A 72,089-nucleotide genomic window follows, 5' to 3' on the forward strand; every position below is an offset into this window, starting at 1 on the left:
TCCTTGACTTTACAGGGGCTCACAGCAAAGAGATTTTTCCTCTGAGTCTCAATGTTATCTTTAGACATTTGCACAGTGTGAAACTATGGCTAAGGAGACCTTTAAGGACAGACTGAGCTTTGCTATGTGAAGTGCCCATGAGCCTATGGAGGAGGAGAATGCTGTTGTTTGGATGTGGAATGTCCCCTGTAGGCTGAACAGTTGGTCCCAGTTGGTGCTACTAGTTTGGGAGGTTGTGAGCCTGTTGGACATTGGGGTTGGATGTCAATCAAGAACAGGAATGTAGGGGTGGGGTGAGAGGGTTACTGCCTTATTCTTGTCTTGTCCAAGTTGTATGCTTTCCCATTGTCATGAAGATCTAGCCACTCCCCCAATCCCTTGTCTGCCACAGCCACAAGCCTTCCTGGTGCCATGCCTTCCTTATCTTGGGACTATATATTCTTAGACCATGAGCCCAACATAATCCTTTCTCCTTTAAGTTGTTCTTTCTGATGTCTTATTGCAGAGCTGAGAAAAGTAGCTGATGGGATCACTCTCATGTGTCTCAGGCTCAGACACAGGTGTAGACAACTGCTTTCCTTACTGTCTATACATTTTGAATATTTTGATAATTAATAAAATGTAATGAGTTCAACTATTAATAGAACACACACTGATAAAGTCAAATAAACATGAGTGTAATTAATATTGGGTAGGGGGGATAATGAGAGAACAACTGACAGGTTATAAGTATATCTGTTAATGTTCCTTGTAGACTGATTAATGATTTATCCAAGACAATAATTTCACCTCATGCTATCTAATACAGTTTTCTAGGGTAAATGTCTACTTTTTAAAAAATGAAGATAAATAGTGTGGTGGTTTGAATATGTTTGGCCCAGGGAGTGGCACTATCAGGAGATGTGGCCTTGTTGGAGTGGGTGTAGCCTCATTGGAGGAAGTGTGTCAATGTGGGAGTGGGCTTTGAGACCCTCCTCCTGGCTGTTCCTGCAGAAGTCTTCTCCTGCTTGCCTTTGGAACAAGATGTAGAACTCTTATCTCCTTCAACACCATGCCTGGCTGGATGCTGTCTTCCCACCATGATGATAATGGACTGAACCTCTGATGCTAGCTTGCAGGAGAGGAATCTGACAAAAAAAAAAAAACAAAACAAAAAAAAACAAAAAAACAAAAAAACAAAAACAAAAAAAAAACCTCACAACCCCCCCCAAACACCAAAAACCAACCAACCAACCAACCAACCAAACAAACAAACAAACAAACAAAAAACCCCAAAATCAAAGAAAACCAAAAACCAAAACCAAACAAAAAAACCAAAAAACCCTCCACCCAACCAGAACAACAACAACAACAACAGCAACTTTAACTCCATCATGAATGTTAACATCACTAACAATTGAGCAAATCTCTCTCATCTGCCTCTTTCTTGATAGAGTACAAAAAACAAAACAAAACAAAACAAAAAACCAAAACAGCCTTTCAACCATGGGGACCTTGCTTGTAAAGCAGCAGTCACAGTTACTCGGGGAGCTGTAGAAAGATATGTGGTCATTATTCTTCAAAAGTGTCCCAGACATAAAGTATAGAGGGGGAAAAGGGTTGTTCTAGACTTTAAAAGACAACTAATTGTGATGTGTGATCTTAAACCTGAAGAAATTAATTGATAAAAATACAAGTAAAGTATATAAATTAGAGGATAAATATTCTACTAACACTAGGACCACTCTGCTAATTTTAGTAATTTTACTGACCGCAGGTGATTGGTCACATTTAGGAGAGGTTACTCTGGAGAGATGGCTCAGTGAATGAACACTCTGTTTGTTCAAGGGGCCTGATTTTAGTTCCCAGCACCTAAGCAGCTGTGCAGGTGTTTCAAAACTACCTGTAACTCCAGCTCCAAGGGATCTGATGACCTCCTTTGGCCTGGCCTGCTCAGGTAACACACACACACACACACACACACACACACACACACACACACACACACACAATCATGCAAACACATGCTAAAAAATAAACATAAAATTTGAAATAAAATTTAAAAATAAACATAAAATAACCTAAATATTAGAAAAATATAAAGAATTATAGTGTACAGAATTACTGCTTTAATTTCAAAAATGACATTTTAACTCAAAAATTTGAAAATAGAACCCATTTGTACGTTCCCCCCCCCTGTTTTGTTTCTCTGTGCAATAAGTTGATAGGAAGACATCTATACTTAAGTCTTCAAAAGAGTTGTCTTGGTCATGACATCTCTTCACAGCAATGCAAACCCTAAGACAGGGAGTACCCGATACCATATAGACACAACCTTTAAAGGTTTAAAAGGTCCCCTTTATATCCATCACTTGTCAGTCTCTGCACAAATGTATGAGAAATGATTGTTTCCTTTGCCATGTGTGTGCATAAACTGAGGCTTACAGTAACTGAGCAATTTACAGAGTTCACGAACAGCCAGGAAGTGGCAGGGCTGAGGGCAAAGCCCAGAGAGAAAACCCACGAATGAGTCCGGCTGATGTGTAACTACACCTGCACTTTATGTAGGCAAGGAATTTATGGTTCTGAATTAAAGCCACTTTTCTCTGGGAAAAATAGGCAGCTTTCTAATATGGGGAGAACGACTTCTATCCTTATTATTCCTGGAAATGTTTCTCGAAGCTTAAGTGATAACTGAAAGGATTAAGCAGAGCTCTGAATTAGTTGTTTAGGGGAAAGGTAAACCCCATTGTCTCCAAAGTTTCAGGCTTCATATTTTTATAATAAGTACCTGAGAAAGCCCTTTTGGGACCTGTTTAACTTGATCAGTCTTGGTCAAATCCAGTCACAAGAATATCTTTATGTGTGTATATTAAACAGAATAGTCTGTAAGAAGTCCTGCCTTGAATACTAGCAGTCTAAAACTTGAAGTTATTACACACATGAAGTCAAATTCTCATAAAGAAGTGTATTTGAAGTGTGTGGTGAGCAGACAACTGATTTGTTCTTGGATGTTTTTAGACCCAATTCTTCAGAAGCTCTTTTTATGGGTGTGACAGGAATTATTCGTCAGGAAAGTTGTGTCTGCTATACATCCCATTACAGATCACTAACCTTTCAGACTTTGCTGACAAGCGACTCACATTGCTTGATGGGAAAGTCCTATAGTGACCTCTATACTGCGTAGGTTCGTGACAGAGACACACAGCCGTGATCATGAGAAAGTCAAAACTAAAACATCCCCAGCTTTACATAGCTAACGCACATTAACAATTCCACTTTAAAGGAAATAAGAACACAGTTTATTTTAAGTCAAATATGAGTTACCCCGGCTTGGGAACATAGTGACATGTTCTGCTGTGGAAGCGATGACGTGAACTCTTACAGGCAAAGAGCAAAGAAAGCCATAAATCAACAGTTTAACAAACACATTGGTGGGGTCAGCCAGAGGAAAGTGACAGATTGTCCCTACAGGCTTCAAGTGTTATGTCAGTCATTTGTATCATAAGAAGTGGTGAAAGCTAAAAGATTTCTGAGATTAATACATTCTGAGGGGTTTGCCCAGTATTGTGAGAACATTAGTCATATGACACCAAGTGTGCTGGTGCACACATGCAGTCCTAGCATCTGAGAGGCTGAAGCAGTGGGAGTTTAAAAGTGGTCTGGGGAAGATCCCCTCCAAAGAAAATCCCCCCAAAACTAACCAACCAACTAACCAACCAAAACACCAGAAACATAAAACAATCCCCACCCCCAAAAATTCTGTCTCAAAAACAAACAAGCAAGCAAATAAGAAACAAAAACAAAACAACAACAAAACAAAGCAGAAAGACAAAGTTACACAGCATTCAGAGGTTAAAAGCAAATGGCTGTTTGCACACGGACTCCTGATAGCTCAGGATGGCTTGGTTCTTAAGCTGCACACTCCAGACCTGCGTATTCACCTTTCTCCAGAGAATGTTAGCTTTACAGTATATGGAAAGAGCTGTAAGGAGACCACCAATCACTTTTTAAAAATCCTTCACATTAAGAAGTGTCGATGGCATGAATGTAGATTTTGAGCTTGGTTTGTTCTTTACACATCAAGTTCGAAGAAGATGAAGTCATTGTCTTTCGATGCCCAGGAGAGCATGTGGAGGCAACCTAAATAGTGAGCTATAGGGCTCTATAGTCATCATAATTATCTCTTGCTACGCTTTGCTGTGATGGGAAAGTACATGACAATGGACAAGTATGTTCAGGCTGTGGACAGGACCATGACACATTCTCTGGGGAGTTTCAATTTAAGTTTGTAGATTGACAAAAATAGTCCTGAATTTGAATAAAATGACTTGGAATTCAGTACCAGTAAGGATACCCAGGAGACCCACCATTTCGTGATTGTAATTCTTGACAGAATAATTTATATGCTTAATATAGTTCTAATACTAATCTAGGCTAACTTTTCTTTTGAAGTCATGTAACAGTTTCTAAAATCAACTGGCAGAATAAACGGACAAGAATGTCCGGGAATATTTTGAGAAAGAATTTTGCATGGGAATTTTTACTACCAATTATTAAAAATATATACATTTATAATAATCTACCATCATGCTGAGAAGAAAACAAATCATATATAAAGAGCAGAGAGGGGCAATAAACATGCAAAAATATGTTGAAACTTATGTCAAGAAAAAGGTGATGTTTCAAACTAATAATAAATAGTCTGATCATTTAATGAATGAAGCAGAGGGTACAATAACGTCTTATTTTGTATCTTTCAAGATGGAAAAATTAGCTCTTTTCTAAGATTAGCAATTCTCCCTCCCTCCCTCCCTCCCTCCCTCCCTCCCTCCCTCTTTCCTTCCCTTCCTTTCTCCTTCCTTCCCTCCCTGCAGAGTCACTGATCACTTCCATTCTACCCTCTGATTCTGTGATCTGGAGTATTTGTCATTCCTCATGTAAATGGAACCATTGTGGTGTTTGTCGCCCTGAGTGGGCTTATTTTGCTTAGTGTAGCATCTTGAACACTTCACATTGTTGCACACTGAAGAATTTTCAAGGAAGACAGTTTCACTGTGCGCGCGTGCCACATTGTGTTTTAACCCACTAGTTGTCTATCAGACATAAAGGTTGTTCCTACATCTTGGACACTGTGACAATGGCAGCTGTGGCAGTTGGCATGCCATTATGCCTTTGAGATCCTGGTCTGATTTCAAATCAAGGTTTGAGGCAATAACCCAGGAGTGGAGTTGCTGGATTGACCATGTGTAGTCGCATGCAGGGGTTACAGTTTCTCCACTGCCTTGCTAACACTGCCAGCTTTCTGTTGGCTGCTGGTCTTCTTCAATGTAACAAAGCCAACCATATTTATTTATGCATGTGTCAGGATGGCTACGTCCTTCTATCACAGCATGCTTTCCATCCTGGAGATTGTCCCGTATAAACAAATAGGAAATAAAGAAAATGCAATCTCTGCCTAATTCCTTAAACTCAAAGAGCCAGCCCAAAAGCCCAAGCCCTATCTTTTTTTTATTAATTTATTTATTCACTTTACATCCCAATTGTGCCCCCCATCCCACTCCCACTCTTACAAATACCTCCCCGCATTACTCCCTTCTCTGAGGAGAAGAGGAAGCCGCCCTTGTGTATCACCTGGGGACATCCAGTTGCAGTAGAACTAAAGAAATCTCTCCCACTGAGGCCCAACCAGGCAGTCCAGTTAGGGGAACGGGATCCAATGGCGTGCAACCGAGTCAGAGACAGGTTCTGCCCCAATCATTAGGGGACCCATGTGAAGACAAAGCTGCCCGTCTGCTTCAAATGTGTAGGGGGCCTGGGACCAGTCCCTGCATGCTCTTTTGGTTGGTTCGATCTCTGTGAGCAGCCAAGGGCCCAGGTTAGTTGACTGTGTAGGTCTTATGGTGTCCTTGACCCCCTCCAGTTCACTCACTTCTGCTCCCTACTCTATCACAAGTCTCCCTGATCGAGCACTGCCTGATGTTTGGCTGTGAGTCTCTGCATCTGTTTCCACCTGCGGCTGGGTGAATCTTCTCAGGTGACAGTCATGCTGGGCTCCTGTCTGCACTCATCGCAGAGTATCACCAATAGTGTCAGGGATTGGCTCTCTCCATGGGATGTGTCTCAAGTTGGGCCAGTCATTGGTTGGATGTTCCCTCAATCTCTGCTCCATTTTCATCTCTGTGCATCTTGCAGGCTGGACAAATTTAGGGTTGAAAGTTTTCTGGGTGGGTTGATGTCTCCCTCCCCCCACCGGAAGCCCCACCTGGCTACAGGAGGTGGCCACTTCAGTCTCCATGTCCCCTACTGGTAGGAGTCTCAGCTAGGGTCATCCCTATAGACCCTGCTGTCTCGGGTCTCCTGCTACTTCCAGAGATGTTCTCTATTGAGTGCCGTTCTCACTCCCCGCCTTCTCCCATATAGCCTTTCCCCATACCTGATCCCCATCCTCGTACCCCTCTGCACTCCCTGTCCCACCCAGTTCTCTCCCTCCAAGGAGGGCCCAAGGAGGGATTTGTGGATCTCACTCAGAAGGGAAAACAAGAAAAGTCTTTATCTTACATATTTATATCGCTTCGGACTAGTCATACTATTGCTGCATTAATACCTCAAAGTAGGAGTCCTTTGTTAAGCCCCTATCACATTTCCAAAGCGTATGAGCAGCTATGGCTTCCTCATTAGTCATTCATATAATAGGACCAGCCGGGTCTTTTACTCCTCCAATGCAAAAGGGAAAAATTAAATAGTATATTTAGCACCAGTCAATAAATACTTTACACATTTGTTAATACTTCACACTGTGAAAGTTCATTTCATTTATTCTTCAGGAAGATATCGCTCAAATATCACGTTTATACAACAACAGAAAAACAGTCTTACAGCCCACAGAGGAGCAATTTCCCTTCTTTCTACATTTCCCTTTAGTGAGTGTTTCACGCTTGTCTCTTACCTGTTTGAAACCAGGAGGTGGCGCTGCTGAAGACATGCTGGCACCTGATTGGTTCTTTGAGTGTGAGACAGTGCATCCTCACGCTCAAGAACAGCATTTAGCTCACAAACTGAGAAGCATGGTCTGCCTGCATTTCATTCTTTTAAATAAATGAATCTTCAACAGATATAAATTTGGGATGTAATGTTCAGGAATTATTCTTGCAGGCTTTTTTTTTATTTTTGAGCTTCTTCGACACTCACCTACTTAGTTTCTATATTTCCTTTTATGCTAGTTTTATTCTACTTGAATACATGAAGAGTATGTATCAGTCAGTGTTAAGCATCAGGCCCTAGATGGGTAAATTATAATAAAATCTGATGTTCGATTAGAACCTCAAATCATGAATGTCTGTCTTATTTTATTTTATTTTTTATTTTAATTTTTATTGAATAATTTTCATTTACATTTCAAATGTTACCCCCTTTCGAATGGCTGTCTTATACAGCCAAGGGTCAGGCCTGTACCCTATCAGACAATTTGTCAGAAATAAAAACTGAATAAATGTTTATAGTATTGGTTAGTTGTGGCTATGGGAAAAGGCAAACTGTATCCTCCCAGACTTTCTAATTTATAAACATAAACCCAAATCATTTATTTTATATGAAATATCTTGAATTGAAAATGTAAAATATTTTCAAAAAGTTCTAAAAACCTGCCCAGAGTTGGGTAGGGTAGTACATGCCTTTAATCTTAGTACTAGACAGAAGGAGGTGGATCTTGGTGAGTTCAAGGCTAGCCAGGTCTACAGAGTAAGACCATCTCAAACAAAATGAAACAATAAAAATACAGTAGTTCAGGCTAACCAAACACCAGAGAACTACTAGTTTATTACCTTCCACTGGATAATTTGTAGACATTTTACATCCTTTACTGAATCTTACTAAGAATCGATGAAGTAGTTTGGTTATTGGTATTTTATAATTGTGTCAACGAGATCAACAGCAAACAAGTCATTTGTGTGAGGAACACAAAGCTGTATGTGGCTCAGGCAATACAATTTATATCAAATGTTATTTGTTTTTTATTTATTTATGTATATGAGTACATTGTATCAGACCAGGAGAGGGCATCGGACTCCATTACAGATGGCTGTGAGCCACCCTGTGGTTGCTGGGAATTGAACTCAGGACTTCTGGAAGAGCAGTCAGTGCTCTTAACCACTGAGCCATCTCTCCAGTCCCAAATATTCTTATTTTTAAAGTATCTTTTTTGGATGCTTCGTGAATATTAGAGCATTTGGGCACCTCTCTCAAGCCTCAGCTTCTGCTGTCTCCAAGTAACTTTGAGTTTGGCCTCTGTGACTCCAGTCTGTCACCTGCCAAGGTGAGGGGGGGCACTACCAGACCTCCAGGCTCCAGTAGCCTCATCCAGCTTTGAAGCACTATCCACATGGCATCCAGCAACAGTGGTGTCGGATGTTAGTCAGCACACAACGGCCTTGTTACCAACTCCGTTTTTGATATTTTCTCCACAATTTCTGAAAAGATCAAGTACGAGGGGCTGGAGAGGTGGCTCGGCAGGTAAGGGTGCTGTTGTACTTTCAGATGTCTGGAGTTTGGATTCCAGCACTCAGGTTGAACAGCTCAAAACCTCCTGAGGATCCAATTTTCTCTTCTCGTCTCTTTGGGCATCTGCACACATGCACCCAGACATGTGCAGCACACATAAATAAATACGAAACATACTTTAAAAATGATCAAATATTCAGTGTTGACAGCGTAATCTGGTGCCCACTTTTAAGCTACAAACTGTTACACTGTTTCTCTTCATATATACTCTTTGGACTGATAAACTGAAATACAGTTCTTGCCTGGAGTTTTCCTTTGATCAGAAACTCTAATTTGACTCACAGTGTTTATTTTCTGCTCTTGAATGAGAGAATGGCTACTACATACCTAACTTCAAGTATTGGCTCTTTTCAATGTTCTTTCTTGTAAACACACCTACTTCTCTTGCCTCTTGGGAAGGCCTCTTCAGGGCTGCTTTAGTTTTTAAAAGGTTAGGCGGCTTGAAAGATGTAGTTGAAATTCACTTCAGTGAATTCAGAATTCCTTTGTAAGTGTGGAGGGTATAACTCAGTAGTAGAGAATTAGCTTAGTGTGTGGTTTGTGTGAGGATGTGGGTTTGATTTCCACTGCTCTCCCCACTCCCCCTGCTGCCGCCAAATGGCCAAATGTCTTCCATTTGGATCACACACAAGGAGTTGACATGGAGATTTTCTTTCATGGTATTTTCTTGGTTACCACAACACCACGGGGATTCAAACCAGGCCTGTGCTGTATGCAGTTAAGCTGTAAAGTGATTAGAGAGATAAGTGCTTATCTGGAAGCCAGAGTATTGGATTTATCTCGCCAGGGCCCAGGACTGTTTGTTTGCTCTCTTATATCAGCAAACTCGTGGTAGCTTTCTGGGTTTCGAAAGGTCAAGTCTACCAAGGGCACCCAGCGATGATACTTGAAAAAGAATTTAGCACTGGTTCAAAGGTCTTCTCAGCCTTGTGTTAATTCACTAATGTGTCAACTTTATGTGCCTGGCCGGTTCTCCTGCCTACCTACCTTGTTGAACGAAGATGCTAAAGCCTCTCATCGTAACTTTATCAGTCAATTCCCTACAATCTCTCCCTCTCCCTCCCCCTCCCCTTCCCCTTCCCTCTTCCTTTTCCTCTCCCTCTCTCCTTCCTTCTTCCCTCATCTTATCTTCTCTCCTCCTCTCTCTGATAAATAGATCACTCATTGTGATCTAGATCAACAGTGGTTGTATGATCGCTATGACCACTCTCATTCCTGTTTGATCGTGTGCCAATCGAGTTGATTTCTTTCTATTTTTTTCTCCATTCATAAGGTCTGATTTTCAAGTAAATTTATCTGCTTACACAAAATCTGTAGAACACTACCAGAGACATATGAACAATCAAAGGCTAGCTATTAAACCAATTGCTCTACTTATTTGGTCCAGCAGGCTAGTTTACATTATTAAAAAGCTCACCCAAATGCATGATGCTTATTTGAGTGACTCCTCCTATGACATCACAGCGCAGGAGAAAGATCACAGGAGTCCCAGGCTCACAGCAGGCTGTTATTGTTACAGAGAAAGCTCTCCCCCAGGCAGGCAGTTCTCTGTGCTTTTTGGTTAGGATGTGTGAAGCCTAACTGGGAGCATTTGCTGACTGCACTTCCTTTGTTCGTTTGCTCTCGAACTTAATCTCGGCTTACACAAATCCCGTCTGTGTTAGAGGCCCACCTTTCAATCTACAGTGATTTCTTTCCTGAGCTCCACAGTGATCTGGTTGATTGGTTGTAGAGCATAGCCTGTCTCTAATAATGTCTCCATTTCTGAAATCTCACTGCCCTGGTCCTTCAAGGAGTGGATATGCACATGGCGTTTGCTATGTTTGTCCAGGATATTGATACAGAAATGAAGACAGCTGCCACAAGCTTGTGTGCCTTTTAAAAATCTCCCATATTTTCTAATATCCCGTGGATGCGTCATCAGTATTTTTATAAGAACAGTAGCAGCGGCAGGCTGTTTAGAAGCTGTGTCACTTACACCGATGACAGCTAGCCGCACCATTAGGAATCCATCATTCAAAGGGGACTCATCGTTACCAGTCCCAAGTCTTTAGTATGTGCAGCACATGCTTAAACCATGCTCTGTGAACTTGCTGAAGCCAGTGCTCCACTTCTTATTTCAACAGGACACGTTGCAGACACACACCCTACCAGGTATCTATTAGTGAACGCATAGAGCTGCAGAGGTCAAGTTGCTAACTCTAGCACTTTGCCCCTTTCCCTCCCCTTCCCTTCTGTAACCCCTTAGACTATGTAGACTGTGCAGCTCTTGACTTGTTCTGACCCATGGAATCAGGGCAGGAAAGTCTACTAGGACTTAGAAGACCCCTCATATTTCTGGTTGCTATCTTTTTTTTTTTTTTTTGCACTGTTACATGGAAAGTAAGCCAAAGTACCCTGCAGATCTAAGAAGGATGAGAGACCAGGGGCACAGACGCCCTATCTTCCTGCTTCTTATCTTATAGGGAAGCACTGAGGAGTAAAACCAGCCCAAGGAGAAGCAGGTCCCCAGTCATGTTCAGCCTGAATCAACCAAACTGGAGAGCCAGCCCTCAGGGAAATGCAATCAATGCAGGGTGGCAAACGCCGCTGAGATCCGTGGTGATTTACCATGGATGTGGCTCCGTGCAGTAGTCAAGAGAATTTGTACTTTGGCTGTCACAGCATTAACCAGACCCTAGCACCTAGCAGCTTACTTTCAGTGTTTTAAAATCTATTTTAAATTGTTAAAAATATTGATGACCGAACACAAGGAGAATAAGAGAGAGTAGAGGAGAAAACTGTCGATAATTCCTCATGAAACTCAGCTCAACGTTTACCTTCTCAAGGGGGTGCGCTTTGACTCTCCCGGTTTACGGTAGGCGCCTCTCGCTTGGGCCCCTGGTGCTGCGGTCAACACCTTCCCTTGGTACTTTGTTCATATTGGCAATTATATGATGAGGTTATTTTCGAGCTATAAAAACATCACCTCACTAGATTATGACTCCACGAGGGTGAGAGCTTGTCACTTTACTCACTGCTACACTCCGACATCAAGTCCAGTGGCTGGCAAAACAAGGAACTGGGTGCATACTTGTGGAATAAGGAAGCCATTTTGTGGACACCACCGTCACTGAGGTACGATGGATGTTCACCAGGTGAACGTCTCTTGCACACTGTTCTCTGCCTAGGGTGTTCTGGCATCTCTGTAATAGAAAAAGAAGGCATGATTTATGCATTTTGTCTCTAATTGGTTTATGAAACCCAGGGCTTACTTCCCCAGAGTGATATCTTCCGATGCAGTTTTGCGCCTTGTCACATCCCGGTGGGCTGTTCACACCACCCAGGGTCACAGCACCTTTGTCACTTCTGGTTTTTTACTTCATCGATTTCTCAATGACTTTGGAGTAGGAGAAAGACCCCTCCAATTTTCATACTGAAAGTACAGGTGGGCTACACAATTTTGGTGAAGATTCAAAAAAAACTCAATGGAGGAAGCTTAGGAGTTGGAAAATACAATTCGTGTGTCTGAGTTCCACTTCGACAAGTTTCTATGTCACTAAGCCACAAAAACGAAGATGACAGCATAGTGTCTGCTCCATGGTGCGGTGTGAGGAGTAGATGAAATAAATATGAAAAAAGGTTTAGAAGCATCAGGATATTAAAGCCACCCCTGTACATAGGATTGTGTGATTCTAGCAAAGCAAGGTGGCCAATAGTCTGTGGTCCTAACAACAGTACGTGAGCTGTAGTCTGAGCACCGTGATGTTGAATGGCGTTACCTTGCCGGATCCACAAGCCATGCCATCATTTTTTGTGATGAATTGGCTGAAAATTACGTGGTTCCTTTTGAAAATGCAGAAATATTCCAAAAAACACACAGGCTTATATATTGACCTTTGTGTCCCTGTGAAACTGAATGCGTACTTACATCACATATAGAAGTTCTGCTATAGAAGAATACATCACTTCAGACTATTTAAGCATATCCGAAACACCAAATGTTATCTGAGGAACTCCTGACTGGTTTATAAACCTTCAAAACCACATGAAGTTTAAATTCCTCTGTGCCTCACTTTAAAACATTTAAAAAGTGTTGTTCAGGGGTTGGGGATTTAGCTCAGTGGTAGAGCGCTTGCCTAGGAAGTGCAAGGCCCTGGTTCGGTCCCCAGCTCCAAAAAAAAGAACCAAAAAAAAAAAGTGTTGTTCAAAGAGAGAGAGAGAGACAGAGAGAGAGACAGAGAGAGAGACAGAGAGAGAGACAGAGAGAGAGAGAGAGAGAGAGACAGAGAGAGAGACAGAGAGAAACAAAAAAATCTCCACACGCAAACCTTTACAGAGGTCATGCTAACCACTGTGACAGAGCAATTGTCTACTCTTGCTATTTAATCATATCAGCTGCACAGATGTTAGCCTGAAGCATGTCGTACATCACACGTATGGATCGGTGATCCCCAACAACTCAACTTTGTTGCATACTAAAGTGGATTCAACTGAAAATTTAAATACAGGGAGTGATGCCTTACATCAGTTAGAGACTCTGAGTTTTCTGGTGTGCTTCTGTAAGTTAGGATGCCTCTGTCTTTCAATGCTGACTGGATGAGTGGGTTTTTACATCCACCAGAAGAAGGTACACATTCGACTGTGTTTTATTGTTAGGGCAACGTTTTCCTAGAGCAAGCCATTGTTTTCCATGCTCAGTGAGACGCACCCTGAACTAGAGGCTTAGAGATGCGTGGTAGAATGTCTAGGACAGAGTGGGGGTTTGTTGAATGCTAGTAATTTCCTGTAGCCCGTTTTCTCTTGTTTTGATTGAGAACTGAAGTTCACATACTTTTGTGTGGTAATGAACATTTAAGCAAAATTATAACTAAAATTTGCCTTCTTTCCTGGAATCATGTGAAATTGAGACCAACAAGCATTTTGTGCTTCTTCCAAAAAGCTTTGCTTTCGCTTTATACCACTCAGCATGGGCTGGCTTTACAGATGCTCTTCCAACACCAAACGAAGGCTTGGAGACAGCAGGCTTTAAGATGAGACACTGCAGTCTACAAAGTTGAAAAGCATTTACAAATATATCTTTTAAAAGGCTTTGTTATGTGTTCGTGGTTATGTTTGATGTGTGTGTGTGTGTGTGTGTATGTGTATGTATGTGTGTGTGTATGTATGTATGTATGTATGTGTACCACATATGTTCCTTGTGTCCACAGCAGCCAGATATAAGTGTATTATAGTATTTTTAGTTAATAGCGTCATTCCTTGTGAGTTTTCAGACATTACGATTACTTTACTCTCTGCCATCTTTTTCTGTATTTAGTCATCTCCCTCATCCCTAACTGGAGCCCTTCATTTTTCCCAACCAGAATGACTGCTACCTCGATGGATGTTTTCCTCTCTATTAATCGTCTACTTCCCACTCGGCTTCTGCAGTTACTTACTGGAGGATGTCTGAAAATGTGGAGTCTGGGGCCTTAGAAGGGAGAGAATACGTGGTGTTTGTATTTCTAGGCCTGCTTGTGATCTCCTCTAGTTCTATTTACTTGCAAATCTCACTTTTTCTTTACAGACGAAGAGTTTCCCATAGAGCGAATCTATGATATTTTCACTGTCCATCCACTCACGGTTTGAAGGTATCTAAGCTGTTTGCACTTCCTAGCTATTGTGGATAGAAAACCCAAGAACATGGCTGAGCAAGGGTATCTACATTGCAGTTCCCACACCAGAGGCTCAGGGATTGTTATGGAGAAAGTGGGGGAAAGATTGTAGAAGCCAGAAGAAAGCGAGTTTGTTGTGAGATCGGGTCCCCTAGTCATGTCAGAAGGCACATCCATAAGCTCTTGCCAACATGCCTGCCTAAGCATGAGCTGAACACAGGCAGCAACAATAGACATGCTAATGTGGACAGGAGAAAGCCCAGGAGGATTTCACCTTTCACAGACAGCTCTAGGCGACTGAGGGTTGTTGAGAGTGGGAGAAATAGTCTTACCCAGAGGACTGTATACTGACAGGCTATCCAGTACCGCAAGGTCAGACTTGAAAACATATATGTAAGTAACATGATATAGACCAAGAGATTTGTACTTAAGTATTTAGGAATACATATATACATACATAAAACATATATAATTTCACACACACACACACACACACACACACACACACACACACACACACACACAGACACAGCAGCAATTAATGGAAAAGAAGGCCATAGACTTTAAAAAGTGCAAGGAGGGGTATATGGGAGAGTTTGAAGGAGAAAAGTGAAAAGAAAATGATGTAATTATAATCTCAAAAATAACAAATAAGTCAGTGCTCAAAATGGGATAAAAATATTAAGTGTCATAAATTAAAACTAAAATGTTACTGATCAGAAATCAGTACCGTTAGCATGGATGAGGGCAACAGTTGAGGCGGTGTCCAAATGCCTGGTTCTTCAGTTTAGGAGGAAATGGCATTGAAGATTTCAGAGAGAAGACTTACAAATGATGATGTACAGACAATAGCTGGAAAAATGATAGTTGCGAATGCCTGGACACACAGAGGTTTAACCTTGAACTGCCATTTCAGAGAGAAATGACAGGATGTTTTTCAGCCTGAGCAAAACACCGGATGTCCCTGAGCAAATGATGATGTATAGGACAATAGAGATTCACCTTATATCCTTGGGCAGAAAATGATAGCCTCAGTCAGAGACCTTGACAACAGAATTTGTTTGGTCTCCTTCTTCTCTCGCCCCCATTTAGACAATTAGGAGGAAGAGGCGAAGAATAGAAATCTACCAAATAAATAAAAAGAAAGATCTCCCAGACCCGAGAATTTTAATGATGGCAGAACTCGGGTCTGTCTGACTATATTAAATCTCCCTTAAACAGAGCGTGAAAAATACACAAAATGAGACATGAGAGAGCTCTAGGCTTGAGTCACGGCTAGGCCACTAATAGATCTGTGACCTTGTCTGATTTGCCTCTCCGTAAATTGGGAGCCATAATAACGGCCCTTCCATGGTTGTTGGCGGAATTAAGATAATGTCTCTGATGCTTCTGACACGTCCAGGTGCCTAATCAATGCTGGCTCTCCGGGGCCCTTCCTAAGAAGCCACATTGCCTGAATGAGAAGCAATTAGACTAACTGTCTTCAGCCTCTTTGTACAAATAATTTATACTAAAATTGGACTCATTTAACTCTGTACTTTTTACAAATAAGGAGTTACGGCAAAATAAAGGATAACTTGGTAACAGAAATAGAAGCTTGATTCTGAGCACAGAAGCTTGCCTGGTGTCCCAGATACTCTTCGTACACCCCAGTTCCAAGGTTCCACTTCCTCATTAAAATCTTCCCAGTTATTACAAGCCAGGTCTTGTATATCTTAGCCTTTAGCAGGTATCAAAGATTCTAAGATGACAAAAACTTCATCACATTGTAATATCCTGTTTTATTTATGGAATAATTGAAGTGTGTGTGTGTGTGTGTGTGTGTGTGTGTGTGTGTGTGTGTGCGCGCGCGCGCGTGCATATGTATGTGTGTGCTTAAGCAGCAGCACACTGGTAAGGATATACTCAAAGACAAGAGTTTGCCTTCCTCACTGGAGTCTTTGAAAACAAGATGACTAAACTCCTTTTAGACCGTAGTGGACCTAGAGTAGTTGAACCGATTTTGTTCACTGGGAGCGTCAGTTATATTTCAAGGCAGAAGGTGACTCAGGATGCACAGTTTGAAGCACAAAGAGGACAAATGATCTGTATACTGTATTAATGGATGACTTAGTCCATTATAAGGAACGAGACAGACATTGGGCATGGATGATGAGTGTACGTGTAGTTTGTGACAGAGGGGACAAAGAGAAACAGGATGTGTGCTTAGTCTCTGAACGTAGCTACTGAGAGCTCCATCTGTAGGCGCTTCAATTTGCCTAGGACACAACTCACGTCGTCCATGTGGAGCGCTTCTTGTGTGCGCATGCTCCACCCAACGCTAAAGGGCGGAGCAAACACTGTTGCAGCCTGTAGGGCATCTCAGAGTGGGTCATGGAAAGTCTGCCGACAGCAAACCCACCCTAGGAGATAAACATAATTATGGAGGAACACAAATGTGCGTGTGCAGAGCCCATCGGCTTCAGTTATGCTTCTTAATGCGCTCAGCCACACGTGGCTGTCCCTTCAGAACTGTAGTTCTCACGTCCAGTGGGCATCTGCTCACAGGGTCATTTTAAAGGTACACATTGGCAGTATATGTCCTTTAGAACCACAGAACTTTCAACTTCAAGTTTATCCATATTTGGTCTACATATCTATTTTTCATCTAAAAGCTCTCCGAATTGTTTCTTTATCATCTGTTTACCCATCTACCAATTATTGGTTTATCTGTATATTTATCATAGATCTGTATTGATCTGTCTCTCTTCATCTGTATAACACCTTGTAAAATTGTGGGTCATGACCCCCGTCTGAGGTCACGTAACTGAGCAAGGGTGCGGGGAGTAGAAATGGTAACAGTTAAAATGTTTCCAAATACTCAAAATAAAAAAAGTGATTCACAATTAAGCCTGTAAGGCATCCATGGTTTTTCTGACAGCTCTTGTCGATAGCCTTACACGCAGTAGTTTGCTCTTTCTGTTCTGATAGAGGCATCGATGGCTTCACAGGGAAATGAAGACGTTTATGTATTTCCTTACTCTTATTCCTCAGCATGTACATATCAAATCCGTATATCTTTGGCTGTGTACTGTGTTAAAATGTTTGATTTTTAAAAAAATTGTTATTTGAGTCGTTAACTTCAGCATCACAAAAAATATTCAATACATTTTGGTTTGAGATTAGGACCAAATTTCCAACAATTTCTGTCGTATACTTCTATTCAGGTAAACTTGAATCGAATTCAAGTATTTTATCCACACATACTTCTGTTTTATACTTTGTATTTATGCAAATGCTATTTATGCATGTGGTATTCTTAGCACTGACAATTAGAAAACTAAAAAAAAGTTGATTTGCTCTGAAAAACGTTGAAATACTCTGTGTTCTGCATTACCAAACATTTAGTGTAACTCTTTACACAAAATAAACAGACATATTCATCCGATCAGTATGCACATTTATGTCCTTCTTTAGTAACTGGTAAAATTACATACACGTTGAGCAGCTGCTTTAACAGATTTATGAATTATGATCAGAACGTATTTGGTTGATACATTTTATCTACCTATATAATAAAGGCTATGTAGACATTTCTTGGGCAAAAAAAAGGGTCAGGAGTGAGAAAAGTGTAAACATCTTTGAAGTACATTATCAATTGTTTATGAATACATGTAAATGCATGACTTTCAGCTAAATTCTAAGCAGGTGCTTGTCATAGCTGGTTGTACAGGAGGAACTTGAGAGGATTAGTTTGTAAACCTGAGCCTAGAAGCCAGAGAGCATGGAGAAGCGTCAGACAGGGTCGATGCTCCACTTTCCAAGGCAGTAGATGTTGCCTTTGTACTGAAAGGCTTGGCTGATTGCTTTATTCATCAGAGAACTGTGGTGGTGCAGGGAAAAAAAATCGCTAAGAACAGGTTTGCTGAGAGTTGGGAGAAAATAGCACTCTTAGTGACATGGTGCCACAGTGGATGAAGGTCATTCATTATGTGACAATTGAACAAGGGCATAGTAATGAGAAAGGGAGCAAGGCCCTGGTCTGCAGGTGCAGGAACAACACGGACACTGAAGGGACCCATCAGAGCACAGGGACTATTCAGGTAGAGATACTGCCCGTGAGCTGGTCTCACAGCTGCAATGAATATGTCACCTGTGTATTCAGAAGGGACTCTGTAGGAGATGCAGCCGTTGAAAAAGTTTGTATTATTTCAAAGTTTGGGTTCTGTAGGTATAATTTTTTTGTACACTGTGTAAAGTGTGAAGTTTACCCTTGTGGTGTTCAAATGTTGATTTCTCTGTCCTCATATCTTGTTTCAATCCAGACACTTTTTGTAATGTTTATACCAAAAAATCTCCTGACTCAAGTTTGTATAAACAATCCTTACCATTTAATATCTGCCTTGTCAATAAATGTCTGGGCAGAATAGAGAATAAGGTAGGAAGTCTGCCAGCCAGAGGAATGAGAGGGGGCGAGAGCGAGAGCATTTGGTGTCATGAGGAAGGGGTCCGGAGAGAGATTGTGGAAAAACACCTGAAGTCCAAAGAGCCAGATCAATAATAATATGCAAATATTGGATGGGGTGGGGAGGTAGCCAGATTAGCACAGGAGGTTAAGGTAGATCATTTAACTGCTCAGCTATTGAGGTGCCGTTTTAAATAAGTCTTGATTCCTGTGTGTGATTAGTGGGGACAGCATAAGGAAAGAAATACAGCCGTTGGATTATTTCATTGTTACATTTATAAAAAAGAAAATCACTTAAAGAGTAGTGCCATGTGTAAATATTCATTTACAAATGAAGATTTGTAAATTCTTCCTGGGTGGGTCTTCCCTCCTGGCTCTGTCCCAGAATTCCTTCTGCCTCACAGATGTCCCACCACCCATTTCCTGCATAAGCCATGGGCCATAGGCCTCTTAATTGACAGGTGATGCATCCATATAAACATTAGATATTCCCTCCACAGGGATCAGCTATCCTTGGCCACTTTATTTAACACTTGTGTGTGCACTCATCCACGGCACAGGTAGAGGTGGGAGGAAAATGAGTCCATTCACGTCTCACAAGTGAGTTCCAGGATTGAACTCAGGTTTCAGGTTTAGCAGGAATTGCCATCAGCTGCTGAGGTCCTCAAGTAACTTCATAAAATCCTTTGACAGGCAAGTCTCCCACTCCAGACTGAGAAGCAGCCCTCGTGACATGACGCGTTTGCATAGCCCGTTCTTCCCTCTGTACACACTCACCATATCCAGGAATAGATTTCCGATAGCTTGGCACAGAAGCTTGAGAAAGGAGCTTCAACTCTCCTGTGTGGGGCACGAAACATGTCATTGACCACATGTCTCTACAGTGTGTGGGGAAGGCACAGGTGTCCAGTTTTGAGTCTGTTCATTCCTTGGTCACCTACTCCTTGACAATCGTTGATGCAAAGTTCACAAAATCTACCTCTAAATCCAACTTGAATGGATTTGATCTTCCTGACTGCAATCCTCACTAACTCTTCATCCCGCTGGTCACGGGGTGGTTGCACCAACTGCTTTCCCATCCTGTGTCTGCCTCCTGTTTTACTCACAGGGCAAGTGATGGGACTTTATTGAAAATAACAATCATGATGTGTCACTTCCCTGCCCAGCTACTCCAAAAGTTTCCAATACAATTAGAGAATAACTCAAGTTCCTCCATCCACAAGGGTCTTTTCTTTGTCCCCATGCATAGTAAATAAACCTTGCCATTTTTGTGTGGACTTGCAGAAGTTGTTTTACCTGCTTGCAGTGATCCCCTGCATGACTTTTCCTTTTCAGTTTTTATGTCTAATCAATTCTTACCTTTCCTGAAAATCTTTTCCTGTTGGTCCCATCTGTAATAGCCACAGTCCTCCTCCGACCTGTCAGTCACCCTCTATCATATACCATTGTGCTTCTGAGTGGTAGTGAGCACCACAGGGCTGTATGTTCCACTTGTACATGGTTTTGCATACATGCCCTTTGCTGTCTGTCACTTCCTTCTGACTCATTGAAAACATGCCTGGTTAGTTCAGTATCTTTGTCTGTCTCTCCTTGGAATGAGAAGAGTGACAGTGCATGGTTGGCAGAGTAGCAGATAATAGGAACTCTAAGAAAACTAGACACAATTTTATCCACAAATGGCCCATTCTAGGGACGGCATGTTATTTGTTTATAAAACATGTCGTAACTTAATAAGTCATTGCTGTGCAAAATGAGAACCCAAGATACTCTTGCCATCAATAAGTCAAGTAGTTGCTATACACAAGCCCTCGAGGATGTTCTTTATTTGTGAGGGGATAAAACGGACAGTAAAGAGAGAAGGCTGGAAGTCAAAGGCTAAATATTCTGCCATCGTGCTCACCTTCTCTTGACCCTTGCGCATCCGTTTTCTATTTGCATACTTCATGCGAGTTGTTGTCTTTTTTTAATGCAGAGAAAAGTGGAGGTGTCTGTTTGACGACTGAACAGCATGCTCTGCTAAGATTGGGGGTAGGGGAAATCTCTACACAGTACCCCTTCAGAAAACTAACAAGAATCTAAAGAGGGCTTAGTCACATATTGGTGGGAATGTAAACATATATACAGACCACAAGCTCCTACAGACAAAGGGCCTAAAAGACCCATCTAAAGTCTACTTGTGCTTCATCTGTAGGGGTGTTCTTTATAACAGTGTGCCTCATCCCTGTCCTAAATAAGGGGCCCATTAGCTCACACCCAAGAGCTCACACCCTAGAGCCCATCCATCTTCCAAACTTGCCACATCACGTGTTGTAGCCTTTAAATCAAAACTAGACTCCAAGTCACACTTGGGTAAGTTCACTGCTTCCGGGTCACTGCTGCTAATGCCACTGCCTATAGCTTGCCCAGCGTGAACTCGAAGAGAAGGAGAATGAATGAGCCTGTACCATGGCACCTACAAGCCAAGTGCTGGAATATGCACTGGGAAAGCACCCAGGCATAGTTGGCTATAAAAGCCACTTGTGAGAGTGTTCCTCCTGTGAGAGGCATGAAGCAATGTCATCATTCCTGGGAGACTTGTCGCTCAGTCAAAGAAGAACTTGGGATACAAAAACATCCCTAACAGTCTCTGATGTGAGAAATTGCTCAGGACCTCAAAACCAGATCTGTCCTTCCAGGTGTGGTTTTTTTTATGCAGACAGCACTTGAGGCCTATCTGATTGGCCATTTTGAATATGCCAACCTGTGCGCTCTCCAGGCCAAAAATATAACAATTATGCCTAAAGATAATCCAGGTTTTACGTTGCACAGGTAGGAAAACATGCTCAAAATTCCTCTGTGAGGGGAAAACAGTACATTCTCAAAATTTCCCCAGGTCTGCTGTCAGTGTTTCTGAATGTTCTGAATGCTCATTTCCACGGCGTCAGGGGGTACCCAGCTATTTCCAAGTGGAAATATAGGGACAGAAAGGAGGACACGGCAGCTTCATTTTTATTCATGTGTGGAGTTTTAATATAAAGGCAGCATTTGATATTAGGCAGAACTAAAGACCTGAGAAGGGAAAGGCATAGAGCACGAGGGCAGAAGTCCTAGAGAACACAGGCTGTCCAGGCCTCTGTCATGGCCTTGCTTCAATAATGGTGTCTTAACTTTGGTAGCTAAGGAAATGAATTCATCTGTGTAACAGCAGCAGCAAAACTCACCCTCTTGACACGAAGGAGTTAATTAAACCGCAGGGCTGGTTTTCTAGGTGGGAGTATGGGGGTGCAGGGACACTTGTGCACTTGTTTGTGGCTTTGTGCAGATCCAAAGGGTGCTGCTGCCAGTGGGTCTTTCCTCTGTAAAGGTCAGAGGGGGCATGCAGGGACTGCCATTTTGGAAGTCAATTTTGCATGCGTTTTGTATGTGCTGAAAGTTAATTAGGCCGCTGTGGCTTTTAGACTTACTTTAATTGTTTAGTGCTTTCATTCCGTCTTTCCGTTTTATTTCAGTGTTTTGCACAAATGCAGGAGTGACGTTTGTTTTCTAAATTGCCACCGGCATTATTGCTCTTACACCCCAGTGGAGGGGTGGGGGGAGGCGGCTAACATTAAGACTCCAACCAGGCAAAGTGCTTTTCTCAAGGGTGAACTCTGAGCCTCAGTCACAAGGACTTTTGGCCTCCTATTGATCTGCCTATAATCACAACTATTTGCATTTCTCCATTTTGGTGAACTATCTTGGGGAATAGAGTATGCAGAGGAAATGTCTTAAACTATCTGTGTACGCCTCACAAGTCAATAGTCCTATTCCCAAGATAGGCTGGAGCCAAAGGAACCCCACAGTCTCTTCTTCGTCGGGTGCTCTCTCCAGGAAAGGTGCGTTTTCACTTCTCACTCTCCTATGTCTTCATGGATACCTCGGCCTCCACTGGCTCTGTCTGAGGGAAGAGTAGAGCCCCGACATTTCCTTCTCTTATCCCCACCCCAACCCTTGCCTCTTTCATTAGACCCAGTGACATTTTATGTATGATTCCAAACTCTGAAGCTCTCTGTTTTCACAGAGACTCTTATCACGAATGACTCTTGATTAGAGAGAAAAACCTGTAATACCACAACCCTCTCATTCATTTCAATATTCCTCCTATCTAGAATCTAAGCCATCTATAACCCAGCCCCCAGCAGGCACTCAAAGTATTCTTTAATTAGTGAATGGGATTCGGGGACATTTTAGTCACAAATAAAACAGCTTAAAAACCAGGGTAGGAAATTCAAGCAGCTGCACAGACAGATTTAAGTATCATCAATAAGTTCCGTTGGCACTGCTTTTACTGCAAGGGATACACAGTATAATTTCACGGAGGCAGAGGGTAGAAATCTCTTTGCAAATGGGAACATTAATGTGACAGAAATGTCTCAAGAGACTGAGGAGAGGAATAAACTGTTATGTGTTCAACTGAGGGAGAGGAAGAAAGAATGCTTAGGGAAAAACAGCTTAGGCTGTGCTTAAAGATGAGAGGCCTCTGTTTCACAGGACAGGCTTCTCAATTGTCAGCAATTCCTTCTCTGCTGAATGTTCTGCTGTAGCGAAGAGAGGCAGCCAGCTCAGATCCTGGTCATCGCATGCATCCGAGTGTACACAGATGTCAACAACAAATCTTTATTTCTTCATTTATATCCTCGGCTGGCCTTGAACTCCTGACCCTATTGTCAAACCCTTTGAGCACAGGGTTTATAAGTATGAACTCCGACACCCGGCTCCAATAACTTTCAGTAAAATATTGATAACAAACACAAGAAGTTGAACTCAGCTTTAGTGGTGATTCTCAGGAACCCTCTGGTCAAGACTGTTTTCTACAGCTCAAGCCACTCATGCCATTGCTGACAACTGATGGCTACAGTTACCTCGTGAACTCGTCGCTGTGCCTCAGGGGCTGCTAAATGAAGATGGACATGGACGATTAAGTTCTTTGGCTGGAGAATTCGAGGGACTGAAGAAAATGAAGGAAACAGAATGGAACCAAAAATAATGCTGAGAGGAAGAGGAAATGACAGCGCACCAAGGGCGAAGGCAAGGCCATGCTGTGATGTAATCACAGTCCGGCTCTATAAACCCAGGGGCTATTATTGTCATTTACAGAGGAAGGCAGACACCAAGAGTTGGAAATGTTAAGCAATTTCCTGAAGTCACAGCCTGGGTCTCACTTCAGAGCCCCTGTCCATGCCATTTTTAATGGCTGAGTCATCGAGTCTCAGGCTGTAGCTGGCTCTTTTTCAGAATGTTTTATACAGTAGGACAAGTAAGGTTAGCATGAATAAAAATGGTTACTCCTCCCTGCACAAAGTGGCAGGAGAGATGTGATTTGTCGTTCAAACACGTTTTACAAACAATCCAGCCTCTATGGACTGGTCCATTGGTTATTTCTCTAAGAAAACTCTTGATTGTTCAAGATAAGAACCACACAAATGCAGTGCTAGGCACTAAGAGTTGCCTGCTTCCTATGTAAACTGTAGAAGAGTGTTTCTCAACCTGTGGATAATGGTGACTCCATTGGGGTCAAAGGACCCTTTCACAGGGACCACCTAGGACCATCAGAAAACATAGACATTTCCATTACAGTTCATAATGGTAGCAAAGTTATAGTCAGGAAGTAGCAACAAAAATAATTTCATGGTTGGGGGTCACCACACCATGAGGAGCTGTATTAAAGGGTCACAGTGCTAGGAAGGTTGAGAGCCACTGGCCTAAATCTAGGACTTGGAGCCTTCGTTGTGCTAATCCTTTTCTGGTTTCGCCTCCCAGTAGCCCTCTGAACAGATTCTACAGTATGCTCTGTAAGACGTTGGTTCACTCTCACTTTACTATTGTATGTGGTGGTGTGTATCATGTACATGCCTGTAGGTATCTCATAGACATGCTTGTGTAGGTGTAGGTGTGTCATGTACAAGCCTGTGCAAGTGTGTGCACACGTGTTCCTCTTAGCACAGAGGCCTCAGTTTAACTTTGGATAGCTTTCCCCAACTTTAGTTTTCAGTTTTGACTACTTTGGGATGGCTTTCCCCAACTTTTTTTTTTTTTTTTTAAGTTTTTTTATTTAAACAGTTGACTTTCTGCAAACTTCAATCTCCACTCCAGGTCATTGATGGAAGTTAGAATGGCTGTGTACAATGAGCCCCACTCAACCTTCACCGCAAGGGGGTCAGTAGGTTTCAGTGTCTTGGTAGGCTCCTCTCCCAGTTCTTCTCCTTGCTACTCAAGTCCGCATAAACCTCCAGCGACTTCACGGCCTTTTTGAATCTCCACTTGGGCTCCACGGAGTCTTCCTAAGGCATGGCTTCCTGTGTGTTCTGGGGAACAGCAAACCCTGGAGGTCCACAGCACGCACCACAGGTCTCAGAAAGCAACCTCTGGCCTTTTAATGTGTGCTCTGGGGACCCAAACCCAGGTCCTTCTGGTTGTGTGAGAGGACTTGACTGAGCCAGCTTCCCAGCCTCTTCTCTTACTGTTGTTATTTTCCAAAAGGGGATCCTGGTACAGGAGGGCAGATGAAGCCACAGCCTAACACGTAAGCTTACTATTGTAAGAACTGGCAGGCACGGGAGAAGCTCAGCAAACAAAAACGTTTGCTCCGTAGTGGAAATGAACATCCACAAAGAAAGCCTGCGAGGTCATCTCCTCCATTCACCAGATCAGGGTGGCCGAGGTGCAGAGATAGTCATACCAGCGAGGACGCCATGGATTTAACCGACCTCAGTGTCCTGCCCATGTTTCTCCAGTTTGTTTGTTTGTTTTTGGTCACCATCCCTTAATCTGCCCTCACACCTGTTCTTTGTGTCAGTTCAAGATGGTGTTAGAGCCCTAACTCTAAACCATTCCTTTGGGGCTTACCAATTTCTCTGAGTATCTTTTATACATTCATGGTGTCTGTATCAAAAAGCAAGGTTTAGAAAGAAGAGATTTCTTCCTCTGTAGGACATATAACTTTCATATTTTAATAATTTGTTATAGGCTCTGGGGACATAGCTTATTAACATGTGTAAATCCCATTCATTTTTTTCACTAAGCATAGGCTACTCTATAACCACCTATATAATTATATGGCTATATAGTTATAGCCATATAATTACTTCTTGGCTCAAGTAATTTGTGTTTACATGGTAAATTATTACTATCAAAACATAGTAAAATTGAACATTAATAAACAGATAATGTAAATACCCCTATCATGCAAAAACAAGCTTTCCCTTCAAAAAGATGAAGAGAGGGTACACTCTAAGCCAGATATGCACGACCATGGACTGGAAACGTGGTTCAGGATTGCCCTGGAAGAATGTTACAACACAGAAGCGATTACAGGAACTGTCATGGTCACAGAAGTGAGAGACTCAGAAATCAAGGCATTTATCAAAGACATTGGTGGGGATCACAGATAGAAGGGTTACAGCAACATGGGATTATCTTTGCTATATGCATCAAACAGTACTGGATGGCAGTATTATATCCTTAGTGGAAACTAGAGGTTGGCTAGGTAAATATATTCAAAATGTTTTACAGGATAGGTGAGAGGATGTGAAGTCAGATATGGTGAACCACGAGTGGTTGCAAATGGGACTGAAGATAGCTGAAGACATCTTTGTCTCCACATCTGTAATATTTCACCTCTCCAGAATCATGATGCTTTAGTCATCTGTAGTCAGGTACAATCTAACACAGCTGTGGCTTTCTTTCAGTTCAAAACCCAACTAGCAACAAAACTACATAGGACCTACATGATTATATGACATGATTATGTAAAAATATTTTAAAAATTGAAGTTTTGGAAAGAGATCAAATGCAGATAGACTGGAGTAGTTCACAATTGAGGAAGACAAATGGCACTGGTAATCTTCCCGTTTTTATGAATTTTGGCTAAAGAGCTGAATTGTGAGCAACTCTTTCAATGCCTGTTAGCGATACAGCATAAAGGAAAGGTTGCAACTCAAAATGACCTTCCCAGTATCTGTACTTTAAGCAAAGGAAGACAATATTGGAACCTGATAGAATGCAAAAGTTTAAAGATTTTTAGTACAAGTCCTAAAGTAGTCATTAAAAATAGTAGCTAAATAAATTAAAATAGACTTCCAGAGAGAAATTTGGTTACTCTCTAAGAAGATCAATTGCATAGAACAAATAAAACAAAGCTACAGAAAAGGAAAATAATAAAAAAATCATAAAACAATTGTATTATATTTTAATGATTGAAGCAACAATATTTAAATAGATTACCCTCCCAGAATGAAAGGATAAGACACAACTGCGTGTCGTCTGAAGGAGTGCACTTGAAACACAGCACAATGCAACACGTAGGCTGAAAGTATGTTGGCTGTACAAACATTTTCCGTATAAAAATAAGTTTAAGAAAGTTGATTACTATATTAGTACCAAATAAGGAAAATTTTAAGGCAAAAATATTTCTAGATAAAAAAAGAGACTTGAATAAATCTATCCCGAAGACATAAACATCATACATATGTATATACTCAATAATGGTCTTCAAGACTCATGAAATAAAAGTTGACAGAATTGAAGAAAGCTGTAGACAAGTCTACAGTTAATTTTGTTAATGAAAAAAATCTCTTGTGGGGCAGGAGAGATGCCTCAGAGGTTAAGAGCACTGACTGCTTTTTCAGAGGTCTTAAGTTCAATTCCCAGCAACCATGTACTGGCTCACAACCATGTGTAATGGGATCCAATGCCTTCTCCGGTGTGTCTGAGAACAGATACAGTTTACTCATATACATAAAAAACCCCAAAGCAAACAAACAAAAACATTTCATAATTTATAGGCTATCTTCATGGAAAAGTAGTAAAGGTGTAGATTCTGACTGTATGATTAACTACTTTTTCCTAATATGTTAAAAGAGGACTAAAGTCTCCAATGGAGAGTACATTCTTTTCAAGTACTTGTGATACATTATCCAGGATGGATTGAACCAATACATTGACTGGGGAAGAAAGATCTAGCAATTGAAAACAGAGAGAAGTCATTCAGAAATGTTCTTGGGCTACAGTGGATCCACACTGGAAACAAAGAAACACAAGACATCTAGAAAGGCATGGTAGACATTGGGAAGTAAGCAACAGCCTTCTAAATACCCCAAGAGTCAAAGAATCTGAATGGTTTTCACAGCCTATTTAGTCTGTATTATGTTGTTAGACAAGAAGGAACAAAAAAATTTAACAATGCTAAAGAAATATATCTACAATGTAACGTACAATGTAAAATACAAGCATACAAAGTAGCTTACAAGGCTTAGAAAAAATTTACCATTATAATAGCATCTCACTGTAAACCCCAAGCTGGTCTTCAATTCGGATTATTCTGCTTCAGCCTCTCCAGTATAGTGGTTATTGACACATGTGGAACAAACTTTATGACTTTAAATGTTTTCTCTAGGAATGAAGAAAGTTTAAAAAGCTATATTGACATTTCACTGTAAAAATCTGGAAAACGGAGCACAGTTGAGTCTAAAGGCAATGGAGGGAGGGCAACAGTGAAGCTGAGAGTACAAAGAGAAGCCCACAGAGCTATGAGGACGGACAATTAACAAGGTAACAAGGTAGCAAAATGACAGACCATCTAAGCTCAACCAGGAGAAAAAAGACAAGAGATTACTAATGTCAAGAATAAAAGAGTTGTGTTGGAAATATGAAAGACACCTTGCCTACCAAGCTCTGGGCTTCATCCTACCACAGAAAGGAAAACACAGAGTAAGGAGAACAAAACTAATATTCCAGGATGGAGAGATGGTCAACAGTTAAAGGCAAAGACTGATTTGCAGCAGTTCAACCCTCAACATGCAGGTTGGGCAGTTTACAACCTCCCATGACTCTGACTGGAGAAGATCAACTCCTCTTTTTGGTCTCTGTGGCACAGCCCTCCCTCATGTGTACACACAACAGACATACACATATACATGCAACTAAAAATACAAGAAATGGAAATAAAGAGAAAGCATAGTATCAATATAAGTTTTACAGATAGACATACAGGCTCTGCCAGAGCCTGACAAATACAGAGGTAGATGCTTGCAGCTAACCATTGGACTGAGAATGGGGTCCCCAAAGTAGGACTTAGGGAAAGGACTGAGGTAGCTGAAGGGGTTTGAAACCTCATAGGAAGAACAACAACCAAACTCCCTAAAGATCCCAGGGACTAAACCACCAACCAAAGAGTACACATGGCGGGGAGGGGGGAGACCTATGGCTCTAGCTGCATATGTAGCAGAGGATGGCCTCATCGGGCATCAATGGGAAGAGAGGCCCTTGGTCCTGTGAAGGCTCCATGCCCCAGTGTAGGGGAATGCCAGAGCAGGAGGCAGGGGGGAGTGTGTGGGTGGGGGAGCACCCTAATAGAAGCAGGTGGAGAGGGGATGGGATGGGGTGTTTCTGGAGGGGAAACCAGGAAAGGGGATAACATTTGAAATGTAAATAAAGAAAATATCCAATAAAGGAAAAGAAAAGAAAAAGAAATACTGTGAATAATCATGTGCCAGCAAACGTCTGTCTGAAGTGGACAAAATACTTGAAACCTCAAACTTACTGATAAGGGAGAAATTTAACGGTGTTTTCCTGGCTGCTATAAGTTGGATGGCCACCTCGCCCATGGATGGAAATGCATATATGAGCTGAAGCTCCAGTCTTCCATTATGATGACCTCACTTAGGGTGCATTACTGACTGTGAAAAGCAAATGCCTGAATGTTGAACTTAGTTAGACAAATATTATATAATCATAGAAGTGAACAATGAAGGCTTGTCACTTGCTGACAACTAAAAATCTTTTCCTGGAATTTCGCTGTGAAATTGTTCCATCTTCTATTTAACACTTTCCCCAAGAGCCTTTGCTATTCAGTCCCAAAGTTAAAATCTCAGTAAATATGTATTTTTAATCTCTCTCTTACTAGCCTAACAGCTGAGCCCTATTCATGCATCTATGAATGATAAGAAAATAAAATGCAAAAATCATGAGACTTCAGCTGGGCTAATTTTTGTCTATAATAGAATATAAATTTAATTAAATGCACAAAAGGAAGAGAGAATTAGCCCGGTTCCTGGTTTAAGTTAACACATTAAAATTGTTTTTGTCAGAATGTCACCCATGAGTACTCTGTATCATTTCCACTCTTTCCTTTCTTCTCCCAACTCCCTGTGTTCCCCTACCACCTTTAAATTCATGAGCTGTGCTGTAATTATTACATAAATTATAATATAAACAGTAGTGTAGATAATACAGTCTGCTGAGTTCTTTAGTGCTCCTCCCCAGTACGTACGTGCGTGCGTGGGTGTGCGCGTGCGTGCGCACTTGTGCTTAGTGATGACCACTTGGGCTGGGGGCCTCTCTCTGGAGGAGACTGGTTCTCCTCATCTGAGCAATTATCAAAGGGAGGCTTGTGAGAGTCCCCGTATGAAATTCCCCATATCTGCTTTGGCATGTCAATTGGTGTTAAAGTTGTTTAGGTCTTGTTTCGGTGGCCATGTTGCTGAGATTTTATGGGTGCACCTTCCCTGTTAAATTTATTTTTTCATTTAGTGTTCTTCAGTGTCAACCCCCCCAAAAAAGTCAATCAGGAAATAGTAACTTTCAAGATTCTCTGTCAGTTGTCTGAAGGAAGGCCTAACACAGCCATAATGGTTAAAGGTCCTGTACCAGTTTTTCACCATGGATTTTCTGTTCGGATTTTGGACAAATGACCATATCTAATTGGTTGAGACCCACAGAGTTGAACATCTACCCCAGGACTCTGCTAACATCATGTGCAAAGAAAAAAGCAGGAAGAAGAAATTAATAAGAAAAACAAATGTCAACGTTTGCATTTAGGATGAAATTAATATCTCAGAATATCATTGCTATGGTTGGATACCTCACTCTCCATTTGGGGTCATGGAGACTTTTCATCACGTAGAACAGGAAAGGTAATCTTTCCATTTGCCCTCCACAGGTCCTACTAAAACAGATGAAGACAGATACAGAGAATCTCATTACATGTGTCCCTCCTGAACATCCTGGGGAGGGAAGACTTCTTGCCCTTGCTGGGTTCATGTCAAGGGTATCTATAGGAGGAGACAGATGAACAGGAGAAGAAAAGCATACAAGCTTTTGATGTGGGAGTCTTCAGATTCATAGGCTCAAAGCAACAAGGAAACCTATTTTTATGCTCAGGATTGATGCAGGGTTGCCTGCTGGACAGAGGTATGATCAAAGGACATCGACTCAGAAGTAACGCATGGGGGTTGGGAGGAATTAGCATGGCCCACTTGTTTAGAATTTCTTCGGTGCTTCTGTGCCTTTGAAAGTAAAGATACATTTCTCCAGGTACGGAGCAAGTCTGGAGTGACATTTGGGGCCTGGTGTAAGGGAGAAGAGGGAGAAACGTGAGATTTTCTTGCTTCTACAGTTTTCACAAATGCCAACAGGCACACTCTCGTAACGAGCCTTGAAATGCATTTTATCCATGTGAGATCATTTAGAGGACTAAGAAAAAAAACTGAGTTTTCAAAGGGACGCTTAAACCACAGCCTTAGATAGCGTCATTTAATGAAACCAAAGAGACAGGCATGAAGCAAGTGCAGTTAAGACAAGATGGCCAGGTGAAACTCTGGAAACCAAAGGCAAGCTTGCTCCCCTAGAGGCAGTCAGTGACTGGTCCCTTGCCTGAAAGGATCTGATGAGTCAGACATCCCCTCACCACATGGAGAGGATGGCACCCGAACAAGAGGAGATATCCTTTAGATATGTTTCTTTCATAATTTCATTCACAATTTATTCTTTTTCAATGTGATTTTTGAGATCATAATTACATTTCTTCCTTCCCTTTCTTCCCTCCAACACTCCCACATACCCCCCCTCTACCCTCCTTCGAAATCATGGTCTCTATCATTGTTATTGTTCTCTCTCTCTCTCTCTCTCTCTCTCTCTCTCTCTCTCTCACACACACACACACACACACACACACACACACTCCTAAATATATCCTGTTCAGTCCATAGAATGTTTACTTGTTAGTGTGTTCTTCCCTAGGGAAGACCACCTTTCCTGTTCCCAGAATTCCTCAGTGGCCTGGAGTTCATTGTGTAGGGGTAGAGGCCCATGGCCTTTCCCCCTTTATAATGTTATTAGTATCCTCCTTCTTTAGCTCACATCTGAACAGTTACATGGATCACATGGATGTGATTTTACAGGTGTAGTGTCTGATATTACTAGGAGACACAATTCCACAGCAAACTCCCTGACCCTTGGGCTCTTACAGTATTTCTGCCCCTCTTCTGCAATGTTCTTCGAGCCTCAAGGGTAGCAGTGTTTTGTAGGAGAGTCCATTGGGACTGGGCTCTTATAAGTCTGCCATTTGATTGGTTGGTTGTAGTTTTTTCTTGTAGTGGTCTCCACGTGTTGCAAAGAGAAGTCTCCTTGATAAGGGATGAAAGGTACACTCATCTGTGGTTATAAGGACACGAGACAACACTTTCTTACAATAACCACCTCAAAATAACTCTACAAGTGGGAATGTTTTCAGAGGGCATCTGTTTACACGTGGGGGTGGTTGTACCTCAAACCCTATGAGTTGTTACAACAGAGGAGTTAAATTGTTTAACCCAACACACTTTCCCCTTGATTCTTCATTTTGTGCTATAGTAATAAGGTGGAAGAGATTGGGTGATTTGCAGTGAATAGATATGGATTCATACAGTTGTAGAGACTGGGAACATAGATCAAGGGGCTGGCACTGGTGAGTGTCCTCTCTCTGTGCCATCCTATGGCGAAAGGAAGCCGAGGAAGTCCACTTTCGTAAGGAATCTGTACTCAAGACGGTGACATGAATCCATTAGTGAGCTGAGTTCTCCATAAGCTAACACCCTTTCCTCTTAGACCTTATTCCTAGCATCACTGAATGGAGGATCACATTTCTAGTCACCCTCTCTCTCTCTTCTTGTGATGATTTGAATGAGAATGGCCCCATAGATTCATGTTTGAACACTTGGTTCCCAGTTGGTGGAATTGTTTGGGAAGGATTAGTAGTGTGACCTTGCTCGAAGAGGTATGTCTATTGGGAGAAAGTGTACCATTGGGCCATGAGTTAAGGTTTCAAAAGGCTAACAACATTCTCAGTGTGTTCTTTGCATGCTACGTATAGATCCCGTTATGAGGAACACTATTGCCATGCCTTCATTCTGCCATCATGGACTCTGAAACCATAAACCCTGAAACCATAAACTCAATTGAATTCTTTCTGTCCCAAGTGCCTTAGTCACTGCGTTTTGTCAGAACAATAAAAAGTAAGACAACTTCCTTCCCCGTTCTTCCCTAATTTCCTGTTCTCTTTCCTCTCTCCTTTTCCTGCTACTTGACTGCGGTTTTAAATTAGGCTCCTATTTATCACCAAGGTAGTGATCCTTGGTGGTTGAAAGATATTAGATGTCATCCTTGGCTTCCACTCTGCTAGGTGATGTACTAGAAGGAAGCAGGGTTTCAGATATTACTCCCCTATGTAAATTGTCACCGGCAGGAAAACAGGCACAAATAGATACCAAACTCCCCTTAGCTTGATGCCTGAAGAAGCAGCAAGAAACTGCAGCACAGCACCAGAAGGTTTTTGGTGCATTTCTCTCTATGGAGTCCCACAAATGCCGCTCAACTACACAATATAAGGAGGGCCAATACATGCATGTCGGTAGCAAACACTTCATCACATGTCCTTTCACGTGCTTGCTTTAGCAGACCATCCTTTCACTTGTGTCTGCTTCATCAAAGTGTTTCTTCACGAGTCTGCCTGGCCTTTCACCTGTGCCCACTGGCAGAGTGATGTCAGCTGAGACAGACACGTGTGCTGAGGCAAGAACTGTGGAGGATACGTGATGTTTGGAGAAAGACTAAAAAGGATTCAACAGACAGTGATGGAGTCTGAGTTAGGCTCTGCTTCCCTGAGAGAGGCACAGTCGAGAATTTCTCCTGGTGTTCTTGTTGGTCTCTCCTGGTGACTCATGCTGAGGCTGAGGCCTGGCTGTCTGCTAGGTCAGGTCACTGCTGTTGCTATGACAGCTCTACACAACGGGACTGCTGGTGTATCCGTGAAGTGTCTGTGAGTGGATGGAACTGCCAGACAGACCACAGAGATGGGAGTTGCTCCAAAGAACCTTTCTAAACAGGTCCACTCCCTGCCACCCCACCTTTACCCTGCCACCCCTCCTCATATCCTTTCTTTTCTGGCGGGTGGTGGGCTACAAAGGAGGTTAAAGCGTTTAAGAACCCTCATTAAAAATAGATCTTGAAAAAAATTAAAGTTACAATCACCTTGATGGTGTACAGTGTTAATGACTTTGTACTGTGAGTCTCTTCTACGCCTCATTAGCCTGACATGAGTCCACATCTAGACTCGTCAGCAGATCATGGAGCTGCTGTCTTCCCTCGCCTTCAGAACTGCCGGGGCTCACTGTCCAGGTGTCTTTTGTGAAGAGTCCAGGCAGCTGCCAATCATTCGCAATAAGAGTGCAGGACATAAGAGTCCCATAAGGAGTGAAGTCCACAGAGTGCTTCATTGCCAGGACCACTGTCATAGAACATCACAGATAGGGACCCACACTGACGGTGGCTTCCCTCATCACCCACGGTGGCCAGTATGTCAGTAGACTTTTGAAAAAGGTTTGTTTTATTTTTAAATGCGTGAAAACATTTAAAATTGGAAATAGAGACTTAACATCTTACTGTACAAATAACCTAGGCTCGTTGCTGTCACACTTCATTTTTATTTATACATACACACTGCACAGTGCTTAGAAGCTCACTTTTTCCTCAAAACCACTTCTCTGTTATAGTACCTGTTTACAGATTTTTAAAGATAAACCAACATACTACCTCCTGTGAGAATGCTACTGGTCGTAATAGAAATGTATTAGATCATCATACAGCATCCTGTGCTTCTGTTTTGTTTTATTCTGGGCATTTTAAAATCTGACTTTTTCAGCACCAGCCCTTTATGATGAAGACTACGTTTCCCCCATCAATCCATGTTTACCTTTCCTCTTGTTGCCATGCAGTCTGGCAGGACAAGCAGGTGCTTAATAATGATTTGTTTGAAGTATCTGCCAGACACTTTAGTTTTTAAAATTCCTAATCTGGGTTGTCATAGCAGACAACTTAGATGGGTTTCAGGAATCACACAGTAAACACCAGAGCTGGATTCTGATCTCCGGCTGTCTGTCCCTGTTCTGCTGGGTCATTACAACTCTTTTTTGAGCCCTTCCTCTGTGGTGCTTTTTGGGTGTATTATCCCCTCTCCCATGTACACAGTATACAATGTTACAACAGTGATTTTTTTTTCTTTTTTTTTTTGGAGCTGGGGACCCGAACCCATACAACAGTGATTTAAAACTGCCCTTTTATCATTTCACCCCTCACCTGATACAAGTTGTTAGGAAATAGCCTCATCTGATACAAATTGATTCCCAACAGCATCATTCATGTGGGAGACATTTCTGAGCCACATTTTAAAGACTACTTTTATGAAGCTGCCTTTGAGAACCTTAAAAATCTCTTGGATGTTACCTGTCTGATGTATTGCAGAGGGGGGGGAGGGAAGGGAGAGAGAGAATATGTAGAGTCTTTCTCTGACCTATGACATGTTGGTAAGAGGTTCGGTCAGTGGGTGCATGCCTGTGAAGATATTAGGACCCCAGGCCCCTCTTCTCCCTCTTGTTTTGCTCCCAAGCCACCAGAAGATGAGCAGCCTTTCTCTACCCACACTCCTGCCATGAGCTTCTGTGTCACTATGGTCCCAAAGTAATGGGGCCAAATAAGCCTTTGAAATGGAGCCACCTCCCCTCCTTTTAAATTGATTATGTCAGGTGTATACTGAAGCAGATAGGAGAGAGGCAGGGAAAACAAGCAAGGTAAATTGAAAGGGAAAATTTAATTGTTTAAGTAAAGCAATAACCCTAATTTATTTAGATACTCAGTATTTTTATATATATGTATATGAAAAATATATGTATATATATGTATATGCTCTCTCCCCCTCCCCCTCCCCCTCTCCCTCCCTTTCCGTCTCTCTCAGTGAAGGCAGCGCTGAGCTGCATGGAATCTTTCCTACTCAGAGATGAAGCTGACCTCCAAGTCAATGAGCCCCATGTGGTGCATTCTGTGGAAAGAACTCCCCCACCCCCGCACCTCCCCCTCCCCCATGCCCAGAAAGGGCAGCTATCATCCAGTTTCCCAGCAATGGCATTTCTCCGATGATTTCATTTACCACAGCCGGTTTCCCTTGGAATAATCCAATAAAGACTAAATTAAACGCAATGTGCTGTCCTTCAAAACATCTGTAGCTTTCTGGTGTGGAATGCAGCCCAGAGTAACATATGTGATGGGCAAATGCTCGCCCAGAGCTGGGTCCGCAGCCCTCTTGTTATTTGGAGAAGAGCCAGTGATGGCTGTGCAGAGCTGGGCACTGAGTTCCATGGACCCATTGCCGTTGCTATTCTCCAACTGAAATGAAAAGTGGCCATAGAGAACACAGGGATGGAGCTGAGTGGTTATTTCCCATCTTCTGTGTCACAGAGATGCTAATCGTTTTAACCCGATGGCTGGATTACTTTTATTTCATTATGGATTATTTTAGGAGGGAAAGTATAGAACATATCCACTAAGGCTGTTACTGAGCAACCATTTACTTATAGTTTTTCTGCTCTTTTCTACTCATTATCTACATATGATAATTATGATTTTTTTCTTGATCTATTTATTCTCTCTTCAATGTGTTTTCATTGTTTAACTCTTGAGAATTTTCCAGTTTCTATCTGTAGCTTTAACCATTCTCCTTAGACTTTGATTTGTATTTTTTTTTTTAATGACTGCTTGGCTTGTCAGTCAAGATATCCCATCAATGGCACATATGAAGTCCACTAATGACTTAGCCATTAGCCACTCAAAGCAGCTCACCCTCCTGACCTCCCACTTAGGTTAACTTTACGACCAAACTCAATCAGGTGATGACTTTCACACATTCCGTCAACTCTGACAATTCATCGGTCACCAACAGTTTCCCACATCTATTAGGTCGATGTTTATGTGATTGTGAATGAGAGAGAGTTCATGGAGTCTCTCTGACCTATGACATGTTGGTAAGTGGGTGCATGCCTGTGAAGATATTAGGACCCCAGGCCCCTCTTCTCCCTCTTGTTTTGCTCCTTAGCCACCAGAAGATGAGCAGCCTTCCTCTACCCACACTCCTGCCATGAGCTTCTGTGCTCATGACCTTTTTGTCCTCAGAGTCCTTATTTGTAAAAGAGAGATGACAACGTTCTTCACGCCTTTGGCTTTTCATGCTGAACACAGCCTTTCACCAATCAAGTCGGCACCTTGTTCTGAATGAGGATGTAGGCAAAGTTAGTTTTTCCGATGTTAAAAACACCAATAAACCTGCAGGATGTTATTTCTTTTTATTCTCCTTTTTCTACCCCCAAAATTACTAGCAGGAAAAGCATTGCCATTTCCTTACTGAGAATAAATTGCATGTTTTGTGGTACTGAGTTTTCCAACTCAGTTGGAGTTTTATTTTCCTCTCCTGTAAAAAGTTTTCTCTCCTGAGATTAATAAAAAGTAAGATATGATCTTGGGATATGAGCTATGGTTAATTTTTAAATCATGTATAATACCCTGTTTTCTTACTTTTTAAAATAAAACAAAGACAATTTAAGACCAATCAGGTGGAGGTCGTTCCTTAGGTGGGGTTTCCTCTCCCCAGAAGCCTCCAGTTTGTGTCAAACTAACAAAAGCTAACTAGTGCTCTCAGATGCTTCAGAAGGGACGGTGTGCCTCCTCCAGGCAGAGTGCGCACCCGTTGGGTGAGTCTTATGATCTGCTCCAAGGGAGAGGGATGTGTGTGGAGGGAGGGACTCAGACTGATTTTCCCGATTTTCTATTTTCTCAAATGCCAGTGTGCTATATATTGGGGTGACACCTTCTGCACCTCATTAATCTCCTATCTGGAAGGCTGCTGCTGTCTATAATATGTCCCTGCATTCCTCAAACCCCAATTCTCTCTTTTTAAAAAAGCTTTCATTTAATTCCATGTTTTGGCTTAGAAACATGTTCATGAGTTAACCACAAAGAGTCCTCTGAATATCTAGAACTATTTCTATAATAACTGTTATCAGAACTTTAGGGAGGCAATAGCATGCCAGAGGCAGCCGGTAACGTCTTATTACAGGAAACTGGCTCTCACCATAGTCTTTCAGGAGTGAAACCTATCGAAGTCCCATGCACCGTGACGAATGAATCTCAACACACAGTGCTCCATAGTTTCTTTTTGATGTGTGTACGAATTGTTCGCCTGAGCATAGGAATTTAGTTGAAGCCAATAATTAGTTGCCAAAGTGCCAACAGCCACTTACTGCACGTTGTTGGTCTGAATGGCTATTTTTCACTTGCTGTTGTCTTCGTGCAAGCAGGTGGTGCTGAAAACACAACTCAGGGGCAGCTTGTGCCAGCCAAGCATGTGTGCTGTACACCTAAGCCAAGCCTGCCCGGGCTCTATTTGGTTGTTTATTATATTCTATCCTGTATCTTTTGTCTATCCTTTTATCGGTCTGTGTACTCTTGGTTTTGTTTGTCTGTTTTTAGTGGAAACATATATTTCTATCTATTTATGATAAGGATAAGTGTTTTTTTCAGTAGTTACAGATCTTTAAGTATTGAGTACACCAACAACACCACCACTTTCTTCCTCCTCCCCCTCTTCCTCCTCTCCCTCCTCCTCTCTTTCTTCTCTTCCTTCTCTTCCTCCTCTTCCTCTTCTTCCTCCTCTTCTTTTTTCCTCCTCTTTGACTTCCTCTTCCTCCTTCCTCTTCCTCCTCCTCCTCTCCCTCTTTCTCCTCCTCTTCTGTTTTTGGTTTAAAATTTTCATTCAATCTAATTTTAGTGGCTTGAGACTGTCATTATAATGGCCTAATTTATTATTTTCAGATTAAATGGAATATTGGATCGAAGCATTCCTTTCCTTAAGTCAAAAACAAAAATTAATTTCTTTACAGTTTTTCATGTATTTGAATTATGGTCATAATGAATTTGTTACACTAAATTATAGTATTTTTTCTTGTGTATATTTTGAAGGAAGACCTGGTGTTTACTGTAGCTGGATTTTCACCTTGAATGACACTGTGGTGTAGATGAGCTCCTTTCAGTTCTATAAACATATAAGATTGAAAGAAAGAAACCCCGAAGTCTTCAATCTGGTCATCGTGGTATCATAGGAAAGCTTTGAGTGTATGACCACTTCAGGTAGTTAATAGAAAACTAACCCTAACAGTGTTTTGAAGTTTATCTCGTCATAGAACCTTTAGACTATTCTAAAAATTTTTCAATTTTTCTCCCAATATTTAAAAATCCCATGCCTTCCCCCACGTATAGGTAGTTTGTGTATTTTTAAAGTGAGGTCATGAGATCTTGGTAAGCAGTTCCTGTCACATGGGTGTTCCTGTTGTGTTGATCTCAGTCTTCATACGTGTTCAAAGTTCCCCTCTGACTACAGATATATACTGGGGGTTTTATCATTAGTGAAGTACATGGTAGGAACCTCGTGTTGTCTTAGGCATGGCGGTGTATCAGTGATTGCTGAAGGGGCCTGAGATACTTTGCAGTTGAACTTGTCCTCTTCTGAGAGCTGTGGCAAGCCTTATGATTCTAGGCAGCTGTCATGGTTATAAGTCGGTGTAAGGATGGACTTGTGCATGTGACTTGATTAGTTATCTCACGGGAAATCCAGCAGTCGGCTGATGGAGGTGCCCCCAGTTAGCCCTGGAGGGCATCTTAGAGAGCATCTTAGCCCATGGCCTACAGAACTATTGTCATCAAGGAGGAAACGGGTAAGGACATCCTAGAAGACTGTGACGAAACTTTCATCACACAGATAATTTGATAAATGCAGATTTGCCAGACATAGCATCAAACTCCGTGGGTCATTGTGCCAATCTTCCAGAATGCTGGAACTTGGGAAATATTTCAATCTTCTAGACTGTGTAGGATCCTACTCCAAAATATGAGAAAATATAATTCAGCAAGTGTACCCATGAACTTATTCCTACCTCACCTTCTCCCGGACCATTAGGAGCACAGATTGTAGAGACTTGACATACAGGATCCCATTCTATTCTCTCTTGAAATTGCTTCAACATAGTAAAACAGTTAACATCCCTGTAGGTTTCAGAGACTTGATTCTATGGTTGCTGCAAACGCTGTCCTCTCCCCATCATGCCACCTTACGCCTTCATGGGTTTAATACTGCCTTTCCTACAGCACTTTCTCAGGGCAACCCCAGTGCAGTGTCCGGCACACTGCAGGAAATTAAAACACCTAGAAAAATGCTCGCAAGGGGAATTAGTTCTAATACTTTGTGTCGCCTCTGTCTCCGTCCCGCAGAAAGGAGTGGCACCACGACGTTCTTCTCAAAGCAGTTTATTCAGGAACCTTTCTTTCTGCATGCAAGCAGCAATCTCTTTTCTTCCCTTCCTCTTCCCCAGCCCCCGAGCACACGCCCTTATATCCTCCCTCAACCCTGCCTCGTCAGTCCAGACTGAGTAATCTCAGTTCATAAGGTACATGTCACATGGCCTGATCTTGCGTCATGGTGCGCCTGCGCAGCTCTCACAATGGACGTGGCTAGTTTCAGGTGTGTGAGGAAGTCAGGTGCTAGTCATGAGACTTAGCTGCAGTACTGGGCGCCATCTTGGGACTGCCGCCACACCCGCTCCCCACATCCTTTGTGACTGTATATCAGAATGGCTCCCTACAACTTTGTAGAGTAACTATAGGCTATAATGCTTATGTATTTCATGACCGTGGCTGGGCTCTCACAGCAGAGTGCATGCATGAGCAAGAAGACTTCAGTTGGGTCTCTGGCATCCATGTGAAGCACTGAGACTATCAGTGCATGGCTACAGTCCCAACACCACTGAAGCAGAGGCAGGGGGATTGCTAGCAGCCAATCAAGCTGAGTGGATGAACTCCAGCTTTAGTGAGAGACCCTGTCTCAAAAGTAAAGTAAAAAGCAGCTGAGGAAGGCAAGCTCTTTGGTCCTCATATAAACATGCATGTACTCTTGCATGCGTGTGCATGTGCATTCATGCAATACACCCACACATTCATAAAATAACGAGAATTTGACAGTTCCCACATGCATGCAAATAGTGTTTGTGGAGATAGAAATGCTAGACGCTATGTCTTGTAGTGAGAATTTGGGTTTCTTTAAAAACACATGTTATAGGAATGTTTTATGTTATAGGAATGGTTTTGCTTTAACCCCGGGTATGGGATATGGAGATGCTTTAGATTGTCCACAGCAACTGACTTGGATTTGCCTAGTGGTCTAGCAGGGTTTTGCCAGCTGCAGATACTTTTTGCAAGTGCGTGACAATTGGGTTTCTGAGAGCCTGAGACTACGTGCGGCTGCTGCCCCTCCTGCTGCTGCTGCTGGTTGCCAGTTGCCAGGACTGTTTGTTACATTTGTCAAGGGGTCACAGCACAGAGAGACAAGAAGAAGAAATTGGTAATCCTGATGGCAAAGATTAAAGTTGCCCCGAGGAACTCAATGCCCCTAATCAGCAGGGAGCAGTCTACAGCCCTTCTTCCTCTAACCTTTTCTCTCTCCTACCTAGTGTTGGGGGTTGGAAGTGTGTAACAGGGGTGAAGGGTGGTAGAAAAAGGAACCCATAAAGTAGTCAAATGTTACATAGTCTGATTATTACACATCACATCCATTATAGAATCATTATACTATCCCATACGTGAGTGTGATTATATGCTTATAAAACTAATACAACAGTGGCAGCCATTTTAGAAATAGGCTATTTATTTATGAATAGGTGATATTTCTTACAAAAGGATATGCATGCTATAAAAATAATTACACACACACACACACACACACACACACACACACACACACACACATCTTCACATGACTTCTACCCCAGCAGCTAGGAGCTGTTTTAGGACTGTGTGTCTGGCCGTGTTCCAGATTCATAATCCAGGAAATGATCAGAGCCTCTGTAGCTAGAAGCTCTGGCCTCTGGAAACAACTCAGTGCTTAACTTGAATGTTTTTAAAAGTCAAAGGGGAACAATGCGACCCACAGAATGAACTAAAATAAAACACACACACACATCCTTCAGAAACAATGCTTACTCTTGTAACATGCGTTCCGACATTTTCATCTGTATCTCATGTTTGAAATAAACTGTGGCACATAGGAACATGTATCTCACCTTCCTGATCCCACTCAGCTATGTTGATGGTGTAAAAGTCAGAAGTGAGTGTCAGTTTAGAACTTGGCTGCAAACTTTCGCTTTCTCCTCATCACGATAAAATAACTGAAAGTAAAAAGCAAAAAACTCAAGGGCTAAAGTGCGAACTCAGCAATGTTTTCAAAGTTCAGTAGATGGGCAAGTACGCTGAAGCAAGCAGAAACATTTTACTTGGAAATGCAGACACTACAAGCTCCCTGTCCTAGGCACTCAGAAAGACCCTGGAAGGAAAGGTCTTGGTGCCTTACTTAGTTCAGACTAGACCCTTAACCACAGCTGGAGCTTGGAGACTGCATTTGCCAACTCTGAATCGTCTGCCTGGACTAGAGAGAGGCATGAAGTAAGTCAGGAGTCTGCATAGAAAGCCCCCCCCCCAGGCTCCCTGCTTTGAGCTCCACACTTTACATTTGTGCCTCCACTGTGCTAGATAATTCCACCTGCCCAGTCTGGGATGGACTCTGTGGGGTACCACCTCTCCTGGAGTTTTCTGTAGTTTGTGTTTCCAACTCACTTCAGCTGTAAACCTTGTATCTATCCACAGTGGGTTCTTTGTTGGTGAGGCAAGGCCAGTAGGCATGGCCAATCAATAAAAGATTGGAGAACAATTATTAGCTTATAATATTATTCTATAAGAACACCAGAAGGGCTTAAAAAGCAGCACTCTCCCTCAACTGAGGAAGCAGAGGAATTCTATCCAGGGCATAGCACATATTCACACAGAGGAGCACCTTAGAGGTGGGGAGTCTCAAGCATGCTCTGTTTAAGATGTGTGAGTATGCTTGGTTTAAAGCTGTCACTCAGTAAGGAAACAGGGAGAACACACTTCTACTTGACTCAGGACCATGGGTACTTGTTCAGAAGGTCAAAATGGCAGAGAGGAAGACAAGCCCGTTTCTTCATTAAAAAATGTTTTATATGGTGCCTGTGGGATGGCTCCATGGGGAAAGACACTTGGTGCCAAGCCTAAAGACACAAGTTTGTTCGCCAAGATCCACGTGGTGGAAGGAAAGAGCTGAGTCCTGAAGCACTACATGTGCACCATGTTCTGAGCGTCTCTCTCCTTAAATCACTGTAAAACTATTATAAAAAGTTGTAATTGAAGGCTAGGTATGGTGATCTATGTCTGAACTCCTAGCACAGAGGACCTGGAGGGAGTTCAAGGCTAGTTTGGACTACAGTAATATTTTTTCTTTTGGAAAGGCAAGGGCTTCTTGCATGGGAAACATAGGCACTGAAGAAGAAGCACTAAGGTATGAAATTCAAATCCCAGAGCGCATTCATTTCCTTCCTTAGTCCAGGGCCCTTATCTAATATTTTGGAAACAGTCATATAATAGTATACTTGTTAGAGAAAGGGTTTTTAATATACCTCACCCAGTTCCTTGCCTCTTGAAGTATCTGATTAGATCCATTTTCTTGCAATATTTTGTTGGATCATGCCGTGCCCTCTTTACTACTGGGAACAGGACCATTAGTAGCTCTGATCAAAGCCAAATAGAGATCAAGCTCAAGTCATCTCAGAACCAACTCAGAAGAGTTATCCTCCAGACCCTGTCGCCCTAGAGCTACAGACAGCACCAAGACTCATCAAGTGAGAGTTTTCCAGAGTCTCAGAGCTGATGAGACAAATGAGTACAGGCAAGAGGACAAGACTAATGCAGAGATCTATATATTTACAGAGAGATATTTATTATAAGAGGTTGTGTTCTGAGACTAGAAAGGCTAGTGGTTATAATTCTCCAGTGAGGACCTGCAAGCTGAGTACCAAGGAGAGTCAAAAGGAGTCAAGGAGGTGCAGCTGACAGTCACTCTATGGAGGTCCATGTGTGTTCTACTTAAACTTCAACTTGAATGTCGGTTGGATAACACACTGTGACCTTGTTCCATCTTAGAAAGGCCCATTGTCTTTCTGTCTTTTAATTTCTTTGGCTCTATCTCTCATTGTATTTTCCATTTGGACGACAGAAGCCAGATTTCTAGACTGCTAAGGGGAGCAATTCGGAACATCTGTCCCACATCTGTTGAGTGGTAAAATATAAAGAAGTGGCGCAGAATAGTTATACTGACACCAGGAGAGCAAAAACAATACCACATGCTACAGTATACCACATCAATACCCCATGCTACTGTATACCACATACTACAGTATTCCACATCAATACCACATGCTACATATACCCCATGCTACAGTATACCACATGCTGCAGTATACCACATACTACAGTATACCACATCAATACCACATGCTACATATACCCCAAGCTACAGTATACCACATGCTGCAGTATACCACATGCTATAGTGTTCAACATGCTACAGTGTTCCACATGCTACAGTGTTCCACATGCTATGTATACCACATGCTACAATGCACATGAATCTTAAACCCACAGTGAACAAGCAGGCAGACATCAACAACCGCACAGACATAGATAACAAAGCTGCCAGGAGGCAGAAGTGATTCTTCGTGGGCGTGAAGTGAATTAACAGGAGCATGGGCCACTCAGTGGGGTGCTTACAAAACTCAGTTTCTTGATCCGCATATTCCTTTGGCAAAGACTTACAAAGCAATATTCTCATAGCCTGTATATGCGTCTCTCCTTTACAACATACAACCCAGGATGTTAAAGCTGAGATGCTGAGTCAGCATGAACATCTGTTTCATTTAAGGGTGGAATTATTGGTTGTAATGCACATACATGTCAACCTTAAAAGATAATGCTAAAACGTTTCCTAAAGAGTTCTACAAATGTTTGTTTTTGAAAGAAAAAAATTTGTTTGGTTACATAGTTTCCTCCCCAACTATTCTGCTAAGACTCCCCATCTGTGAATTAAAAGAACACCACGCCACTATCATGGTGTCCTGTGTAGTATTGCTTTAATCCCATTCCATCAGATTAAAATGATACTACATGACATGAAAACCACTTTACAGAAAATAAAGGCAATGAGACCATGCTCCCAATATCAACAATCATACCATGTCCCTTACATACTGAAGCAGTTGGTTTGACTGTTCAGTAAAATGTTCATGATTCAAGTAAGTGGTGGATAATGTACTTCAGGGTAGAGCAGAGCATGTGCAAGGCTCTAGGTTAAAAGAAAAAAACAAAACAACTAAATACCATCTAGGTGGAAACACCTCAGAAGGCTAGGAGAACTTTCTCGGGGAAGGTGCATGCGCTCTGAGTAAGTGTCCTGCATGTGCTGTGGTTTCTCCCCTAGGATGATGCATGGATGGAGGGATCAATGGACAGAAGGAACCATCATCTAAGAAGCTCGCATCTTCTCTTGGAGAAGGTCATGCCTCGCTGCTTGTACACAGGACGGGTTTTATTGCATTAGGTAGAATAATGACTTTATTGGGGACCATCATGGCTCATGGCAATGGGTACAGATGCCAAGGTGACAAGGGCTGAATGTTGACTCTGACTCCTCCCCCTTCTCCTCTGCTGCAGCCAGGATTCTCTAAGTCAGTTAGGCCGGCCTCAGACTCCCTTAGCAGCCCAGACAAGCTTTATTTTATGGTCGCAGCTTCAGCCTCCCAAGTAGCTGGGTACACAGAATCCTCAGGTTCAGCTGCTTAGCCTGATATTAGCATTTACAGTGGAGGACAGAGGGAACAGATTGCTGTTGGGAGTGAATGTGGAGGGTCTGCAAGAGTCGAGAGCCTGACCAGAACAAACGCTTCCTCCTCTGTGGAGCAGGGGTCTCCAGGAGGCTGCTTCTGCACTCTGTCTACACCATCAGTCCTTGGGCTCTACCCCTTGCCTTTCCACTGGAACTGAATTGTCAGCCTACCTAGGTATCCATGATCTTGTTCCCTAGACAGGAGCTTGGCATTTCTGAAACCCTGGCATCGATTATGTTCACCACAATAAAATCAATTTGCTATTTAAATCTCTCTCCTCTCCCCTGTCCCTGTCCCTGTCCCTCCCTGTCCCTCTCCTCCCTCCCTCCCTCCCTCCCTCCCCCTCCCTCCCTCCCTCCCTCCCCCTTCCCTCCCTCCTTACTTCCCTCCCTTTCTCCTTTCTCTCTCCTTGTTCTCTATCTCTGGTTGCCCTAATACTTTCATTTTATAGATCTTTCTTGTGTTTCATTTCATATAACTAGAATCTGCAGAGTGATTGAAGATAAAAAAAAAGTTTCTTTGTAAATGACAGTGGCTCCAGGGGACAAGGGCAGAAGGCAAGAGGTTGAGAGGTAAGACAACCATGGCATCCATATGTACCCAGAGGGATGGTGGTATAGAAAATAACCATGGTGTCCACATGTATAGAGAGGTAAGGTAACCATGGTGTCCACATGTACAGAGAGGTAAGGTAACCGTGGTGTCCACATGTACAGAGAGGTAAGGTAACCGTGGTGTCCACATGTACAGAGAGGTAAGGTAACCGTGGTGTCCACATGTATAGAGAGGTAAGGTAACCGTGGTGTCCACATGTATAGAGAGGTAAGGTAACCATGGTGTCCACATGTAATAGAGGCTGAGAGGTTTATGATGAGAAGCTCACAACATTAAATTATGTTCTGGGGAAAGGGGGATGGGATAGGGGGTTTCCGGAGGGGAAACCAGGAAAGGGGGTAACATTTGAAATGTAAATAAAAAATATCCAATAGAAAAATTATGCTCCCGTTCTTCATGTTGGAAATTGCAAGCACAGGGAAAGCTTAGAAAAATTGCAAAGGGAATGTTAACCTAGAAGATCTGTGAAGCATCTCCTGTTGTATTTTAGCAAAGAACTCTCTGCTTTGTCAGCTCCCTCTAAGCCAGAGACAGATGGATCCTCTTAGGGCGCCATCAGCATTGCATCAGGGCCCAGGTGCACACTAGGTCTTCAAAACTTGACTCCTCTGTAACAGTAAGCCCAGGGGTTTTCATCCTTGGGGAACAGAGGAAGAAAATGTTTCGTTACCGCATTTTTAAATGTAAGATTCCGTCAGTTTACATACTGCTTACTCTACAGGCACAAGGGCCTATCTTCTGGTGTCCATGTCTTACAGATACAGTCAAGCAATCTCTCTTTTTCTGTTTTCCTGAAGCAAGTCTGTGGCTACTGCGTTCTTTTCTCATCAGAACTCATCTGCTGCCTCAGGGCTGTGGAGCAGCACTTGAGAAGCCCAGACTGGAGGATCATATGAGTGAGGTCAGCATGGGTTATACAATCAGACACTGTCAAAACAAACAAAAAATAGACCCAATTTATCTGGGAAACATGTCTCTCTGTGATTACTGCCAGCCACCCTGGGTGATCACACACCTTGTCTTTCAGGATACCTGAAGGAGTCTGATGGCCCCATTTTTTTTCTTGTATAGTTTATTAGTGGCAGATCTTTAGGAGTTTGGGGAGATGGCTCAGTTAGTAAAAGCACAAATTCAGATACCATGCACCCATGTAAAAGCTGGGCATAGTGACATGATTCTGTATTCTAGCGCTGTGTGTGGGCAGGTGGGTCCCAGACCTCACGATTAGGGAGAGATTCTGTCTCAAATAAGGTAGATGGTGACAGGGGAAGGTCCCTATGTGTGTGTATGAATGGAGGGACATATTATGCACATACATGTATTATGTATACATACACAAAGATCATACACAAGAAGAAGGAAGGAAGGAAAAAAGGAATGAAGGAAGGAAGGACAGAGATATGAGAAGGCCGGGAATGTAGTCACTGGTAAAGCACACATGTTCAACTCAGGCCCCTAAAAGACCCTGGCAAAGTGTACGATGATCAAGGTGTTACTAACATCCTCGATGTAAATTGTGTTTATCAGGTTCAACTTGTACACAATCTATAGTTCAAGGGTTGCAGTCCAAAAAGGCAAATTCTGCTGAGCAGAAGAGGAGAGATCAGAGCTTGTTCAGGGGGTGGACATGGTGATGCCTCACAGAAGAACTCAGGGGGAGTAGTGTCACTGTGAACACTCAGACCTTGTATGGGGTTTCTCTTAAGCAAGAGGGTCAAAAATGCTGGCAATGAGGGAGTTAGACTCAGATCACCACGCCCATCAGAGTTAAAAGATATTTTATTCTTTTTGACTTTTAATATTTTGATATTTTTATGGTTTATATTATATTTTATATTTATATTCTATTTAAAACAATTCTTAAATTTAAAATATATTTATATCTTTCTATTTCCCAAGTTCTTACAGATCTTTCCCCAACCCTACTCACCCAACATTAAGTTCTTTCTCAAAAAAAAAAAAAACTAATATAAAAATCCCTCCAAAGAAAACAAAGTAAAACCATGACCAAACTATAACCAAATAAAGATACATACATTCTCTCTCTTTCCTCTCTCTCTCTCTCTCTCTCTCTCTCTCTCTCTCTCTTTCTCTCTCTCTCTCTCTCATTAGGATCCATTATATATTGGTCAACTACTCCTGAACATGAGGCCTGCTCATCCTGGAGTGGTTACAATAATGGGGACTGACTGAAAATTCGAGATCCTCCTTATGAAAATCTTTATGCTGTCTAGGGAAGGGAGCCTGGCGAAGGCCCATGCGGCTCGGCAGTTGAAGCTGGGAGATAACTGTTCTCTAGAAGGCAGTGTTTGTGGTTTCAGAGTCAGAGTAGATACAGGAAATAAAAGAAAACTCTCAGAGGGACACAGAGCACTGCTAACATGCTAACCGCTCCCTGTGTGTATAAGGATGAGAATGAGAGAGGGAGAGAGGAAGGGAGAGCGAGGGAGCCTAAGTCTGCAGAGCCTGGAGAACCTCAGTAGTTCAGATTGCTCAGGTACACATGCAAATACAAACCTTGGGCACGACGCACTAAGTGACTGGAAGGCCAGAAGCACCATGGTCTTCTGAGTGTGCAGTGTTTATCAGCCAGCACAAAAAATAGATACGAACCTACTTGATGTCTTCTGTTTTCGACTCAGGTAAAAGAGATCCTGGGATGGGGGGTCTACTGTGACCAGGACCACATCTGAAACCCCTTTTTCTAGTTCATAGGACTTCCTGGTGTGTTAATCCAATCCACAAATAAAGAACAACGGATTCAGTACAGGAGTAAGAACCTCTACCCTGTCTTATCAAAAGCTCACTTCCTGCCTGAGCCACGCCTCCCTCCGTGCGCATGCGTCTTTGCTTTACACTGTCCACCATCAGTGCAAATGAGATTCCGTATCGGCTCAGGAAGGCGTTCTAGTCCTCTTAATTTGGAACCCCACACACTGGTTTTACAGCTACGATATTTTTTCACATCCTTGTATTTGGTGACACAAAACAATGTCCTTTTATAACAGACGTCTTTCATAGATGCTTTTGTCTGAGTGAGCCCAATCATGGAGTCACCTGCCTTGAAATGCAATACAGAGACCCGGCCAAAAAGAGATTCTGGAAGCGCTTACACCGGAAATCCTGTAGCCTCCAACTTTACCACGTGACAAATATTGTAAACGTTCTCTGTAACATTTGATGCCAAGCCAGCGTTAAAGTGCTCAGGGACCATTTTGAGCTTAGTCGTACAGAGATTTAATAAATTAGATGTAGAAGTAAGTTTGGGTTAGAAAGTTAGAGCCAGATGCTGCAGTGCACGCCCGTAATTCCAGCACTCAGAAAACGGAAGCGGGAAGGTCAAGGGTTCAAGGCCAGCATGGGCGACACAGTGAGTTAGAGGCCAGTTAAAAGAAAAACAAAACAAAAATGGAGAAGCAAACTGAGCACGTTGGGAAGTCCTTGGAAACCGTTTGGCACAGGCTTCTAGCCTTATGAAGACATGGTATGAAGATTTATACTTGGAGAGAGAGAGACTGAGCTCCGAGGCCACCCAGCTAGTTAATGGCCATGGGAGGATCAAATCCTGTGTTCCCATCTTTGGTACATGTTATCTAGAGTTAATAGAGAAATTAAAAACTTGTTTATGATAGCTCGGAAAAGCAGACACGAAGCCTCAGTATGGTCAATGAGACATTCTAAAGGGAGGTTCATAGACAGACTAGCTTTTCGTCTGTATCTGCCTTTTGAATGTCCTCCACATTTTCTCACCTAACCAACACCTTCAAGAAGGCTGAGGAGTTCTTACTGCCCGAAACCATTTGGGCTATTATTACCTTCTCCATTACAACCACATTACCACTAGGATTCAGAAGGGAAAACGCTATTTACTAGAAACACTAGTATATTTAGTTCACACATTATTCATTATTTATTTTAAAGCACCGAGGTTGTTATACAGGATGGAATACTTAAGTAAAGAGTTACCAATCCTGCTTTTTGTTGTGAGCAAGAAATCTCTCTCTGTCTCGCTCTGTCTGTATCTTTCTCTCTGTATGCCCATCTGTCTCTCTGTCTCTCCTATTGATGCTTTTGAGAAAAGTCTTACGTAGCCCAGGGTGGCCTTAAGCCTGGTGCACAGCTGGTGCTAGTTTTGAGCTCCAGTTCTTCCCGCTTCAATCGCCCAAGGGCTAGGATGTGTGCCACCATTCCTTGCTTTTTTTTCCTTGTCTTGAGTGAGATTTATACACTAATCCAAAGCAGACAGAATGGTACTCCTCGTTTTAAAAAACACTTCATACGATCCTTTGTTTTTGAAAGCTTGGGAAATGACCTTGGCATAGGAGAGAAGTTTCTGTGAGACTTACTGTGGACACAACAAGATAAGATAACATGCAGAACTTTATCTTTATAACTGAAAAGATCAGAGAAGACAACTCATTATAAGACCAACCAGTCGTAAAACAACCTGGACAGTAGTAATCTAGGCACAGCCGGGCTTGGAGCAATGGCAGAACGCACCTCCTTGTCTTACATAAGGTTATAAGAGGGTTGAAGCATCTTGGTCAAAAATGATGAAACAGGCATCCGGTTCTGGAAATGTTTCTGAATTTCCAGTTGCAAATAAAGGACTTATACAACTTTAGGCAACTGAAGGAAGTAAAAGTGGTCCTTAATAGAACCTTTGGGTAAACTTAATATTGCACTAACACCCCATTAAAGGCATATCCTGTCTGTACAAGATGCCTTCAGTACCAGATAGGATCTGGGTAAAATATTGCTTCTCTTCAAATGACTTCGTTTTTATGACTGTTTGCTTCCAGTTAGAAGAGTGTGTTTCTCCGTGTAGTAATACAGAAGATTAGACTACAAGTCCTAAGAGGAATCTCTGACATCAGCTCAGTCACTGCTTTTCTTCTATTGTTTGCATTCAGGTTCAGAAACATTTCTTTGACCTTTTACATGTCATTTCTCTTGGAAAGTCTACTCTTGCTGAGCTAGGATTGGTATTGTTTTACCTTCTGTTTAGTTAGAAATAATAACGTCCATTTTCCTGCCAAATAGAGATTAGATCATTTGTTTGGGCTGACTGTAGATCATAATGCTTTCTTCCTAAAACAGAGATGTTTTTATAGTAAGCAATATCTTTCAAACTGAGAACAAGGGGTCAGAGGCCAATGTACTACGTGTGGTCCAATGTGTGGAGCAGCGGTCCTCAACCCGTGGGTCATGACCCCTTCGGGGTGGAGTGACCCTCCACCGGGGTCACCTAAGACCATTGGAAAAATGCAGATATTTATGTTACAATTCATAAAAGCAGCAAAATTACAGTTATGAAGTAGCAATGGAAATAATTTTATGGTTGGGGGTCAGCACATGAGGAACTGTATTGGCTGGTCAGAGCATTAGGAAAGTTGAGAGCCTTTGCCTTAGAGCTTACACTTTGGATCTTCTAGGTGATTGATTTAAGACGAGCACGCCTAATATTTCAGTGGCCCAAATTGCATGGGTCCCTTTGTTTCCATTCACTCAGAGAGAATGCAAAGGGTGCCGAGACCTGCTTCTTGAATGTGTGAAGACTCATGGTAACAGATCACAGACAGAGACAGACGTTTGAACAAGGTCAGAACTGACCACCATGGTGATTCCAAGGAGCCTGTGACACGGGCCTGTTCTGCACGCATTTAGAAGCATGTGGGAGTTACTTTCTCCTTGTTGGACAAAAGTGTCTCCTCACACAGCATACGATGGGAGAGCGCATCGTACAACAGTTTAAGGCTACCCTCATTCTTACCTTAAGCTAGCACAGCAAGAGTGAGTCTCACAGTGGGAGCAGAGGCTTGAGACTCTGAACATCATAGCTGCAGTCACAGAGCAGAGAGATGCCTATTGCTATGAAGCTTAAGGGGTTAAATGTGACTGTTTTCTGGTTCATGCTCCATCTTTCTCAGACAGTGTGAGGCCTTTGTGACATTTACTGCAACTCTCTCTGATATTTAATCCTCCTCATCAACAAAACATTTCACCAATGTAGTCATATTGTAAGATGCTTACTTTAAACATTTTCTGTCTTCTGATTTCTTTTACCATAGCTATTAAATTTTTTTATAATTAAAAATCTAAACATGTAAAAATGTAAAAAAACTAATAAATCAATACTCTGTGAATACATATAGAAAAAGAAAATATAATTTAATAGCACATTAAAGCAAATATGAATTTTGATTTCTTTTCTTTTTCTTCCTCTATCTTAATTAACTTAGATATTTCTTAATTACATTTCGATTATTATTCCACTTCCTGGTTTCTGGGCCAACATCCCCCTCCCCTTGTCTATGGGTGTTCCCCTCCCCATCCTCCCCCCATTATCACCCTCCCCCCAACAATCACGTTCACTGGGGGTTCAGTCTTAGCAGGACCAAGGGCTTCCGCTTCCACTGGTGTTCTTACTAGGCTATTCATTGCTACCTATGAGGTTGGAGCCCAGGGTCAGTCCATGTATAGTCTTTGGGTAGTGGCTTAGTCCCTGGAAGCTCTGGTTGCTTGACATTGTTGTTCATATGGGGTCTCAAGCCCCTTCAAGCTCTTCCAGTCCTTTCTCTGATTCCTTCAATGGGGGTCCCGTTCTCAGTTCAGTGGTTTGCTGCTGGCATTCGCCTGTGTATTTGCTGTATTCTGGCTGTGTCTCTGGGGAGAGATCTACATCCGGTTCCTGTCGGCCTGCACTTCTTTGCTTCATCCATCTAGTCTAATTGGGTGGCTGTATATGGATGGGCCACATGTGGGGCAGGCTCTGAATGGGTGTTCCTTCTGCCTCTGTTCTAAACTTTGCCTCCCTATTCCCTGCCAAGGGTACTCTTGTTCCCCTTTTAAAGAAGGAGTGAGGCATTCGCATTTTGGTCATCCTTCTTGAGTTTCATGTGTTCTGTGTATTTAGGGTAATTCGAGCATTTGGGCTAATATCCACTTATCAATGAGTGCATACCATGTGTGTTTTTCTGTGATTGGATTACCTCACTCAGGATGATAGTTTACAGTTCCATCCATTTGCTTATGAGTTTCATAAAGACATTGTTTTTGATAGCTGAGTAATATTCCATTGTGTAGATATACCACACTTTCTGTATCCATTCCTCTGTTGAAGGGCATCTGGGTTCTTTCCAGCTTCTGGCTATTATAAATAAGGCTGCTATGAACATAGTGGAGCATGTGTCTTTGTTATATGTTGGGGCATCTTTTGGGTATATACCTAAGAGAGGTATAGCTGGGCCCTCAGGTAGTGCAATGTCCAATTTTCTGAGGAACTTCCAGACTGATTTCCAGAATGGTTGTACCAGTCTGCAATCCCACCAACAATGGAGGAGTGTTCCTCTTTCTCCACATCCTCACCAGCATCTGCTGTCACCTGAGTTTTTGATCTTAGCCATTCTCACTGGTGGGAGGTGAAATCTCAGGGTTGTTTTGATTTGTATTTCCCTGATGACTAAAGATGTTGAACATTTCTTTAGGTGTTTCTCAGCCATTTGGCATTCCTCAGCTGTGAATTCTTTGTTTAGCTCTGAACCCCATTTTTTAATAGGGTTATTTGTCTCCCTGTGGTCTAACTTCTTGAGTTCTTTGTATATTTTGGATATAAGCCCTCTATCAGTTGTAGGATTGCTAAAGATCTTTTCCCAATCTGTTGGTTGCTGTTTTGTCCTAACCACAGCGTCCTTTGCCTTACAGAAGCTTTGCAGTTTTATGAGATCCCATTTGTCAATTCTTGATCTTAGAGCATAAGCCATTGGTGTTTTGTTCAGGAAATTTTCTCCAGTGCCCATGTGTTCGAGATGCTTCCCCAGAGTGTATCTGGTTTGATGTGGAGGTCCTTGATCCACTTGGACTTAAGCTTTGTACAAGGCAATAAGCATGGATCGATTTGCATTCTTCTACATCTTTCCATCTTCTGAGATCTTCTTCAATTTCTTTCTTCAGAGGCTTGAAGTTCTTATCATACAGATCTTTCACTTGCTTCGTTAAAGTCACACTGAGATATTTTATATTATTTGGGACTATTATAAAGGGTCATTTCCTTAATTTCTTTCTTGGCTTGTTTCTCTTTTGTATAGAGGAAGGCAACTGATTTATTTGAGTTAATTTTATACCCAGCCACTTTGCTGAAGTTGTTTATCAGCTTTAGTAGTTCTCTGGTGGAACTTTTGGGATCACTTAAATACACTATCATATCATCTGCAAATAGTGATATTTTGACTTCTTCTTTTCCAATCTGTATCCCTTTGATCTCCTTTTGTCGTCTGATTGCTCTGGCTAGAACTTCAAGAACTGTATTGAATAAGTAGGGAGAGAGTGGGCAGCCTTGTCTAGTCCCTGATTTTAGTGGGATTGCTTCAAGTTTCTCTCCATTTAGTTTCATGTTAGCTACTGGTTTGCTGTATATGGCTTTTCCATATATTAAACCATCCCTGCATCCCTGGAATGAAGCCTACTTGATCATGATGGATGATTGTTTTGATGTGCTCTTGGATTTGATTTGCAAGAATTTTATTGAGTATCTTTGCGTCGATATTCATAAGGGAAACTGGTATGACGTTTCCTCTCTTTGTTGGGTCTTTGTATGGTTTAGGTATAAGAGTAATTGTGGCTTTATAGAAGGAATTCAGTAGCACGCCATCTGTTTCAATTTCGTGGAATAGTTTGGATAGTATTGTTATGAGGTCTTCTATGAAGGTCTGATAGAATTCTGCACTGAGCCCATCTATATGAATTTTGATTTCTTATATCCAATTTTATGACTTGACTATGTAAAATATTTTTTCTGTCAAATACACAGTGTGAAGGTATTGTATGTTTAAATTGGAGGCATTATCATGAATAAAGAATGTCTAAGGACCTTGATTTGAAAACAGATGTTAGCAGTGGTGAACTAGTGTGTTCTAAGGTATTAGGAGCTCCAAATGACCGGCTTTGGGGGTGCATGTTAGCATATAGGCTGGAGCCGTGGAGTCAGGGCATCAAGAACGCTGAAGCCACTCAGCGCCCGTTCTCACTTGACTTAAAGCATGGGCTCTTTTGTAAAATACATGGCCTTCATGACCTTTGTGCAGACAATTATTTTATCATGTTTGTAATCATATAATTAAGATAATTTATTAGGTATAAATTTTAATGAACTTGAGCCTTAACAGCTTTCAGTCTGGCATTTTGAGGGGACTCCCAAGTGTGGATGAGTGCGCTTCTGAGTGCTGCGTCTGTGCTTGGACTTCCCTTTCTTTGTCTTGTCTTTGTGTGAGTTTTTGTTTTATCGTATTATATTATATTTTATTATTGTCCCTTCGAAGCCCATTTGTTTTCCATCAAGAGACAGACAGATAGTGGATCCTCATGGGAGGGACTGTGGGGAGGAACTGGGAGGAGTAGAGGGAAACCATAATCAGAATGTACCGTGTGAGAAAAAAGATCTGTTTTCAATAAAAAAAAGAAAAACAGAAATGAAAGCACAAAATATTAAAGTCCAAAATTATGCAGCCAGTATTACTCACATTACCATGTTCTAGCTAACAGGATGCTAAAATTAAAATAGTTACCAAGGTATCAAAATAGAACAGCGTGATTCATCAAGCCCGTAACTTTGTATCCTTAGAATTTTGTTTTCCACTGTGAACCCTGCCATCCTCTTTAGCAATAGAAAGCCCTCCACCAACACAGGAAGGGAGAAGGGCTCATGAAGACAATTCCTTCCAGGGTGTACTGTGTATTAAGTGCTGTGCTGAAACCAATTATTGACAAAGCACAAACTAATCCTAAAGTAACCACAGAATGACAACAGTCGAAATTGCATTGAAACCTATTTGTTTCGCTCTCAGTGTATCCTCTCTAATAGGCACGTAGTGCGTAGAACTCTGTGTACAGTACTTCCCAGGCCTGGCACCGTGGACACCTCCTTCTTCAATCACCCATTTCCTCTAATTACAGGCCAGGCTAGGTTTTGCATGGGCTTACATTTATTCATTTATTTCCTTTGCTTATGTTTTGATAATTTTGCTGCTAAAACGGCATTTGTAATTATAAGCATTCTTATAATTAGAGATGATGGCCTCAGTGAGAGAGTGTGAGCCTGGCCCTGCAGAGACTCGATGTGCCAGGGTCGAGGGATACTGGGGGGGGGTAGGGCACCCTCTCAGAGCAGGGGGGATGGGGATGGGGGTGAGGCTGTGTAAGGGGGGCCAGGAGGAGGGGGGAAGTGATCAGGCTGTAAACTGAGTAAATAAATTAATGAAGGAAAAAATGAGTTTTGTAACAGCCTGGTTGGTTGCATTTAGTGTTGGATTGGATAGTAATAATGCCTTAAAATCTGATGCTTGATGGAGTTTCGTGGTGAATTTAGGGTAAGCATTTAGAAATAAAGTATTTTAAGAAACAGGAATTGTTAGGCATTCTCTGCTTTCTTAAAAAGCCCAGTTATGTTACACGAATATGCTTTTGTTTTAATCCCAGGGTGGACTATGGGTGTGCTTCAGTTTGTCCACAGCTGTTAAATATGATTGTTCTGCGGGGGGGGGGGTTGCCAGCAGCAATAGTCTAATTCTGAGGACTCTGGAAAGTACGACTCCAAGAACACCCAGAGGACCTGTGGTGGTCGCCACCTATTTCTTGCTGCTAACCTGAGTGAAGAATAGTAAACATCAGAGAAGTTAAAAAATGGGTCCTAACAAAACAGTGCATAGAATCAAACAAGCAAACATAAAATCAGACAAACACTTGGTTCTGTGGGGGGAGGGGGGAAGCAAGACTGGCAGATGCCTGGGCAAACTCACCCCTTTAAGGAAGAGAAGATCCAAGTTATCAAAACTTTGGATAACAGGAGAAATCACAAGTGAAATACAGTTTAGGGTAGGAAAAACGGGCAAGAAGTGAAGGTGTCTGGGAGGGAAGTGGGGTAATCGAATAAGAAAATGTATAATTGTATTATAAAATTGATTAATTAGATGCCAACCTGAATGCATATTCATATTCAAATTCTATAGTTTAAATGAAAACCGGGGGGGGGATATTTTCTACCACAGAACTGTTTAGGAAACAATATGCATATCGTTGCCAAGGATAAATATGTTCATAAAAGAAATGTACAAGATGCCTTGCATCTGTCTAAAAATGCCTACTATACAAGCCAAATTCATTGAAACAGTCAAATAGTGGTTATCAGAGAGTTAGGAAACAGGCTGATAGTCATTTTAAAGCAGAATATACCTAAAATGTCACTATATATATATATATATATATATGTATGTATATGTATATATTAGGAACATCCTAAAAATCATTTTAAAACCGGAACTGTTCAGGAATGTATAATAAATGTATCCTGTGATCCACACTGTGTAGTTCAGTCCACTCACAGAAAGGTTGAACTTCCTCCAGGTAGTACAGCTCCATGGTTTTAAAAATGTGTAGTCCAGCCTGGCCTTAAACTCATGATCCCCCAGCCCCCAACTCCTTCAGCAAATCCTACTGGCATATGCCAGTCACAACCGGAACCTACAGGATTTTCAAAGGAAATTTATCTTCATTTATTATTTATGGTCCCGTCACTTTATTTCCACCTCAAATTTCCTCCTGCTAGATCTCCCAAATTTAAGTGACTTAGCTAGAATGTCAGAAAAATGTAAGAATATTCATCTTCCAACACTGATGGTTAAAGCATGTGTAACTGGTAGCAATACTGATGATATGCTGGCAGGTTGCACAGCTCAGTTTTCAAATATTACATAACAGTAAATAATGAAGACCAACTACTGCTTATTGATAAGCAGTCATTGTTTAGTTATTGCCCTTAAAATGTTATCATAGTCATTATCTGTATTTTCCCATGAAATGCATCTTGTGTGTTGCTCTCTACAGTAGGTCATCTACATTATGTGTGGTCTGGTCAGTGTTCTCCAGAGGAAACAAAACGATCTCTTGCTAACACGAGGATTATCAACCTGTGGTTCTCTACCCTTCTGAGGTTAGAGAATTCTTTCATAGTATACACCTAAGACCATTGGAAAGCACAGATATTTATGTTGTGATTCATTACAGTAGTGAAATTATAGTTTTGAAGTAGCAACAAAAATAATTTCATGGTCAAAGGTCACCAGCATATGCTGAGGAACTATATTAGTGTTAGGAAAGTTGAGAACCACTGCTCTAACATGTGCATGGTGTGTGTGTGTGTGTGTGTGTCTAACATGTGCATGGTGTGTGTGTGTGTATGTGTGTGTGTGACAGAGAGAGACAAGAGAGAGACAGAGAGAGAGGGAGGGAGGGAGGGGGAGAGAGGGAGAGAGAGAGGGAGAGAGAGAGAGAGAGAGAGAGAGAGAGAGAGAGAGAGAGAGAGAGCACATTATTTGATTGGTTTACACAACAGAGGCACTGAAGGGCCAGTGGGGAAACCGGTAGCTTCTCATTCTGAGAAGCTGGAAGCCTCAGGTAAGCGTGATCAATGATGTTACACCCACTGAACTTGGAGACCTAAAAGCCTCTTGAGTCATTTGATGAACCCTGAATTCAGTAGCTGAGGAATCTGGAGTCTGATATGCAGCATACAAATAAATACCTATTCAAGTCATGAAGAGCGGGGTGTGTGCATGCAAGCATGTGTGAGCATCTCCTCCTATTCTGCTCCATTTAGGGTTCTAGCACATCAAATGGTGCTTGGTTTCTACTCAGGTCAGTTTGCCAACTCATGACAATACTCCCTGGTAATAACTTCAAGATCCAGAGTATGATTTACCAACTTGGTATTCCTCAATCCAGTCCAGTTGACAACCAAGACTAACATACACATTATTTTTTTTTACTGGCTATTTTTTATTTACATTTCAAATGTTATCCCCTTTCCCGGTTTCCCATCCATAAGCCCCCTATCCTATCCCCTCTCCCCCTTCTTCTATGAGGGTGTTCCCCCACCCATCCACCCACCCCTTCCCCCCTCCCTGCCCTAACATTCCTTTAAACCAGCCTTGGCAGGACCAAGGGCTTCTCCTCCCATTGGTGCCCAACAAGGCCATCCTCTGCTACATATGCAGCTGGAGCCATGGGTCTGTCCATGTGTACTCTTTGGGTAGTAATTTAGTCCCTGGGAGCTCTGGTTGGTTGGTATTGTTGTTCTTATGGGGTTGCAAATCCCTTCAATTATTTTTTATTCCATGAAGATCTTCTTTTTGATGTGATAAGGTTATAATTTCAGGAAAGTTCACTGAAGATAAAAATAAGAAAGAGTTGAGAGATGATCCACCCAGAGTAGGGACAATGTCATTCTGTGCACATAATTTACCTAAAGATTACAGGAAAATCAACTGGTTTGAAATATGCTTTGCCTCTAAAAATCACTGTCAGAGATTTTCAACTTACAGGCAACTTTTCCTTAAACTGGTAGTTTATACAAAAAGCAATCCTACCGTTAAACGATTGCATTCAGCAGTTTCATCTCAGCTTTGTAACTCGCGTTTAGTTTAACATGGCTTGCAAAATGCTCCAGTTTTTATGTTTCAAATTCCAGAGTTGCTAGCAACATGACAGCAACAAACAGAATCTCTATCAAGGGGAGAAAGAAGGATAATTTGACTCCCAACTCCGGCTGTTAGTACCACGCACCACAATTTCCACAGTGTTTATCCATGCAAGGTAATTTTAGTAGTTTTCAAGAACACATCTTAGTCCTACTTTTGGATTTCCATTTGTATTCAGGATTTACCCTGATGGGAAAGAACTTAGCAGCAAATTGCTTATAGCTTCCATGAATGAAGTTACTTATCTTCATAAAGACTTGCCTTAAGCTGCGCGTTTACTTGACCCTGCTAGTTTGGTACTGGTGAACAGAGCTCTCTTCAAATGCTCAGACGCCTTGAGAGCCCCCACCGAAGACTCTTAGCAACCATGGCATATGTGCAGTGATGTCTGATGTTATCTTTGCTTGGCCTTTCTTGCCAAGTTTCTTCTGAAATAATTCATATGGCCTGCGTGTCAGTTTTAACAAGATATACTTCGGATTTCCATGAAATCTTCCACTCACCAAGCATATTTATCCAGGACATGAAGTACAATAGAACATCATATTCTGGCCTGGGAGGTAGAGCTACAACTCCTGCTGGCTGAAAGACTCCATGGGTCATCATCACGCTTGGTAAATGCCACAGGGGCCTAGACAAGATAAAGGTCTAGGGGCTGGATGTGCTCTTCTCTATTGCACACAGAGAAGTGGGATTTGAGCTGCACTGAGGCTAGCAGGCTTACATATTATATGTGGCATGTTCCTGCATTCATGAGCATCAGTAGCATGCCAACCAAGTTCCATTTGAACGCCTTCTTTGCTTTGGTATCTAATTGGTCTTGTTCTTTTGTGTCTACTAGGTATCAGGTATAATTCATTCATCTGTTTGATTTCCTGTTGATTTTAGACTACAAGGTCATTCTTCTTGCTTTTGAGTATAAGGCTTAGAATTTCCTGTGCCATCACATTACACTGAGTGAGGGGAGTTCAGAGTGTTGTGTTGTTGTGTCTTTAATAAATGATGCCTATGGAGGGGAAGATTATTTCTGTTCTCTCTGTTCTTTGATGCTAATTTGTTTCATTAGCATTTCCTCTGGCTACTTTCTTGCTCTCCTTATATGAGTATACAAAGATCACCTTCCCCAGAGAAGATTTCTTCCTCTCCCTTAGGTGTGACACCTTCCCAAGGGTGACCACTCAGTTCCCGAGAACTTTTAAATTATATTCCTTTGGCTGTCTTATCTCCTGCAACTTACAAGCACTTGATTTTTAGCTATCACATTCATTTGGAGTTATTTCCAGGATTTTGATATAATTCTCCTTTCAGGTCTGACCTCACTGGTTTCACCATGCTTCAGCAGCATGTCAACTCTAATCCCAGCCCTATTGTGTTTCCTTTATTTTTATTTTTATTAATTTTTTATTGGATATATTTCTTTATTTACATTTCAAATGTTATTCTCTTTCCTGGTTTCCTGTCCATAAGCCCCTTATCCCCTTCCCCTCCATAAGGGTGTTCCTTCCCACCTCCGCTTACCACCACCACCCTGACATTCCCCAGCACTGGGGGTTCAACCTTGGCAGGACCAAGAGCTTCCCCTTCCACTGGTGCCCCAACAAGGCTATTCTTTGCTACATATGCAGTTGGAGCCCTGGGTCAGTCCATGTATAGTCTTTGGGTAGTGGTTTAGTCCTGGGAAGCTCTAGTTGGTTGGCATTGTTGTTCCTATGGGGTTGCAACCATTCAGCTTTTTCAATCCTTCCTCTAATTCCCCTAAAGGGGGTCCCTAGCATTCACCTCTGTATTTGACATGCTCTGATTGTATCTCTCAGAAGAGATCTATATCCAATCCCTTTCAGCATGCACTTCTTAGCTTCATCAATCTTATCTAGTTTAGTATATATATGGGCCACATGTGGGGCAGGCTCTGAATGACCTGTAATCTGTGATAGTTTCAGCCCATCTATGGGTTATACAATGAGCTCTAGTGGCTATATGTATGTGTAAATAAGTAACCTGTAGACTATTCTGTCTTATGATTGTGTCGCAGGCAAAAGGGTACTCATTGTTGTGAAAGCTGTGTAAGAGAAAATAATATCTACATGACAGTTACCATTTATAGGAATTTAAGAGCTGCCATTATCCACGAGAAGAAGCCACGGTAATTTGAGAATACTGTGTAAAACACATTACCTCAATTATTTTCATGCTCCTTAAAATAAATATTTATATGAACTACTTATAGAAAAAATAGTCGTTCTGACATAAGGGAATCAAAAGTGAACTTTGTGTGCTTTTTTTTGAAATGTCATTTCCTGAGAGAGGAAGATGGTGAGTTAGAGATATCTAGGACTTGATATATCTTCATGGAGCTATAAGAAGCCATCAGTTGTTAGTTGCAGGGAAAGGAGGGAAATGGAAAGGCATGAGAAGGCTGTAAGGAGCATTTGGTAGAGACCAAATGAAATCCAGACATATTAAACAAAAGACTCAAAAGAAGGAGCTAGGCAAACCTATAGAAAGCAGGAGGGTCCTTTTCAACAGTCTTAAGGACAAGTAAGGTCTCTGTGATTACCACAAGTGTACAAATTGTACAAAGTGTACAGCCTATAGTGAGAAACCCATATTGTGTACAACAAGCAAATGCTCTTAGAGGGGCCGTACTTCCCAGATGGCTCATGGATGCTGGAGTGGGTCTTATAATTATAAAATCTTTAGGTCCCTATATGGTTATATCCTCAGAAGCCATAGCTCCGTTCCACTCTATTGGTTAAGTGAATGAAACACCTGTTGGGTTAGCTTTCCTTGTAGAGTCGTGAACAAATGTTTGCTCACTCCACAAATAGGTACACATATGATAGGGCACAAATGATAGATCAAAAAAAAAAAAAAAAAAAAAGTTCGTCAAAGTCTAACATGCTGGACCCAGGAGTTTATTAGGCATAGTCACCAAGCCTACAGGGTTGCTTACGAATCATGGATGACCCCAAAGACCGAAATCAACACAAAACTCCACTCTATCATGGGTCATGGATGATCTTATGGAAATTGCATATGGATTCTCCCCAGATCATTTGCAGCTGGGAGAGAAGGAATGTGTAATAACCAGAATCTTGGCTGAAGGTTCTGTGGTTCTTCCTGTCTTCTACCAGGGAATGTCAATAGCTCCATCACCATCCAATCACCAGAGAGCTTTGTGTCACCGTATTAGTCTGCTCAATTAGTTGCAATGGCTACTGAACCAAAATATGCTCTAACCTCAAATAGTGATGCGATGACCCCGTTATATTCAAGGTGTGTGTGTGTGTGTGTGTGTATGTGTGTGTGTGTGTGTGTGTAGTTGTAGTAGTGTATCATCCCAGGGAGTACATACCCACAAAAGTAGTTACAACTTAGACTCCGATTTGTCAACACAGCTTTACTCGAGTAGGAAATGTATAGTGGATTGATTGCAGACAGAAGCCAAAGGACATAAACACCTTATGCCTGGGAAGTGTGGAGACATCTGTCAAGTGTGAATGTGAGAGCAAGTACTAAGCTGGAGAAAAGTATTGAAGTAAGTTTGGCCCCATAGACTCGTGTGTTTAAATCCTTGGCCCTTGGCGAGCGGCACGATTAGGAGGTGTGTTCTTGTGGGAGGAAGTGTGTCACTGGGGGGAGGGATTGGCCTTTCAGGTCGCTATGTTCAAACTCTGCCCAGTGTGGAGTTGGTGTCTCCTCCTGGTTGCCTGAAGAAGACCGTCTTCTCTTGGCTGCCTTCAGATCAAGATGTAAAACTCAGCTCCTTCCAGCATCATGTCTCCCTGGATGCTGCCATGATTCTCACCACGGTAATAATGGACTGAACTCTGAAAGCGTAAGCCGGCCCCAATGAAATGTCATCCATCGGAAGAGTTGTCTCGGTCATGGTGTCTCTTCACAGGAGTGAAACCTAACGGAGACAGGAATGGATGGACATGGAAGATCCGTGTACCTCAAACATCACCCAGAGTAAAGATTGCATTGTGATGCTTTTTGGGCTTTCAGATTTCTGGAGGCATTTGGTGACGTTGCAGGCATTTCCTATACGATTTCTGCCCAGGGAGATTGGGGACAATCGACTGGGATTCCCTAGACTTTATTGGTTGGAGCAGATTGAACCATACTCGCTGTGTTGCTGGGCCTGGATAGGACTTTAGCACAGCAATGTAGCAGGGCTGCTGATACTGTAAGGCAGAACTCATGGTACGCAGATATTTTTGGTCTAGCCTGTTTAAATCAGAGATGGAAACCACACGAAGCACTTTCACCTCTTGCATCAACCAAAGCTGGAGCTCAGCATGGGGGACGTATCATCCTTGTCAAGCAAATACAAGCTCAGGCTTGTCAGTTTGGGAATGGATGAGGCGCTTACATTCCATTCCGTATTTCCTCAGCAAGCAAGAAAGACATTGACTGGCCTTTGCTCTTGTTTTATTTGTTTTGTTTTACTGGATCAGCCTCACCATAACGTTTCACGCCCTCATCCCAACTTTTCCTCTTTGCTCTGCTCTTCCTCACTCTTATTCTTTCTCCATGTAGAGCTGTTTTATTGTTAGCAACTAACACTTTCAGTTTAAGTAATTTACAATTCCTAGTCTGTATTGTTAGTACTTAGCTCATTTTTATAGTATTACTGGGAATGTAGTTGAGGTTTTTAATTGTGTTTATTTGTTATACGTATTAAATATATTTAAACATTGTTTTGAAACTGTTGCTTTTCTTATCTGCTTTCTCTTCTCTGAAAGGTTGTGGGAAATGGGGTTCCCTAAAGACAGTCACACACCAAGATTACTCTCATAAAATCCCGAAAGAGATGTCTATTAACACAGATGTGTAAACTACAGCGTGGAAACACAAGCTTGTTCAGTAATAAAGGAGAATGAAGTCATGACATTGGCAAAGAAAGAGGACTTGGAGATTACCCCGTGTGGGAACAGGAACCCGGAAGTGGAGGCGGAGTCCACAAAGACACCTGGGATTCAGACTCTGGAGACTGACGTCAGAGTGTAGATCTAACTTTATTGATATTATATAAGCTTATATATAGATTTTTAGCCAATTAGGGTATGTTCAAGTATTCACAGGCAAATGGGGGGGGGTAGCCTGCGTTGTTTAGCAGTATCTGACTTGCCTGTCCATGAGCCTATAGGGGAGGGTTCAATCCCCGGGTGAGATTTCCATGAAGACAGGGAAGCAGCAACTACCCCGGTCTCAGATTCTTTGGGTCATCTCACTGGTGCTCCTGGAGCCGTGTCAGATCATACACTGTACAGGGTAGATTAGGACTCTTTGAGAAGCTGCAGAAGCCTAGAGTATCTTGCTTTCCATCCTATTTCTTCCTTGATCAGGTTTTTCTCCACATACCTCACAATCCTGTTAAGTGAAATGAGCCATACTCTTTGATAAATGTCCTGTTTTATCTCATATGTGGAATCTAGATATCATACACAGTCAGACAGACAGACAGACAGACAGACACACACAGGTTTGTGGACAAGGGGAAGAGTGGAGTTAAAGGAATTGGGAAACCACAGAGAGTGTAAAGGTAGAGAAGAAAGAGAAATAATGTTTTCTCTTCTGTGGAACCCGAAGTTAAATATGAAGAAGAGTCCAAGTTGCAGGAGCGAAGGGGAAAGGCAGAGCCATGGGAGATAATGGCTAGCTCCGTTGTATGATGCACATCCGTGATAACGGAACCCGTCATTTTTGTCTCAAAAACTAGAGCAGCTTATCCTCGGGGTTCCTTCTAGTTTGGGAAATCACCTGGTAAGTTGGATTTCATACAGCATTTAACAAACTTGAGGTTACGTATTTGGAGAACGTCTTGGGGGTGCAAGTTTGAGTTCATGGAGCTTCATTTGAAGAGAGATCTTACAAGCAGCTTTTTTCTCAGGAGTCAGAGATGTGGGAATGCTATGAACACCATGTCTCATGAGTTTATGAGTTCATATGCTTAAATTGCTCCAGAGTACACTTTGTATTCTAATTTACTTACTTCAGATACATTTTTTTCTTGGAAAGTGCAATTTTAAAGCTATTATGTGAAGTAGGTATTATATTTTTCAAATCCAGTTCCATGCCTACATTAAAGAACCACTAACATCAAAGGGAGTTAAGTCCGAATTTGTGAAGGGTCTTTTATAAAACGTATTGCTCATTTGAAATAAAGCATCATTTGAGTCTAGCTAGAAGGAAAGGATGTTGCTAGATACAGGTAGGCTTTTAAGCAATTTGATGATAACTTTAATATTAATTTTGATATGTGATTGATGTCTCGGTGATTTTTCTCACAAAGCACAAAGCACTTGCATTTGCTGTAGTTTAAAACATCTTAACCATTTAGAACAACATTTTTGTGATGTTATCGTAGAAGGAACAGTGATATATCCCAGTCACTACTTAGCCTTCAAAAGCTCATTATCTGTAAGGAGATCAAAAAGATACAAGAATAAATCTTTTTTTTATTTATTTATTTTTTTTTTTTATTAACTTGAGTATTTCTTATATACATTTCGAGTGTTATTCCCTTTCCTGGTTTCCGGGCAAACATCCCCCTAATCCCTCCCCCCCCCCTTCTTTTTGGGTGTTCCCCTCCCCCCCCCCCCCCCCTTTCCCCCCCCCCCCCCACAGTCTAGTTCACTGGGGGTTCATTCTTAGCAGGACCCAGGGCTTCCCCTTCCACTGGTGCTCTTACTAGGATATTCATTGCTACCTATGAGGTCAGAGTCCAGGGTCAGTCCATGTATAGTCTTTAGGTAGTGGCTTAGTCCCTGGAAGCTCTGGTGGCTTGGCATTGTTGTACATATAGGGTCTCGAGCCCCTTCAAGCTCTTCCAGTTCTTTCTCTGATTCCTTCAACGGGGGTCCTATTCTCAGTTCAGAGGTTTGCTGCTGACATTCGCCTCTGTATTTGCTGTATTCTGGCTGTGTCTCTCAGGAGCGATCTACACTTCTGCACTTCTTTGCTTCATCCATCTTGTCTAATTGGGTGGCTGTATATATATGGGCCACATGTGGGGCAGGCTCTGAATCGATGTACCTTCAGTCTCTGTTTTAATCTTTGCCTCTCTCTTCCCTGCCAAGGGTATTCTTGTTCCCCTTTTAAAAGAAGGAGTGAAAACATTCACATTTTGATCATCCGTCTTGAGTTTCATTTGTTCTAGGCATCTAGGGTAATTCAGGCATTTGGGCTAATAGCCACTTATCAATGAGTGCATACCATGTATGTCTTTCTGTGATTGGGTTAGCTCACCAGGATGATATTTTCCAGTTCCAACCATTTGCCTACAAATTTCATAAAACTCGTTGTTTTTGATAGCTGAGTAATATTCCATTGTGTAGATATACCACATTTTCTGTATCCATTCCTCTGTTGAAGGGCATCTGGGTTCTTTCCAGCTTCTGGCTATTATAAATAAGGCTGCGATGAACATAGTGGAGCACGTGTCTTTTTTATATGTTGGGGCATCTTTTGGGTATATGCCCAAGAGAGGGATAGCTGGATCCTCAGGCAGTTTAATGTCCAATTTTCTGAGGAACCTCCAGACTGATTTCCAGAATGGTTGTACCAGTCTGCAATCCCACCAACAATGGAGGAGTGTTCCTCTTTCTCCACATCCTCGCCAGCATTTGCTGTCACCTGAGTTTTTGATCTTAGCCATTCTCACTGGTGTGAGGTGAAATCTCAGGGTTGTTTTGATTTGCATTTCCCTGATGACTAAAGATGTTGAACATTTCTTTAGGTGTTTCTCAGCCATTCGGCATTCCTCAGCTGTGAATTCTTTGTTTAGCTCTGAACCCCATTTTTTAATAGGGTTATTTGTCTCCCTGCGGTCTAACTTTTTGAGGTCTTTGTATATTTTGGATATAAGGCCTCTATCTGTTGTAGGATTGGTAAAGATCTTTTCCCAATCTGTTGGTTGCCGTTTTGTCCTAACCACAGTGTCCTTTGCCTTACAGAAGCTTTGCAGTTTTATGAGATCCCATTTGTCGATTCTGATCTTTGGGCCTTAGCCCATGGTGTTTTGTTCAGGAAATTTTTCCAGTGCCCATGTGTTCCAGATGCTTCCCTAGTTTTTCTTCTATTAGTTTGAGGTGTCTGGTTTGATGTGGAGGTCCTTGATCCACTTGGACTTAAGCTTTGTACAGGGTGATAAGCATGGATCGATCTGCATTCTTCTACATGTTGACCTCCAGTTGAACCAGCACCATTTGCTGAAAATGCTATCTTTTTTCCATTGGATGGATTTGGCTCCTTTGTCAAAAATCAAGTGACCATAGGTGTGTGGATTCATTTCTGGGTCTTCAATTCTGTTCCATTGGTCTATCTGTCTGTCTCTGTACCAATACCATGCAGTTTTTATCACTATTGCTCTGTAATACTGCTTGAGTTCAGGGATAGTGATTCCCCCTGAAGTCCTTTTATTGTTGAGGATAGTTTTAGCTATCCTGGGTTTTTTGTTATTCCAGATGAATTTGCAAATTGTTCTGTCTAACTCTTTGAAGAATTGGATTGGTATTTTGATGGGGATTGCATTGAATCTGTAGATCGCTTTTGGTAAAATGGCCATTTTTACTATATTAATCCTGCCAATCCATGAGCATGGGAGATCTTTCCACCTTCTGAGGTCTTCTTCAATTTCTTTCTTCAGTGTCTTGAAGTTCTTATTGTACAGATCTTTTTTACTTGCTTGGTTAAAAGTCACACCAGGTATTTTATATTATTTGGGTCTATTATGAAGGGTGTCGTTTCCCTAATTTCTTTCTCGGCTTGTTTCTCTTTTGTGTAGAGGAAGGCTACTGATTTATTTGAGTTAATTTTATACCCAGCCACTTTGCTGAAGTTGTTTATCAGCTTTAGTAGTTCTCTGGTGGAACTTTTGGCATCACTTAAATATACTATCATATCATCTGCAAATAGTGATATTTTGACTTCTTCTTTTCCGATCTGTATCCCCTTGATCTCCTTTTGTTGTCTGATTGCTCTGGCTAGAACTTCAAGAACTATATTGAATAAGTAGGGAGAGAGTGGGCAGCCTTGTCTAGTCCCTGATTTTAGTGGGATTGCTTCAAGTTTCTCTCCATTTAGCTTAATGTTAGCAACTGGTTTGCTGTATATGGCTTTTACTATGTTTAGGTATGGGCCTTGTATTCCTATTCTTTCCAGGACTTTTATCATGAAGGGGTGTTGAATTTTGTCAAATGCTTTCTCAGCATCTAATGAAATGATCATGTGGTTTTGTTCTTTCAGTTTGTTTATATAATGGATCACGTTGATGGTTTTCCTTATATTAAACCATCCCTGCATGCCTGGGATGAAGCCTACTTGATCATGGTGGATGATTGTTTTGATGTGCTCTTGGATTCGGTTTGCCAGAATTTTGTTGAGTATTTTTGTGTCAATGTTCATAAGGGAAATTGGTCTGAAGTTCTCTTTCTTTGTTGGGTCTTTGTGTGGTTTAGGTATAAGAGTAATTGTGGCTTCATAGAAGGAATTCGGTAGTGCTCCATCTGTTTCAATTTTGTGGAATAGTTTGGATAATATTGGTATGAGGTCTCCTATGAAGGTCTGATAGAATTCTGCACTAAACCCGTCTGGACCTGGGCTCTTTTGGTTGGGAGACCTTTTAATGACTGCTTCTATTTCCTTAGGAGTTATGGGGTTGTTTAACTGGTTTATCTGTTCCTGATTTAACTTCGGTACCTGGTATCTGTCTAGGAAATTGTCCATTTCTGTAGATTTTCAAGTTTTGTTGAATATAGGCTTTTATAGTAAGATCTGATGATTTTTTTGAATTTCCTCTGAATCTGTAGTTATGTCTCCTTTTCATTTCTGATTTTGTTAATTTGGACACACTCTCTGTGTCCTCTCGTTAGTCTGGCTAGGGTTTTATCTATCTTGTTGATTTTCTCAAAGAACCAACTTTTGGTTCTGTTGATTCTTTGTATGGTCCTTTTTGTTTCTACTTGGTTGATTTCAGCTCTGAGTTTGATTATTTCCTGCCTTCTACTCCTCCTGGGTGTATTTGGCTTTTTTTTTGTTCTAGAGCTTTTAGGTGTGCTGTCAAGCTGCTGACATATGCTCTTTCCTGTTTCTTTTTGCAGGCACTCAGCTATGAGTTTTCCTCTTAGCACAGCTTTCATTGTGTCCCATAAGTTTGGGTATGTTGTACCTTCATTTTCATTAAATTCTAAAAAGTTTTTAATTTTTTTATTTCTTCCTTGACCAGGTTATCATTGAGTAGAGCATTGTTCAGTTTCATGTATATGTGGGCATTCTTCCCTTATTGTTACTTGAAGACCAGCTTTAGGCCGTGGTGGTCCGATAGCACGCATGGGATTATTTCTATCTTTCTGTACCTGTTGAGGCCTGTTTTTTGACCAATTATATGGTCAATTTTGGAGAAAGTAACATGAGGAGCTGAGAAGAAGGTATATCCTTTTGCTTTAGGATAGAATGTTCTATAAATATCTGTTAAGTCCATTTGGCTCATGACTTCTCATAGTCTGTCTACATCTCTGTTTAATTTCTGTTTCCAAGATCTGTCCATTGATGAGAGTGCGGTGTTGAAATCTCCCACTATTATTGTGTGAGGTGCAATGTGTTTTTGAGCTTTAGTAAGGTTTTTTTTTATGTAGGTGCCTTGTATTTGGGGCATAGATATTTAGGATTGAGAGTTCATCTTGGTGGATTTTTTCCTTGATGAATATAAAGTGTCCTTCCTTATCTTTTTGATGACTTTTAGTTGAAATTGATTTTATTTGATATTAGAATGGCTACTCCAGCTTGCTTCTTCTGACCATTTGCTTGGAAAGTTGTTTCCCAGCCTTTCACTCTGAGGTAGTGTCTGTCTTTGTCTCTGAGGTGTGTTTCTGTAGGCAGAGAATGCAGGGTCCTGTTGCGTATCCAGTTTGTTAATCTATGTCTTTTTATTGGGAGTTGAGGCCATTGATGTTGAGAGATATTAAGGAATAGTGATTATTGCTTCCTGTTATATTCATATTTGGATGTGAGGTTGTGTTTGTGTGCTTTTCTTTTTTTTTGTTGCCAAGACGATTAGTTTCTTGCCTCTTCTTGGGGTATAGCTTGCCTCCTTATGTTGGGCTTTACCATTTATTATCCTTTGTAGTGCTGGATTTGTAGAAAGATATTGTGTAAATTTGGTTTTGTCATGGAATATCTTGGTTTCTCCATCTATGTTAATTGAGAGTTTTGCAGGATACAGTAGCCTGGGCTGGCATTTGTGTTCTCTTAGGGTCTGTATGACATCAGTCCAGGATCTTCTGGCCTTCATAGTTTCTGTAGAAGTCTGGTGTGATTCTGATAGGTCTGCCTTTATATGTTACTTGACCTTTTTCCTTACTGCTTTTAATATTCTTTCTTTATTTTGAGCGCTTAGTGTTTTGACTATTATGTGGACGGAGGTGTTTCTTTTCTGGTCCAATCTATTTGGAGTTCTGTAGGCTTTTGTATGCCTATGGGTATCTCTTTTTTTAGGTTAGGGAAGTTTTCTTCTATGATTTTGTTGAAGATATTTACTGGTCCTTTGAGCTGGGAGTCTTCACTCTCTTCTATACCTATTATCCTTAGGTTTGATCTTCTCATTGAGTCCTGGATTTCCTGTATGTTTTGGACCAGTAGCTTTTTCCGCTTTACATTATCTTTGACAGTTGAGTCAATGATTTCTATGGAATCTTCTGCTCCTGAGATTCTCTCTTCCATCTCTTGTATTCTGTTGGTGAAGCTTGTATCTACAGCTCCTTGTCTCTTCTTTTGGTTTTCTATATCCAGGGTTATTTCCATGTGTTCTTTTCTTGATTGCTTCTATTTCCATTTTTTAATTCCTTCAACTGTTTGATTGTGTTTTCCTGAATTCTTTCAGGGATTTTTGTGTTCCTCTCTGTGGCTTCTACTTGTTTATTAATGTTTTCCTGTGTTTCTCTAAGGGAGTTCTTCACGTCTTTCTTGAAGTCCTCCAGCATCATGATCAAATATGATTTTGAAACTAGATCTTGCTTTTCTGGTGTGTTTGGATATTCCATGTTTGTTTTGGTGGGAGAATTGGTTTCCGATGATGTCATGTAGTCTTGGTTTCTGTTGCTTGGGTTCCTGCGCTTGCCTCTCGCCATCAGATTATCTCTAGTGTTACTTTGTTCTGCTATTTCTGACAGTGGCTAGACTGTCCTATAAGCCTGTGTGTCAGGAGTGCTGTAGACCTGTTTTACTGTTTTCTTTCTGCCAGTATTGGGGACAGAGTGTTCTGCTTTCGTGCGTGTAGTTTTTCCCCTCTACAGGTCTTCAGCTGTTCCTGTGGCCTGTGTCTGAGTCTTACCTTTGGTCCCGAGGCTCAAGTTCGCTCACAGCTGAGGTTCTGCCCACGGGCTCTCCGCAGTGG

The sequence above is a fragment of the Rattus rattus genome, chromosome 1 (genome assembly GCF_011064425.1).
Source record: "Rattus rattus isolate New Zealand chromosome 1, Rrattus_CSIRO_v1, whole genome shotgun sequence".
NCBI classification, from domain to species: domain Eukaryota; kingdom Metazoa; phylum Chordata; class Mammalia; order Rodentia; family Muridae; genus Rattus; species Rattus rattus.